General features: G+C 41.8%; 4 protein-coding genes and 2 long non-coding RNA genes across 13 annotated transcripts; 5 read left to right on the top strand and 1 right to left on the bottom strand.

Annotated features, from left to right (window-relative positions):
- Positions 1–10,724: 10,724 nt before the first annotated feature.
- LOC121887464 lies at positions 10,725–16,721 on the top strand. 2 transcript variants are annotated; one of them, XR_006092976.1, is made up of 4 exons: positions 10,725–10,772; positions 14,104–14,195; positions 16,041–16,098; positions 16,201–16,721. It is a non-coding gene; the product is annotated as an uncharacterized LOC121887464 (long non-coding RNA). The 2 variants fall into 2 exon arrangements; XR_006092975.1 differs by lacking the exon at positions 10,725–10,772 and having other exon boundaries at positions 14,038–14,195.
- Positions 16,722–21,153: 4,432 nt separating this feature from the next.
- Positions 21,154–25,904, bottom strand: si:ch211-141o9.10 (probable endonuclease 4). 4 transcript variants are annotated; one of them, XM_042396712.1, is made up of 9 exons: positions 25,641–25,904; positions 25,313–25,374; positions 24,793–24,939; positions 24,503–24,712; positions 24,150–24,332; positions 22,817–22,948; positions 22,532–22,636; positions 22,254–22,383; positions 21,154–21,434 (listed from the first exon to the last, which is right to left on the bottom strand). In XM_042396712.1, exons 3-9 carry the CDS (start codon positions 24,935–24,937, stop codon positions 21,374–21,376), a joined length of 966 nt encoding a protein of 321 aa, XP_042252646.1. In that variant the 5' UTR covers positions 24,938–24,939; positions 25,313–25,374; positions 25,641–25,904; the 3' UTR covers positions 21,154–21,373. The 4 variants fall into 4 exon arrangements, with proteins under 4 accessions (XP_042252646.1, XP_042252645.1, XP_042252644.1 ...); XM_042396711.1 differs by having other exon boundaries at positions 25,324–25,374; XM_042396710.1 differs by lacking the exons at positions 25,313–25,374; positions 25,641–25,904 and adding an exon at positions 25,038–25,297.
- tnrc6ba (trinucleotide repeat containing adaptor 6Ba) lies at positions 25,324–43,881 on the top strand. The gene is made up of 22 exons (XM_042398125.1): positions 25,324–25,463; positions 27,042–27,131; positions 28,001–28,022; positions 28,140–28,577; positions 28,704–31,733; positions 33,450–33,614; positions 33,731–33,927; positions 34,219–34,293; positions 34,529–34,732; positions 34,943–35,062; positions 35,263–35,388; positions 36,079–36,249; positions 36,685–36,798; positions 36,897–37,101; positions 37,490–37,657; positions 37,845–37,991; positions 38,220–38,363; positions 38,644–38,736; positions 40,616–40,819; positions 41,163–41,230; positions 41,396–41,535; positions 42,303–43,881. Exons 2-22 carry the CDS (start codon positions 27,075–27,077, stop codon positions 42,868–42,870), a joined length of 6,456 nt encoding a protein of 2,151 aa, XP_042254059.1. The 5' UTR covers positions 25,324–25,463; positions 27,042–27,074; the 3' UTR covers positions 42,871–43,881.
- Positions 43,882–46,006: 2,125 nt separating this feature from the next.
- csnk1e (casein kinase 1, epsilon) lies at positions 46,007–55,062 on the top strand. The gene is made up of 11 exons (XM_042398468.1): positions 46,007–46,266; positions 47,685–47,782; positions 47,900–48,010; positions 48,481–48,629; positions 50,445–50,673; positions 50,807–50,977; positions 51,116–51,264; positions 51,365–51,563; positions 51,658–51,803; positions 53,171–53,236; positions 54,058–55,062. The coding sequence occupies exons 2-10, from the start codon at positions 47,707–47,709 to the stop codon at positions 53,201–53,203; spliced, it is 1,263 nt and encodes a 420-aa protein (XP_042254402.1). The 5' UTR covers positions 46,007–46,266; positions 47,685–47,706; the 3' UTR covers positions 53,204–53,236; positions 54,058–55,062.
- A 1,875-nt stretch (positions 55,063–56,937) lies between these two features.
- LOC121887186 lies at positions 56,938–60,147 on the top strand. Of its 3 annotated transcripts, none has more exons than XR_006092933.1 (3): positions 56,938–57,041; positions 57,394–57,483; positions 59,452–60,147. It is a non-coding gene; the product is annotated as an uncharacterized LOC121887186 (long non-coding RNA). The 3 variants fall into 3 exon arrangements; XR_006092935.1 differs by having other exon boundaries at positions 56,967–57,041; positions 57,353–57,483; XR_006092934.1 differs by lacking the exon at positions 56,938–57,041 and adding an exon at positions 57,055–57,258.
- A 1,895-nt stretch (positions 60,148–62,042) lies between these two features.
- On the top strand, positions 62,043–66,207 carry maff (v-maf avian musculoaponeurotic fibrosarcoma oncogene homolog F). 2 transcript variants are annotated; one of them, XM_042398460.1, is made up of 3 exons: positions 62,043–62,155; positions 65,082–65,172; positions 65,421–66,207. In XM_042398460.1, the coding sequence occupies exons 1-3, from the start codon at positions 62,067–62,069 to the stop codon at positions 65,862–65,864; spliced, it is 624 nt and encodes a 207-aa protein (XP_042254394.1). In that variant the 5' UTR covers positions 62,043–62,066; the 3' UTR covers positions 65,865–66,207. The 2 variants fall into 2 exon arrangements, with proteins under 2 accessions (XP_042254394.1, XP_042254395.1); XM_042398461.1 differs by lacking the exon at positions 62,043–62,155 and adding an exon at positions 62,173–62,282.
- Positions 66,208–69,035: the final 2,828 nt, after the last annotated feature.

Below are 69,035 nucleotides of genomic sequence, written 5' to 3'. Positions count from 1 at the left end.
GCCCAGTCATCAGACTTTATCAGCTGAGAAGCTATCTGCTGACTTTTAGGGAGGGAAACACATAATTATGTAATTGTATCATGATGATTCAGTTCCCTTAACATGGTTTGATGTGACTCAATTCATATTTTGGGTTTTTTTTATGTTTTCCGTACTTAACCTAAATGAAACTGTAACTTCTAAGTCTACCAACCACCTGTTCATGGTAATTTGAGCCGTTATTATTACAGGAATAGTATGGTATTTTTGGGGAAATACCCAAGTATATGTCTGTATCCTTCATTTAATATGAAGCTACAGCCAGGAGAGGGTTAGCTTAGCTTAGCATAAAGACTGGAAGCAGGGGAAACAGATATGAATAGATAAAATGTTTGTCAGGGAGCACCTCTAAAGCTCACTTCCTGACACATTATATTTTGTTTGTTTAATCTGTGAAAAAAAACTGCTCTGTAAAAATGATAAGTTCTGGTTTAAGGGGAGAATATGCATTGGAATATTTCTTTAAAATGTCAGTAGGCGATTTTTCCATCTTTGGACAGACCCAGATTAGCTGTTTCCAGTCTTCATGCTAAGCTAAGCTAACTGTCTCCTGGCTGTAATTTCAACAAGGAATTTGCATTGGCGTTGTGGTGCATATTAGTCAAAATTATACACAACATTAAGTTGTACTAATTAATACATATAAAAAAGAAATTTACAATAAAAATATGTAAAATATATTATGCGTGAGTAGAGCTGCTACAGGTTTAAATTCAAAATTGAAAAGAATGAAATTAAATGTACATAATATTGACATGGAGTAAACAGTATATGCAGTGTGCAATTAATAATAATAATTTTTTGTATGTTCCTCATTGGTTTACTGTTTTATTATGTGGTATAATTCTAAATTCTTCTTGTAATCTCATTATTTTAGTATTCTTACTGTTTACTTTGTTTGTTTTACCATTAAGCACTTAGTAAGCACTTTATTATTCAATGGACAGATATGAAAGTGGTATCAATGTTCTCGTCTAACTCTTGTTCTTGTCTAAGAAAGTAGTAGATGCAGAGTGAGGGTCTCTGGCACAACTTCACTTACTTCCAAGGTGCACGGAGAAGGGAAAGAAGTCTAGAAAGATGGGATGACCCTGATGAAGGCCACAAGCCAAAACACATCGGTCAACTAATAAAGTTTTTCTTCATACTACTAGTGTTGCTGGAGTTCTCATCCTTCTTGTCTAAGAAAGTGACAGTTATTTCCAAAAATATCAAACAGTGTCTTCAGTCTTACTGCTATTAAATATAAATTACAATTTAACATTGTTTTTTAGCTTTATGTGCCCTAAATGTTGATACAGTACTTACCAGTACATGAAAGATGTGATTTCTGATGTGTTATTGTGATTCAAACTCAGTTTAAAAGCATCTTTTCCTCACAATTGAGATTACAACTACGTTGTATAGTAGTTTAGTAGTAATAGTTTTGCCTGCTGTGAGCTCAGACTGGCAATGTGGCAATTAGTAACTGTTTGAAAAACTGAACTGGAATCCCTGGAAATCCTAGAGGTTGACGTCATGTACGCTGCACACAGTCTTCTTATGTTTGTTATGATTCAACTAAAGGATACCAATGAAGAGTCTAGTGAGTCAGTGGAAAAATCCATCTCTAACTGCTGATTATGAAATGGTTTGTATTTTACTCTTAAATTCTAAGAAGTGCCCATACATTACATAAAAATTCTACTTGCTAGAATGAATAAACAGTGTTTCCAAAAGAGGTAATGGGGTGCTTCTGTCTATGTAGTTTCTCTTGAAGACCCATTTTTATAGGGTTTTATGCTTATAAGGCAGGTGGAGTTTTACGTAAAATCTCAGCAGGTTCAGCTTTAAATTTAAGTTAAACAAACCGTTCAACGACTGACTGCTGCACAACTTCATCCAGCACTCAGAAAACAACAGGCGTCAGAGGTGTAGCCCCCCATAAAGTGCACATGTCAGTGGTCCCACACTGACCTGTCCAACAGGAAACAGAGCCTTATCAACAGGAACAGAAGCATCCTCACCCCGTCCTCAAAGGCTCATAACAGGCCCGTCGGTCGTTAAAGCTCCGAGGTGGCCTGTAAGTCTGCCAGCATGCAGCAGGACCGATGACACCACAGCCACATGTCACTTCTTAGTGAGCAACAGCACTTCCCTGCACAACCCTGGTACCACACACACACATACACACACACACACAAGCTCACACGTAGGCAGACGGAAGTAAACACAATCACACACAATCTGGAAAGCCACCATCATTCACTGCTTCAGACAACACCCTTCCTCATTTCGGAAAGTTGTACTCTGTTTACACATGTTGCTCAAGTTTTTAACCAGAAAGGCTTTTTTTAGCTTCAGACTGGTGGACTTCTTCCTGATTGGCTCCTGTCACTAACAAATTACTGAAGTTTACCCAATCAGGACACTTTGCTGCAGTCAGCTTTGTCTCCAAATTGTCCATTTGTCTTTCCCTCCTAAACAATATCTCACACTTATTGGATGAAACCTTCGGGGAATTATACATGTTGTTGAAGGTCCATTTCACCTTTTTTCAAAATGACAATAATTGGACCAAAACAAGTGACACATTTTGTTACTTGTTGCTGATTGGTCCAGTGTGCTGGCATGCATTTGTTGGGATATCACGTCGATTTGTCAGCCAATCAGGATCCACTTTTTCGAGGAATGTGCCTTCAGATGTGTTCAGTTTGACTTATTCAGCTTTTAATCATGTTATCAGTGGAGTGTCGGTGATTCACAGTTTGTTTAGTGACAAAGGAGCTGAATGTCCTTTAAGCACAGACACTGTTAAATACACACCTCTAATCAGTATATACACTACAAGAGGGCATGTGAGGATTATTGTGTGTGTGCATACCATGCCTGTGTGTGTCAAACAGCATGTCTGTATTTGGTCTGTCCTGTCTCCTGCTGCCACCCTTGCCCACACCTCTCGGCTATGAAGTGCTGGCACTGCTGCTTCACCTTCACTCCAGCTCCAACAGACACTCACTGAACAGAGCCAACATCCAGGATTCACAGATTCACTAGGTAACCTTCATTTTGGATGTTTGTTGGTCAGATTTGCGGCCTTTTTTGGCTCAGATTTTTTTCTTTAAAGTTGAAATTGATTCAAGGTTTCCAGTGAGATTTTTGGACTTGTTCACATTTTTCACTAAGACATTGCACATGATAACTGCTAGCAAACACCAAAGCATGCAAACAGCTAACAAAAAAACAAGTATCAGTGTGTTTGTCTAGTTAAAAATAAGTCTGACAATATTCTGTATTTTTAGCCAACAAATTCTATAAATAGATCAAAAACAACAATTAACTGATCCTAAAAGCCAAAACCTCATCTGATTCCTCCAACCAAGGACCTACATTGTTGTCCTTAAACTATTTAAAACTCATCCACAAGCCACAACTTTGCACTGAGTCACATATTCCTTCTTTACCATGAACAGTGACACTGTAGTTTATTATCCTGCTGCAGTAAATGTTCACTAGAGAAATATTTATATGTAGAGAATGTGTATTAATCCGCAGCTGAAAGTAGTCCCCACCAAATGCACTATTGGCTTCCTGTTTGAGTGATGTTTGCTAAAAAAAAATAACCACGGTTCCCACCTGTTTTAGGGAATTATTTTGCCTTTTTTCATACATTAAACCATGTATCAACCCATTTTTTAACAGCACCAAACAGCAGACAAAGTTAGCAACTAGCTGGTAAACATGGTGTTGCATTTAGCAGCTAAAGAAACATAAGTTTTTCTCAGTCAACAGGAGTTGACTGAGAAAAACAACAGCTAAAAGCACAGTGAATATTGGGCTTACATTTGTCAGGTGGCCAGAAATACAGTATGACTCCAAATGACTACTCATATTGTTCCGTGTTTGTGGGGTGTGTAAATGAGCTGACTGTTTGCTAACACTTTAGCCATAACAATTTTATACAACAACAGTATGTCAGTGTTGTGTTTACAGCTTGCTGGACTGCATCCAAGTGGCCAAAAAAAAATCAGCTAATGCAGCTTTAAGCTTTCTAGGAGAAGAACTTTTGCAAACCTGTAGATTCGTCGGAGAAGACCATGGGCCGACTATAGTAGAACAAAAACTCCTGCACAATGTCTTCTTCACTTGCAATTAGAGAAGATTTATTGGGAATTTTTCAGTACCCAGAAGGTCTGGTTATAGTAACCTGATGAAGGCCTGTGTACCAAAACAGTGTTCCCAAAAAATCTTCCCTAATTGCAAGTGAAGAAGACAGTGCGTGGGAGTTCTTTGTTCTACTACAGCTTTAAGCTATCTAAAACTAAAACCTTTTCTGTTTACTTCTTTTTTTTGTAGATTTAAAGTTCCAACTTCTGGTTTGTCAAAGAGATAAAATACACCCTGTTTTCCTATCTTGTGTTTGTTAGCCTTGGTTCAATGATAAACTCAGTCTAACCTTGTACTCTGAAAATGACTGGATGCCTGATTCATCACAGCAATCTTTAATGGCTGCTTTTAAAGTTCTTTTTGTAATAGGTAGTTATTTGAAGTTTTTATGTAGTGCACAGTCCTGTTGTTAGAGTGATGTATATTTTTTCAGCTTGTCATGACTCATTTGTTGAAAATTGTTACATGTAATTGATTTTTGTTAGTCAGTACCTTCCCCACACACGTGGAGATGATTGACTAATCACTTTAAGAGGCCCATACCACCCCTGTGCTGCTTTGATGAAAGCTCGTCTGATGGACAAAGTATTCAATGTTTCCTTTTTGTGGTTTTGGACTGCTGCTATCTTGGTCGATATGTTATCTGCATTAAGTTGATATGTCGTCTGCATTTGGTCAGCTTTTTTGTCTGCAACTTATTACACGTTAACACTTTAACTTGTGTAAATAAAGTTTTTATGTCTTTAATGTTCCCAGCCTCTCCTGTCACGTATTTCTCCTGCAGACCCCACAGTTGTCCATTCCTCTCATATCTTTCTAAACCACTTTGTGACTCATGTTTGACTTGCTTTGTCTTCACAGTCCAGTGAATTTATTCTTACATTAAATCTGTGTTTGGACTCCCTGGTTGTCTTGAGTTTTGAGGCTGCTCATGTCTTTCTTGCTGTGAGTTTGAGAAGTAAAATATTATTTCTGTACATCTGCCGAAACTGTCATTTGTTTTTTTATAGACCGGTTTCCCAAGCATCTCATCTCTCTTCTGCCTCCCTTTTTATTTCTTTTGCACAATCTCAAATCCGTCTGTCTATCTCTCTGTTCCTGTTTTTCCCTCCTCTCTCTCCCAGGCTTTCCTTGCATCCCTCTCTTCGCTCCCCTTCACTCCATCCCAAGATAAACAACCTCTGTTCTGAGGCATGTCAGCTATTTGTTCAAAAAAGCTCACAAGTTTTTGGATGCTGTTCAGAGCTAAGTCCCAGAAGGGAGGCAAGATTACAAATTTAGTGCTTTTTCACAATCTCTCCCTCTGTTTTTCATTTTTCTTGGTCTAAGCTGCTCTTTTTTTTTCTTCTTTCAACTCTCTCACGACTTGAACATCTCTCACTGGTCCGTTAAGAAACTTCCCAGATTTGTGAGTTTCGACGCCCCTCCACCTTTATGTTTGACCTTGTTTCCAACCAGTCTGACCATATAGAGTCTTCAAATTCCCTTCATGTTTGTTAGACGCTGATTTATTTTCTGTCCGGAACTTTCATCACTCTTCTCTGATTAACACACGAGGGGAGAACTTAACACCAGTTCTCATGCCTCTGGGCAGCCTGTGTTGAGTCCCTTTGAGAGAAAAACACACACTTCAGTGATTCTGTGGCAAAACACTCGCAATTTGGCATTTGCTTATCGGTGACCTGTTTAGAAAAGCTTTTTCAGAGTAGTGACCTGAAGAGGATATTTCTCTGATGACAAGGATGCGTGTAAAGTGTTTGTGTGTGTGTGTGAAGGGAGCCAGAATGTGGTGTTCTGTGGTGAGATAAAACATAAGACATCCAGTACTCTGATGCCTTTAGGTTGACACACTTTTTCCCTTGTGTGGTCTGCAGACTTCATTGCATTGTTGCGTTGCATGTTTGTCTGGCTTCATAATCATTGTAAATTCAACATTTGTTACCACAAATTACATTATTCCTTTGTCTTTTTGAGCCCAGCGTTTATCTTATTTTCTCCAATTTCTCTGTCACTATGTGTGCATGTGTGTCTGTGTGTGTGTGTGTGTGTGTGTGTACATATATATATATATATCTATCCACATTTTTGTATCAGTGGAAACACAAACACATACACTCACAGACACATAGTCAATGTACACTGACGCACAAATATACAAAGATACATTCCTTTTCCCCCCGTGAAAATACACACTCACTGTTGTGTGAAACCTGCTGGTGACACATGCTGAGATTTGCCTCTTTTTATATCCCAGCGCACACACGCAAACACACACACTCACATACAGTCAAACACATACACACGCATGCATATGCACAAGGACAAAGAGCCTGTGTTTAGACTGGGCCACCATTCCTATATGCAGATACAGATCGCTGTTTTGCTTTGCCGAGCATGATGAAGGGGTAATAATTTTATCTAACTAGAGGGAAAACACAAAGACTGATGGGGAAGAGGAAGAAGAGGAGGAGGGGGTTACTGGACCAGATGACGGGGCAGTAAAGAGGGAGGACGGAGGAGGGACTGCAGCCTTTGAGGCCTTTTCCTTCATGTGCCAAACCCTCTGATTGTTTTTAATGTCAACTATTTTCTCAGTGGCCACCGGCGGCAGCAGTGATGGTGCGGTACATTTGTATGTTTATGTCTGACTCAAAAAAATCAACCCCCCCCTACCACCACCAAACCTGCGTCTTGCCTCATAAGTAAGTGTGTGATGACAAACGGTGGCATCTGCCATGCTTGTTAACCGCTCACTGTGATTTACTTTGTGTCTGAGAGTGTCGGAGCTACTTCTCTGGCCTCAACCAATTTGTCTGTGGCTTGTTGCCTCGGTGGGTTCCTTCCAAGTGGCGTCTGGAAGAGAGAAGATTCAACCATGAATTTTGTCAGCTGGAGTGTGTATGTAAATGTTGCTGTGTGATGCATCTGTTGGCGTGAATCACAGTCTTTGAATCAAGAACTAGGAGGGTTTTTCCTTCTAAACCTTGAGCAATGATAGCAAAACTGTTTGTCATGGGAAGCTACTTATGAAATACGCAGACAGCAGAGGAAAAGGGAATTGACCATTCACAAAACTCCCTCCTCTAAACAATGACTGGCCGATTAAAGCATAGCAACTGTAACTGTTCTGCTTTTTATTGGATTTGGGGATCTTTACACTCCAGAAAACTCAAACAAACGTATTACCAACATTGGTTAGTCCTCAACCTAAAATACTTTTCTCTTTATTTAAAGATAATAAACTATTTGACTGAAAATACAAACAATAAAGCATAAATCTAACATTTAATTTTCCACATGTATAAACTAAACAGTTGAAAAGGGTTATGCTAGCATGAAAATTATCTTAACAGCTACATCTTGCCTTATCATACTAGGGCTAACTAAAGTAGCTTTACACTGGAATACAATAATGATAATAATAATAATAATAATAATAATAATAATAATAATAATAATAATAATACATTTCCCTGTAAAGTTGCAGTTGTAGTTGCCAGTATCTGTTTTTTTACAGTGTCGCTACTGTAATTTTACTATTGTAACAGTTAATTACTGTAAAAATTATTACAGTATTCTGCTGTGTGAATGTGTCGGTTACAGTTTGATAATGTAAACCTGCAGTAATATACTGTATTTTTATTGTAATCTACAAGAACAGTTTCTTACTGTAAATGTTACAATAAACAACAAGTTTTCTTCTCATTCATATTAATAAAAACAACAATAAATTGCAGACATGTACTTTAAATAACAACGTGTCTTCAATCTTGATGGTTCAGTAATGAGATCTGCTCAGTTTTACCTTTAAAAAGGCATAATCCTTAAAACAAAAGAGGATGAGACAAGTGACAGCTTTATGGAACTGAACATTTATTCAGAAGTTTTCAAATAAACCAAGTATATTCAAGTATGTTTGAAAAAATAATTCTCAAGGTTCATGCCCTTTTTTCAAGGGGTCAATGTAAAACTGTTAATTGTAATATCCTGAGCTGCCAGCAAAACTTAGTAATGAGTCTAAACAGCAACTACTTTGCAAACTGTTAAAAAAATATATAAAAGCACAAATAAACAGATTGCAGGATACACAATTTGTAATGCCTTCAAATGTCCTCTGTTATAATTGGCAGGAGGTCGGTATCAAGGCTTCCAGGCTCACAACTCAATAAGTGAAAAAGAAAGAAGAATGAAAATCAAACATAGATTGAGAGAAAGACAAATGAAACCATTGAATGGCAGACAGAAACATTTTAAACGAGAAGGAAACCTAACATACTTTTGTGTGATGTCAAGTTCTTGAGAAGAGTGGTGAGAAGGATTCACTGTGAGTGTGTTTGTCTTCTTAGGAATTGCTTTCTGTTCCTCTCAGGGTAAATCAGAATGAAATCCCTGAAAACAACACATAACACTTGTATGAGTAAACCATATTGGCTGGAAATCACCTATTATGTCCCAGGTTTTAGTACAGCTTGGCAACAAACTACAATATCTTTGCAGCAACCTAGCTACACCCTAAAAACACACTTGGGTTGAGCTAAGATAACAAATATGACCACTCTGTGTTTTGGGGCTCAGCAGCCAACATATCTTCAACCAACTTGGTTACATATTTGAATCAACTTCAGTTGTTATGTGCTTTATATATTAGGCTATTATTAATTATGAAATGCATGTGGAATAAACAAGGTGTAGGTATAGATCAGGCCGGTCTAATGTTAGCATTCACTGATATGTAGTTCAAGACAAAACAGTCATCCAAAAATAATCTAAAGATTTGCAAGCAGCAGTGAAAACGCTGTTTAAATACCAGTAATTCAAACTTCCAACTGCACCAACAACACCTACCTGAAAATGCTCTCTTGTGCCTGCTAGGTGCTTGCTAGGATTATACTAACTTGTGATGTTAGCAAAAATTAAACATAGTCACTAAATGGGCAACCAGATACCCAAATGTTTCTCTATTTTCTGAGTAAGATGTTACTGACCTCAAACAAGTCCGCTGGAGACATTAAAGCACCAGTGTGTAAGATTTAATGACAGTGAGGTTGCAGATTGCAACCAACTGAATAGCCCTCCCCTCCCCCTCCCTTTCCAAATGACCGTGAAACTCGTGAAAGGCCCTGTCTAGAGCCAGGGCTTAGTTTGTCCGTTCTGGGCTACTGTAGAAACATGGCCATGCAACATGGCGGGCTCCATGGAAGAGGACCTGCTCCCTATGAAGATATAAAGGGCTCACTCTAAGGTAACAAAAACACAACGATTCTTATTTTCAGGTGATTATACACTAATGAAAACATATCTATGAATGTTATATTCCATTTCTGCCAAGTCCGTGCTACACACTGCACCTTTAAGACGTCAGCCAAAGACGGCATTTTTAGTCAACTAATGGAGATACAGCTGATAAAATCTGCCAGCAACAGGTGTAGAAATGAAAAGCTGCTTTGTGCTGAGGCAAAAGCACAAAATTACAAATTATATCAAGTGGTAAATCTGTCAGCATTATCAGTGTAAACTGCATATGTGCCGTGCAGAACCAGAAAGCTTGCAAGCGTATCAGCAGTAACTAAAAGCCCATTTAAGATCTAAAAAGTTGACATAGGATGGAGGAGGAAGGAGAGCAGGGGAAGCCGGCGTGTAGAAAAGCATGCAGACTGGAGGAGGAAGGTGTGAAGGGAGTAAGGTGAAACAGGATGAATATTTCACAGACAGAACGTAGGGATGACTTTCCAGGAAATTACTTTCACACAGTGCAAATGCCTGCCAGATACGCTGAAACCATTTCCAGCAGGACAAGCCCAAGACATTCAACCAATTACCAAAGTAATTTTCAAAGAAATCACTGCTGAGCCAGCTGTGAAACTGTAACGTATTTCCACTTGAGACCAGGGATATTTTCAGGTAATGAACAACAGCCATCTGAAATTATAAGCAATGGTTTGGAAAAAGTCTCTCTCCCAAATTGTGCAGCAACATTATGAAGTTATGTACTGTTATAATGAGCGTACTTACAGGAATCGTTCTGTTTTGTGGGAATTTCTATGTTTGCTGCCACTTGATCCCATAAACGTGCATGGATTAAGCTAAAATGGGCTAATCTCACCAGTCAACATACCTTCAAAATGCATGTTGAGACATTAAAAAGGCAGCCATGACTTCTTCTCACTGGTAAAAAAAAAGGAAAAAAGTAAAATCCCCCAAAAATCCAACACTGCTTTTAAGTGGCCCAGTGTCCTTTGTGTGAGTTTTGGACACTAAAGCAGACAATCTGCCTGCCAACAGACTGTTTTATAAAGTATAAATTCTCACTTTCAAAGAAAACCAAACTTAATTAAATTCAAATTCTCAGTCTAAGTAATATCTTCTTTTTATCGCAGTGGTGCAAGTTAAAACAGAGATTGAGTACCAGTTAGTAAATCCTGTTTCAGCGGCCTGATCTGCTCCCCAGTGACCAGACTGGTTTAAATTAGGCCTCTCCAACCTTCAGTGGCCCGTTCGCTAATTTGACTCCTACAATAACAGCAGCTACTGTGTTTTTCAGGAGTCTGGAACCAAACGTCCGTCTGGGGAGTCTGCAGTGGACTCAGGTGCTCACTCTCTCCCTCTCTCTCTCCCTCCCTCCAGGATTTTGCTTGAATTATGTGTTCAGGGGGGACTGTTTTACTATTTTAGTGGAAAAAAAATCCCAAATGTCTTGTTTTCATCAAGACCGTTTCCTGATCGGATCTTTACTCTCCAGTCTGTCTGTGGATTTGGCAGCACGTGTGCGTATCCATGTCTGCTCATGTTTTGTATATGTGTACTATGAACGTATGCATGAGCGTGAGTCTGCCAGTTAATCCCGTTTAGATACCATCAATCAGCTGTAACCTGCAGTTTCAGTTATTTTTGCCAGTAAAATTGATTTTAAAAATTATTTTTTTAATCTACAAAGAACAAAGAGAGGAACATTTTTAACTATCCAAACCCAGAAACCCTTGACATGCACACACACACACAGTCCATAAATCCACAAAAATACAGTGGATAGACAAAACTGATCAAAGGAAAGTGCAGAGACACTAATAGTCTCCAAAAAGCACTATGCTCGGCTCTAACCATGCAGGAACTATTGATCGAATGTCTGGTGTCTGGCTTCACACATCCACAAACACACACAGATACACACACTCACGGATCTATAATAATATAATCCCCACCCCCTTGATGAACTATTCGTTTAATATTATTTAGCCTTTATTATTTGCAACAGTCATTTAGCAAATGCACAGGCAGGGTTTCAGGAGCTGATGCCAGTTCAGTGACTTACCCATGTTTGCACCTTCATGGTCCATAAGTATTACATTTGTAATCACAACGAGCATTTTGGAGCAGGTTATTAAAACTATGACATATTACCTCCTCTGGTTCATGTAGTTATTAGAAGTGAGAGTGATGGTTCACATCGAGAAACCTGACAACAAAATTCAAAATATCTTCCCAGAAAAATGTGTGTCAGTTGTTATAAGTTCAGGTTTGTGTCATCACTGGTTGGTTTGATTCCCAGTTTAAAAGAGAGTTTAAATCTCATTGTGTAGTGATTTTGATGAAATACATGTGAAGAAAATGAAAAGGGCATTTATATCTAAAACCCAGGCTGCTGAAACAGAGTGTGGTCATGTTTGACTGAAGCTAAAAATGTAAAAAAAAAAAAAAAAAAAAGTCCACTTTCCCACCAAAGAAAACTGACACACTGTAGGTGTAATCACCCTCTCTTTGATATACTGTAAACCAAAAGGCCTCTGTTGGAAATCCCCTCCATTCCTGGTTTCATTTTTCAAACCTCAACCCTCCACCCCTCACCACCTCCTGCTCCAGTCCCCGTCACTCCACGTTCACACGTATCACATACATGAGGCTCTCTTGCATTTGTCAAACTGGGATGCGACGCTGATTAGTTTCCTGACAGGAGCGATACCACTCACCCCCCGAGCTGAAGCCGGGTTCCTCCTTGAGGGCCCGACAGTGGGTGGAGAGCTGTAGCCGCCGCTGTTTGTTTGCACTATGTCCTTATTTCCGTGAATTCTGACCTGACAGGAAGAGTGGAGGGGAGACGAGACAATGGGCTATTGTAAGGCCGCGCTTTATGTCCACGCGAGGCTAAAACAGGAAAACGCACAAAGACGGACGCATGCATACACACACTCCCCTAGCAAAGACCATCATGTTCCCTGTCGTATCTCTTTATCATGCACTCACACTCTTATTTATATTTCACTGACTCACTCCTCAACTTTGACTTATCTTCATTTTAACTTTTAAGGACCCCTTAAATTAAATCGTCATCCTACTCTAAACCCAAATCTAATCCTCACCTTAAACCCAAGACCCTAAATTAACCTCTTTAAAAAGTGAGTAGTAGTAAAATGGATTTTCCTTATCTGTCCATCATTTTCAGGACATCTGTTCCTCATACTAAGTATAAAAACTGGAATACAGACACACACATACACACACACACACACAGGTATACGTTCACTAACATACATTATGTGCACTATCACTACATCTAGAGCAAAGCAAAACACTTATGTGTACATAATTTTAACTGATAAGGGCTTTGAGACTGAGGTCCTTTATAGTTTTAAAGCCTTTCAAGCAGTATTTAGATCACGACCAGACCAACATACCAAAAGGGACCAAAAGCAAACAATCCTGAAAAAAATCAAAGTAATTAACATGTGGAGAGAAAATACATTTTAGTTGCAATTTACAACCTTTTTTTGTGTCTCTTTGATGGTTTGATGTTTCATGTATGAATTATTGCCCACATCTCCAATCCAAATAGGTTCAATGTTGTGCTCATTAACAGTCCGTTCCCTCGATTGGAGAAGCAATCAACCAATCAGAGCTCAGTTGGCAGGATCTTCCTACCAGCCATGTAAGCTAAGAACAAGAAAATGACCTCAAAAATGGCAACAAGCATGGATGAAATTGATGTGCCTGTACATGTTTCTATAAGTCAACTTACAACTCTTAAGTACACACATATTTTTTAATTGTTCTGAGGAATCATCGTGTTAGCTGCTCTTTGTTTCCACAGCTGACATGTTGACTAAACATTACATCGGCAGGACGGAAAGTACTGTTAGGGCTAAACAAAATAAAGTAAACCCTCCTCTCAAACAGAAATCAACATGAACACGAGGTCAGACTAAATGAATGAGGTGAGACAGTTCAGTTTCAGTCTGCATATCAGGCTACCTCCATCATGTCAGTTATACATCAAACATTTAAAGAAACAGTTCACCTCAAAACAGACATTCTTAAAAGTTACACATGTACACACACACACACACACACAAAGTCTGCAGACCTCATCAAAGTATGAACAAATTGACTTTTTATTTTACTTCATTGTTACATTTGGAAAGAGCTTCTGTTGAGTTTTTAGCCATAACGGCATGGCTCTAGGCATGGCAATGTCAGTCTGTTAACATGCTAACACACAAACTAAGGTGAACATGGTAAACATTACACCACTATTCATACCATTATACCTCATTATGAGTACGTTAGCATGCTGTTAGCATTTAGCTCAAAGCACTGTTGTGCCTAAGTACAATCTGACAGAGCCACTATGGCTGTAGAGTCTTTTTTAAAAGACATTTTTGGCACAAATTAAATGTGATTCAGACACTATAATAGGATGAGCTACATCTGACATCTAGTATATGAAAAATAAGGCTTTATTATGTTTTAGATAAGTTGTTCTTTCAGTAAAAGGCACATCAATGTGGTGATACATTGGTCTAGACCTTCCACACACTACTGTCTTTATCTAAATGTCCAACCCCACTGCACACACACACACACACACATACACACACACACTGTGTCCATGTCTCAGTCTATGACCTCAGCCGTGTCACCTTTCAGAAGCTGGATGATCTATGGATTCACATAGGCTGTCAAAAGAGGCAAAGGAAGGGAAAGGTGTAGAGGAAGGGAGGCTATTTACAGACCTGGAGGTATGTGGCAGAGCAATGCTGTTTTCTGTGCTGTATGTCTGTGTGAATGTGAGTTTGGATTCTCTCGTCAAAGCCTGTGAATCTGAAGGTGTGATGACAGAGATGCTTATATAAACTGTACTATGTGTTTACTTAAGTAATCCATTGGTTGGTGATGTCCAAGGCCTAGAAAGGAGAGGGGTCAGGACAGGAGTGTGTGTGTGTGCGTGTTTTTGTGTTGTGAGGAATGTCAATGTCTGACCTTTGTGGTCTTTGTGTAGGGACGACTGACCTGGAAGACTGACCTCATGGGTGCTGGCTTCACTCACAGACAGACAGACACCTCAGACATGCCTCTCGAATGAAGCTCGAACAAAACCACCAATCATACTAACCTAGAGCATGCAGTACATGCTCTATGAGTATTTAGACAAACAGTATGTGTCAACAAGTGGACGCCGATCGAAGCCGGTCTGTCGGGTGGCAGCTTCAGTGTGATTTCACTCACCTCACTGTAATTAGTTGTCTGTATGTTTGGCTTGGTGGCATCTAAATAACAGTGTTTGTGTAACTGTGGTAGCAGGTTTTAAGTGTGAAAATAGCAGTGTGTGTGGAGAGTCTGTTGATTGACATTTCTATTTCAGTATGACGAGGAAGAAACAGGTTTGAGAGGTTTGAGGGTTTTTGTGCGACAGCTAAACTTTGTCACATTCTGTGTGTTTGTTGTTGCTTGGAGTTAATTGGGGGGTTACGAATTGACAAGGTACAACAGACTGCTGCTCGAAAATTGTGAGGTACAAATACCGCAGCTGAGTTGGCCTGATGTTTCCAGCTAATTGCTCAAAAGGATAACCTAAGTGAAGAAGTATGGCACAACATTGCTGCCTTAGTTTTCTGAGATGAGATACCAAATGATTCAGATTTTACAAGAAAGTTTTCTTGTAATAACAACACTTTATCTTGTTATATCACAAAACTTTCTTGTTATTTTACAAATTAACATTTCTCATTAAAACAAACTCGTTGTAGGTTGGTAAGTTGTTCAAACAAGAAACTTCCATATGTTGTTGAAACAAGAAAAGGATCTAGTCAGCGCCCTAAAGAGATGATTTTGTAACCTACAACCTACCTGAAAAATGACTGAAAACCAAAACAAGGCTGAAAGCTTCTAAAACTCTTTGTTGAGTTGAAATGTACAGTTGGATGATAATTATCTGTGGGTTTGTCACTGTGAATGCCTTTAATTTACATATAGTCATTTGATCCATTATTAATATAAAATATAGATTATAGCAACTTTAAAGTAGAAGATTTGAGTCCAAACAGGTAAAGAAAACAAAAAACAAATTTATCCTACTGCAATTTATCATCAATCTGTGGTGTTTTTATGTACTTCATGAGTCATTTGCTGATGAAGTGTAATTTAACTTCATCATTTTCATACTACCATGACCATTTTTACTTTTGTTAGTGATTAACTACATTTCCCATGTTGCCTTTTGGCAACAGCCAGGGTTCTCTCTCTGAGCTGCCTCTCCTCCACTGATGATGCAAGCTGTGGTTGAACTGCATTTGACTCTGTGCCTATTTAACAATTAATATCACTGTTGTCCAGAAAGACCCTTTCTCTTTGATTTTGAGAAAATCTCAGGATATAGAGTTAGGGTTAGGAGGATTAGGGTTAGGGTTAGGGTTATAATTACTGATTATGTCTTTAGTGTACAGACGTATTTCATATTCCACTGTACCTGCTGTCAGTATGTCTCTATTGTTAAATACAGTTTAAGGTGGATTTGTCCTTCATTTTGTCATTTTCTGAGGTTTTTCATGAACATCCAGGTTTTCTATTCTTCCTTGCTTGGACAGTAAAAAGACAACAACATGCAGACACAAAAGTAGATAAGAAGAACTGCTACACTGAGAGGTACTGTACATGTAGGCACAAGCAGTAATGGTTTATGGTATTCTGTCATTCAATGCTCATCCATCATAACTCTCTTTCCTCTGCTCTTTCATTCTTCCCCAGGCTTTCTGTCTCTCTGTCCTTTCTCCTTTTCTCCTCATCTTTTTCCTGCTCTGCTGCTGTGATTGCCTGTCTCCTCGTGGCCTGGTGCCCAGCCACCACTGGGTAGCATTCCTCACCCCGAGCCAATGGGAAAAGAGAGGGATTGGAGGGGGGAGAAGAGAAGAAGGACAAATGGAAGGAATGAGAGAAAGAACCATAGCGGGTCTCCTTATATAGAGTTTGATGTTATATGTCAGCTCCGCTCCGTTGTGACCGCGCTTAGCAGGCAATGAGCAACTTCTTTTCCAAATTGTTTGTTGTTTTCCAGCTTTTCGACTGTGCCCGCTGGTCGTAAACCTTCCTTTTCAGCCCTTCTGTTTATAGTCACATCCACTCACTCTGCTCATTGCACCGCTCGTAACAACACTCAAACTCAGGCCACAAGATACCCACACAGTTTGACCACGCAAGGGATTACTAAAATACACACAGCCTCTCTTTTTTCTTTTTTTTTTCACAGTGGGAAATAGAAATGCCATATCTTGAAGGTAACTTATGATGCCTGCGCTGCTGCTGAGGTGCAAAAATAAAGGATTTGCTGAGAAAGCAAAATGGACTCCACCCTACCCTTCAGCTCTTATTTCTTCAGTTCATGTGTGTGCGTGTGTGTGTGTGTGTGTGTCTGTGTGTGTGTGTGTATGTCAGTTTTGGGGCTTGTAGGAACATGTGTGTGCAGGCAATACAGAGGAGTGTGTGTGTGTGTGTGTGTGTATGTGTGTGGCATCTCCTCTGGGAACTGCTGGCAGATGAAGCAGTCAGACTGTGGGTATAGAGGGACGGATAAAGTTTGGCTTAGCCTGCAACTCAAGCTACACTACAGCAGAGGAGCCACGCATACAGCCCTTTCCCTCTCTCTTCTGTCTTTATTTGAATCATGTCTCTGTCTCTTTCCTTCTTGTCTTTGATGGTTTAACCCGACATTGATCTTCTTGATCATCTTTGCTCTCTCAGCCTCCCTTGGGTCAACACACTCCAATCTGATGTTTTAATTACCTGAACACTGACCTGGTTAATTAAAACTGTTTGAAAGGTCCTTTACAGTCAAACAAACTATGAGCCTGCATGCTAGCAGCCCACACAGTGGAGCTTTGAGCTGAATGCTAACGTCACCGTGCTAACATACTGATGTTTAGCATGTTCGCCATCTCAGTTTAGCTAGTTAGCTTGTAAACACAAAGTACAGCTGAGGCTGATGGGAATGTCATTAGTTTCGCAGATATGTGGTCATAAACAGAAGTATTGGACAAACTCATATTTTTGACTTGATGATGATGCCAGAGCAAAAGTTAAAAGTTATCACCAGAGTTATTACAATGTATCCCGAGGGGAACATTAACATCTGAACCGTATAGCAATCTGTCCAGTTTTTGTCAAGACATTTCACTCAAACCAACAAATCCAAAGTCATTAGGATACATCATGTGGGAACCATTAGAGTCTGTGCCAATCCATCCAACAGACTTTGAGATGTTTCATTATATATGTTAAGACTTTGACCTGCTGGTGGCTCTAAATGAAAAGTCATGGGATCACCAAAGTCATTGGGACTCCTCTGGGGACCATGAATGTCTGTAGAAAGTTTCATGGCAATCTACAGTATATATTATGATATACTCATATACTGGGATGTTTCCAAAGTGATGGACTGACCAACAGACAGACAGACAGACATCCATAGAGCCATGCTGTTAGCGGGCAAAAAATATTGTAACAATTTGATATACTTAATACTGTTAAATAACACTCAATTTAAAATAATTTCTAAGGAATACATGTGGAATAAGATAAGCTTGAGTATCCCTTCATTGACAGTGTTGATGAAGGAATACTCAAGCTTATCTGATAGGACTGTGGGGTTACATCAGACAAAACAATGTTAACCACTGTGTTAGCATGCTCAAAGTATCTTTTGTTGTAACGTCATGTGTTTTTTTCAAATATTCTAATCATTATTCATCATAGTCTTTTGTATTCTGTTCACATTCATATTCCATTGTTTAATCAAAAGCATCACATGTAGACAATGTTCCCCTTTAATACAGTTTAAGTGACAGCATGTGTTTTAAGGGAATAAGAGGACTGTGAGTCATTTGGTGGGTTACGAAAGCATGGTTATTTGTTAAAGTCCTCTAAAAGATGGTTATATGTTCATTAGCAGCAGCCTAAAAGGTCACTGAGGCGGGTTTATGACCTGAAGGATGCAAGTTAAAATCCCTGTATGGACTGTGAGAGTCTGGGAGCTCGGTCTCAAGTGCTCGTGACCAAAAACCCAGCAACTGTCCCAATGGAGCTGTTAAGTGGAAGAGTGCGGTTTCACTGAGCGGCTCCAATGCACGTCCCTCAGCTAAAATAAATGAGGTTAGAATAGGAAATTAAACTGCAAACCAACAGCAAAGGATTATTTCGTACATGCACACGTTGAAAAAGTTAATTAAGTGCATGTAAGAAATTGCATTTGATTGATGGTTCCTTCTCAGTTTTGGTGGAGATGTTGTGGGATTCACTTTAAAAGAAATTAAGCCTGTGGCAATGTGTCACTTTTTTATACACTGCAGAATGTAGTGAAGACATGTGTATCATCTGGCAGGAGGTGTTTTTAAGTTTTTAAGTATATAGTTTAATGAATGAATGCAAACTGAATTCCATCTATGTCTATTACTCGGCACAAACAGTGACAATGTCTTCATTTGAACTGTTTAATCATTCTTTCCAGCTTCACTTTGACAGCCATCTTTCTCTTGGAGACCCATAAGTCTAATGAAAACCGAGTCCAGTGAGAGATCATCACTTGGCTCTTCACAAGCCTTTTTACATCTGAGTTTGGAACGATGCTGAAATAGTCTAACCAAAGATATCTGGAAGTATTTACAAAGTAGTATAATTAGATCAGTGGCTTAAGGGTGCAGTGGAAAATATTCGCAGCACAATAATGACAGAGAAAGAGGAGAAGAAACGGCTGGACGAGCGCTCACAAAACATGGGCGTACAATACACCGAAGCCAGCTAATACCACACATCTTAAGATAATTAGAGAATGGAAAGGCATTTTATATTCCCATCGGTGTTGTCTCTGCGCATGCCGGCTCCAGAAAATGATTAATTTAAGAGTTCAGGAATGTGTGTTCACTGTTTAGTCTTCAGCTTCCCTGGGTTGTAACCCCCTGACCCAACCAGATCACCAGAACACCTCTGAAAATCATCAGACATCTGCTTATCTAAACTAAGCAGAAAGCCGGCCTCCTCATTATTCAAACTCCATCCGTGCATCCATCCTTTCCTCGCGTCATAAGCCAAATTCAGTCTGCACTAACAGGAGACTTCTTTTTCCTCGGTGCAGACTCAAACAGGCTGGACAGGCATTTCCTGTGGGTGGGACCTGGGAGCAGAGACATTCTTGGGCCAGGCACCTCCACTTCCTGTCTCTGTTAACACCCCACTGAAAGCCATACAGTCTGGACCCGCTCTTACTTTAAACTTTACTTTATACATTCTTATCCACAAAGCATGCAACAGTAGATTAAGCTTAAATTCCAAGATTACAAATGTTGCATGTAAACAAAAGCTAAGAAGTGCAAGGTCAATGTTTCAGTGCCCTGATAATGGAGGGAACAAAACATTCCTTGATAAAGAATCTAGATGTATGTTCTGAAAATAAAAAACAATGAAAGGAGTGGAAACCTCAGAGAAATGCATTTTAGAGCAGGTAAAGGTGGGGGATGTGGTAGATATACTGTATTTTCTAAGCTCAGAAAACATATTTTACATAACTACTGTACTTAATTACTTAACCACCTGGATGCAAACGGTCATATCAATGTTGTATCTGAAATAAACTGATATAACTGTGGGAAAAGTTTAAGATTGACATTAAGGCATTCAACTCCGGGAAACATGATCAAACACATATCAATAGCTCATTTCCACCAACTCCTTTTGTCTCCGCATATTTTCCATCTTATATCTTTTTTCAGCTTCATTCACAAGTAGAAAGCTGTATGTTTCCAAGCCTCTAATGTCAGGAAATGTTGTCATGTGTGTGTGTGTGTGTGTGTGTGTGTGTGTACATGCATATTTATGCACACTGTGGGGTGTTAGAGTAGGTGTTACAATCAATTGCTGCCCCCTTAGGGGTCAACAGCTGCACCAAAGTGTTGGTATTCGACAGCTGTACCATTTCAGAGAAGGAATGTGGGGGTTCACTATGGATGTTAGCATGTAGGGGGTCCTTGTGCATCTGTATATGCATATGACAGTTTTCAATTACAGTATGTCATGTTGGTGAAAGTAATGATGACACAATTTCCTTGCTGATACTTATTGAGAGAAGATTTCATATCTTTCACCTTCTTAACAAGCTAACATTACAGGTGATGAAATGTATTATTTCATCTGACATAGGTGATGTTTTGTTAAATAAAGAATTAATTTTCTACTGCTGGTGCAGTCACTTCTGATTAACAACTACTGTATACCATGTCAAAAAGAGGCTTGCTCCTATAAATTCTGATTGATTAAACTTATGATTTAGATAAGATAAGTCTAATTTCTGCATGGTTCTCTTCTTCATCTTCATGGTTAAAGGCCTTAACGTCATATAAAGCTCATTACTTTGATACTTATAAATTTACATTAAAGGTACACATCCACCTCAAAGGGAAGGCAGAGTCTTCTGCAAATAAAGGGATTTGATAGACTCAGGTAAGGAAGTAAAGGCACCAATAACTACATTATGTCCTAAAAAGTTCAAGCTGCCCCATTAAAAATAGGACTGCCAAACTTAAATGAGAATGCAAGTTAGATTTTTCATACATTTTCATCTCTGCCTGCATCCTTCAAAGCACTGAAAAGTTGGATTTGTGTTATATTTGTGTGATCTTGCTGCCCCCTAATGGCTCAGCATGAACAAGACAACTCTTCATGAGGAAAATGCAACATTTATTCAACATATGTTCATTCAGAAAAATAACATTTGTATTAAAACTATTCAGATGGTGATTAACAACCAAATCAATTCTGATTTGTGTGAGAATAAGCTGCACCACCCTTTGGTCCTTGACAAATACAGCATATATGTGAGCTATGTGGCTTTGCAGGCTTCACTTCAGCAGTGGCTATTAATCAGCAAGTATGCTCTTTATTTTTTCTCACAGAGGGAATAGAGAAGTTCAATCTGCTCAGCATACTCGAATCCCGGCCTGTGGGAAAAGGACATTGACAGTCATGTTAAAACTGCACCAAAAACTTTTGAGTTTCAATGGCTCATAATAGAATACATACATGTTTTTAAACTCTACTATTTTTTTTAACTTTAGGAATAGTTTGACACAAATAGTTCAGAATATACTTATTTCCTTTCTTACTGAGAGATAGATGAGAAGATCGACTCCACTTTCGTGTCTGTATGGTAAATATGAAGCTACCACAAGCAGATGTTAACTTAGCTTAGCATAAAGACTGGCAACAGGGGGAAACGTCTAGCCTGGCTCTACTCAAAGATAACAAAATCCGCCCTAAAACTCTACTAAAACTATTTCTTGGCTGGGACTTGACTGTAACTTCTTGGGAGTTTCCGCTGATTGCCTAACAGCTGTTGCCCCCCCTCCTTCTAAGACACAGAATTGTTGTTTTTACACTTAGTAGTAAGAGTAAACAAATGAGATATATTGTGTTAATTGTTGAACTTTAGAGATGCTGGTAGGTGGATTTTGTTACCTTTGGACCGAGCCAGGCTAGCTGTTTCCCCCCGTTTCCAGTCTTTGTGCTAAGCTAAGCTAACCCGCTGCCAGCTCAAGCTAAATATTTACCGTACAGACAAGAGAGTGACATCAATCTTCTCATCTAACTCTCAATATAATATAACAATAAGAGTATTTCCCAAAACGTCAAACTATTCCTTTAAATACCCAGAAAAGAAGACTGCACACTCTTCTCTATATTCCCATTTTGTGATTTAGAATCTGTAGAAAAATATCTGTTGTTCACAGACAGACCCTTCGTCTCTGCAGTTATCTCACCGTCCAGGTGTCTCCAAGATCAGAGGGATGTTGTCCAGTCTGGGCTCGTTGACAATGTCTCGGAAAGCAGAGATTCCGATGTGACCTTTACCAATGTCTTCATGGCGATCGAGGTTGCAGCCCAGTTTACCTGCAAATCACAATCAAAGATAGACACAACAAAGACAAGAATTCAGAAAAACTTGCTAAGAAATTTAAGTGGTAACCCAAACACTTCTTAAAGCAGAATAAACCATTTGGCTAATCTGTATCTGAATTATTTGGGTTCCTGGCTGTACCTTTGGAGTCATTGAGATGGATGGCTTTAAGATAGTGGAGCCCCACTTCGACATCAAACTTATCGAGCATGGCCTTCACCCCTCCCTCTGCAGCCAGGTCGTATCCTAAATACGACAAGAAACAGGAACCTTCAAAACAGTAACCTTGTTTCTATTTTGGATATCCAGCAGATTGTAGGTTTACACCATAATCTTTGGGGCAGAAATGGCACTGAACACCAATTGCTGACAGGGACTTTTGAACTGATTTAATGATTTTGAAGGACAACAGCAGGTGTCACTCACCTGCTGCGAAGGCGTGGCAGGTATCCAGACACACTCCAACTCTGGTCTTGTCTCCCACTTTGTCTATGATGCTCTTCAGCTCTGAGAACTTACCGCCCACCGTACTGCCCTGGCCACTCATGTTCTCCAACACTGACCACATGGAGCGGAGAGGACAAGAAGTCACTGTTAGTCTGACATTCAACTAAATAATATTTTATCCACCCTGCCAAAATATCTGATACACATTAATTGGTTTGGCAGCGGTTGTTCATTCCCGAAGCTTGGGGGCAGTTTTTGCTATTGCTTCAGTGTTTTTTCTGGCGTTCCACTGCAGTGTATTCTTGTCACACCAGCGGCATTTGGGGTATGTGGGTCAAAAGGACTGTGGTCGGTGCCATGAATCACAACAGTGTGAAGCCTGCAGTCAGTTCTACGCATTGAAAGTCATGTATTATCGAAAAAGTCAATCTAAGGTCAAATCGTTTTGTACGAGATGGTGATGTGACAGAAAAAGCTTTTTCCGCTTCATTTTTGAGATTATTGACTTGTGGTAGTGAAACATTAATCCTCCTGAAGAGGCTCAAAACATATTGAAGCTTAATTTTATTAATTATATGCGAAGGGATCGACTCATTAACTGGGTTTGGCTGCGACTGCCAAGTTCTCTCGCTACACTGAGATTCAAGTCCTTAATAAAGCATTGCCCTGCAGTAACTTCCTATTACAGTGAAGCTCATAATGTTCCCTGTTTGACAAGACCATCAAGAGGTGTATATTGAAATTATTGTAATTGTTGAAGCTGTAGTTTGCAGTGTTATAGGGCAAATATCTCATTAAGTGTCTGTGAGTCAGGTCGATGTTAGTGAGGTGTGTGTAGAGTATGTTATTTATTTATTTTTTACGCATTTTTTCTCTTCAACCTACATAATTTTGCAGTATTTGCAACTATCTGGCCTTGTTTTACCTCTAAGTTTCTTGATGTTTGCTTCGAGACTCATTTTTTAAAAATAGTGATTATAAAACCTGTCTTAAAGCTGACACAAAATTAATTGGTATGCAACTCAAATAACATCTTTAGAAACTTTAGACATGTATAAATTATGATTTGCAGTAGTTCCTCCCTAAGCAAAAGGAACAGTTTCAAAAATATGACCCTCATCAACACAGGATAAAGGATATCAAAACAGATTTCTTAACACCATAATGAAGCAATAAAAACAGGTTTTGAGTTGTATCAGCTCCCCTGACAGTCTCAATAAATTGCAGATGTTTGAGCTTTATCAAAAGGGTATTAACCACAGGGCTACTGCACTGTACTGGGTGTTTCTGTTATTGTGTCCACCTCCCATACCTGTGACCACAGCAGGTGTTTGCTGGTGAGCGTGGTTAATGGCTCCTGCTATCTTGTCCATACACTGCTCAGTGGTGATGGAGCCCAGGGAGGAGCCAGGGTGGAAGTTGTAGAGGTTTAGGCCCAGTAGGCTGCAGCGGCTGAGCTCATCCACCAGCAGGGCCTGGCTCTTCTCAAACACATCTGGGTGCAGCACGGTACACAAACCAGAGGAGGATGTCAGACATGAACAGGGGATGATGTTGGACAGATGAAATAACCAATGCAAGACAGGAGGGGGGCAGATAATTGAGGTTGAGAGAGGAAGAGAGACAGGTCAACATGTCATCCAAGTCAGTCAAGCCCTGACAAACCCTCTTTAGGAGATCCACAGTTCATCAGGTAGGACCCGTGGGGCAAGATGTGAGCTGGGTCAAACTCTTGTAGGGAACATTGCTCCCGAAACTTGGCTGCAGCTGTGTGGTCCAGAGCGGGCCTCTTCCAGGACCGCTGGGAGCCCAGAAACAGGGCAAAGCAGCTGCCACCCATCTCTGTGCAGGACTCCACTGCCTTCCATATCCCACCTAAAAGGGAGAGGCCACACAAGAGCAGTGACAATATGTCTTTAAAGAAGTACAGGACAATCTAAACAAGATAACATTACCTTGAATGCCAACATGAGCTCCAATGTATTTCTTATTTCCACGGTGCTTCCTCCTCCTGCTGTCTCCTCTATCCTCAGTGTCCTCCTCTTCCCTCAAGGCATCCTCAGTTTTCCTTTTCCTTGCACCTCTCTTTTTCGGACCCATGCCTGCAAGAGAAAGTTATTATGAATATACTGACTGTTTTCTGACCATGAATTCAGCGGCTACTTCAATATTTTGGGCGTTTATTCTACGAAGCACGCACAGTGGCGTTAAGGGTTGACTGTCAGAAAGTTTATGAAGGTCAAAAAGCGTGTTTTTATACGCATCTCTCTCTGCAGGAGGCAGTCAGAGGGCTTCACGCAGCTGCTACAGGCTGACTGTTGGAGACGCTTCATGCTGAGCAGCAAAATGGCCGCCCGTCAACCGACCGACTCCACAGCGCTTTGAAATCTAACATTTTCTGCACATTAGGGTTCACACTATCACAACGTTAGTACTTATTTTAAAAACCAGAAGCTTGCGTGTGTTTTTCATCACCTGCCACTTACTTGACTCCCCGCTCAGGCGTCGCTGTTGTCTCGACGAATGCCTCAAAGAAGCTAAAAAAAAAAGAAAAAGAAAAATCGCACTGAAGCACTTTAGCTAAGCTAGCTAGCGCGCTAGCTTCTCTTCATATGTGATTCTTGAGGTGAGTAGATGTTTAATCTTTTTTTAAAGCGTTTTACAGTTTTATCATGTGTGTATGCATGCATGCAAATTCACCAACACCAGTAAATACGTATGTTAATGTAATGCCACTGCGCTTGCTAGCCAGGCTAACGCCGTTAGCTACTTGTAGCTGCTGGCAGTATATAACTTAGCTTACCTCGCTAACGTCGGTAGCATCAGCAGGATTTGTCGTTGTGCAGAGGCGGGTATGTGACTCAAGGCTTGGTGTATTTGCTGTTAAGGACTGTATGTTCATTAGGGGCTAAATGTACGTTGGTACGTTGGCAACTGTTTAATGTCGTTAACTGGCTTATTATATGCGCGTTGTTCTCTCTCTGTGTGTGCGTATTTTACAAAGTATGGGCAGAAACCACTCCTTCCTTCATGTTAGCCATCGACGAAATATGTTTTCAGCAGCTTGCCAGTTAAACTTGTAGCTTGTGTAAACTTGTAAGGACATGAATGGATGTGCTTTAGCTATTTCCCTTTATACAAGGCTCGGCTGGAGCAACTTTAATCATCTTTCTGCCTTTTAATTTCGCGAAGACTTTTCCATTTTTAGCAACCAGTGGCTCCGATCCTCTAATGCTGTTAGCCAGCTAAACGCTGCTGAGCCTCGAGATAACGTTGACGGGACAACAGGTAAGGTAACATCAGCTGGTATAGCTCACAGCAGTGATTTGAAGGGCAGCTGGACAGAGCTTTAATGCAGATCTGCAATAACAGTAATAATCAGGTGTGGTTTCTGATGCGCCAGGCCTCAGGTCAGAAATGCTTCAGGAAGGATGTCAGGTTAGTTTTCCGTGAATCTAGGAATCGTACCTGCTGGAAGTGTTTATGGCATTGAGCATAAAACGAAACCAACTGAACACAGGCACCGTTAGGGTTAGGTGGATGTTCAGAAAGTATATGCATTGAAACATCAGAGCTATTTAATCGGCATTTTATATTTCAACATGGTGATATGCAGTTAGATATTCTCTGGCATTAGTTTACTGTTGTATTCTAATATACTGGTATCATTGTTTGGGTGCTCTTGGATTGTATGCCTTGTGTCAGCTGGGCCTAATCCTGAAGATTTGCTCACACTCCATCTTAGAAACAATCAAAGCACTAGCATGAGTCTTCACTTGGTCTCTTGTTATGATTATCTGTAACCATATATAGATTGAGTCAGTCTGTTGACAAGATGAGTTGGCTTACTAAATTGAGCTCCTTGTAAACTGTCTAAATTGGTTGAACTTACAAGTGTGATCAGCTTACAGTATTGTGCGTGCTTATGGTAGGGATAATTACTGTGTTTGTTGCCCACATGTCCAGCAGTATTCTTAGCTCTAGCACCTGATGGCTGATTCATCCTATCAAGCATGCAGTCAAATTGTCGCTTACACACATGGATGGAGGCTCACATGGCTATGTAGCGATTGCGATGGTGTCTTTTTCTCTTGAATCTTTTGCTGCAGTCACCATTAACCATTTGTGTATGTTTTTTGAGCAGCAACTCTGTGAAATGGTGAATGAATGACCACATTTTGGAATAACATTCTTGTCCTTCTAGAAGAAAGGAGTATCAGGACAGGAGCGGTAGTTCATGGAAGACAAGAAAAGGAAAAAAGACGATAAAAGGAAAAGGGAAGCCTCTCAGAAGGTGAGCATGTTCATCTTGTCAATTGTTTAGGTTTCCTCAGTAATAGTCTTGGACCATCAATACACTCAAAATTAAATAGAATCTGGTGATTGATAGTGTTGGATCACTAAAATACATGGACACTGCCCAGCCAACTTGCTTAAAAGCTAACAAATAGTGAACATGTATATGTGATATGACTGTTAGTTCAACAACCATTAAATAGCATATGTACAGTTAACTTAAGGTATCTAAATGATCATTTTTAACATTTTGTCACTTAGCTTGACATAAAAAGATACCTGATTAAGGGTCCCAAGTAAATTCGCTCCTATTGGAGGTACATCTACCAGCAACACTTAATAAGTAATTGTTTGGAAGTGGCTGATAATTAGGTGGCATAGAATAGATGATGGTTTGTCAAAATATGGTACTTGTTGCAATTGGTTGTGTTTTACTTAGTTTGTATCGCTGTCTTGTACATGTTGGATAAATTTAATTCACCAACATAGTTTTTCTTAGAAAACAAAAGTGTGCATTGAGCACAGTTCTGAAAGATTTCAGTGACCTGGGGGAAGTTTTTAAATTGCTTTGAAAATATGAGGTGGAACTAATGGGAAGAAAACCAAATGGTCATATTGGTTTATGTCTGTTTGTGTAAGCAGAATACTGTTTAAGACATAACAAGTGTCAACAACTACAGGATCTTGAATTGATGATATATTTACTATTCTGCCAGATCTAGAGCTAGGAAAATGTTTTCTTTCTTTTTCACCTTTGCTCAGCTCATATTTAACTGAGGTTTGACATTTAAATTAAATGTATTTTTGTGTTTGATGATTTTATAGAGGAATGACTTAGCAACTATTGTTTTTTTCTGTTCATTTTAGGTTACAGAACAAAAGAACAAAGGTAAGCAGCACAGTAATGTATGTATATATGTTGAGGTCTAGATGTGAGGTGGATGCTATAATCACAAAACTTCATCGCCATCCCTTCCTTTCTGTCTCTGCCTTGCCCCTCTCACAGTGCTAGACTTGACCAAGCCGGCATCTGCCCAATCTCCTGCCACTCAGAGCAGCTCTGCCTCCCCCAGCCCTGGACCCACCCCCTCTGCTTCTCCATCCCCAGCCACCTCGGGCCCTGGCAGTGCTGCCACCCAGTCACAGGGTGGCAACAATGCCAAGCGCCTGGCGGTGGCCAACGGACAGCCCACCTCCACCACCAGTTCTTCCTCCATCGCTGGCGGCCCCAGTGCTACTGGAAACGGGAGTACAAGTAGCGGAGGCGGAGCCCAGGCGCCTCAGCAGCAACCCCGCTACATGCCGAGAGAAGTGCCGCCGCGATTCCGCTGCCAGCAGGACCATAAAGTGCTACTGAAGAGGGGTCAACCGCCACTGTCCTCCATGCTGCTGGGAGGGGGAGGAGGAGGGGACGGCCCCAATGCAAACATGGCTGCTGTCTCAGGTAGGTGTTAGCAGTGTTGTAGATCACCTTTTAGAATAGATCTCATTTGAAGATTATTTAGATGATTTTTTAACATTTCCTTCTTTGACCCCTAAAGTCTCTCTATTGTGGGATTCACCTTTTCAGATTCCAGTGCAGCTGCCTCCTCATTGGCCCTCACCTCATCATCAGTTGCTGCTTCTACTACTACTTCTAATTATGCAAATTCCATGTGGGGGGCGAGCTCAGGCAGCCAAACCTCCTCTCAGGGCAGGGAGAAGGTGATTGTCGATGGCAACGACCTGGAGGAGTGGCCTAGCATCGCTGGCAATGATGGGGGAGGAAGTTCTTTCACCGTGGCTGGAGGGGGCAGCAGCAACAACGGAATGCCTGTGAACAGCATCAGTGCCTCTGGCAACCAATCTTCACCCACTTCCTTGTTCTCTTTGCCCAATGAATGTATGCAGTCGTCCAACGGTGTGGCATGGGGGACGGCTGCCTCCCAGGGTCATCTTGGAGGAGGGAATACAGTAGCTGCAGCTGGGCCTCTGCTACAACAGCCCTCCTCACTTTCCAAAGCCTCCGCTGTGCCAGGGAGCCATGATGCCAGTGGCCCCGTCGACGGCAGCAGTGGGATTCCAGGTGCCAACTTCAATCCAAATGCCAACCCTTCGGCCTGGCCTGCCCTGGTGCAGCAGGATGGGCCTGCTGCTGCAGCGGAAGGAGGTCCGTCTTCCTTCCATCACCAGGGCCCTGGAGGGTCTTTGTCTGCCAACAACTCTGCTTCCCTGGGGCTGGGAGCTGGGACGGTTGGGGTGTTGGGGGGTCACCCACCTTTATCTGTGAATCAATCAAGCACCCATCAGCACCAACTTCACCAAATGCAATCCAGAGACAGAGAGATGGGAGGGGGGAAGTGGGACAGCGAATCAGCGGGACCAAAAATCGCAGGGGGGGAAGGGATTGGGGCAGGAATGGACCGTGGTGTGGGAGGAGGCGGGATGAGTGTGGGAGACCACAGCCTTGCCTCCTCATGGAGAGGCCAGCCTTCTTACCCTGCAGCTAACTCCAAAACGGGTGCCTCTAGGACTGATGGATGGGAGGGCGGAGGAGGTGGCACGGGGGGATTCGGAGCTGCTGAAGGGGATAATGGGACCTCGGGTTGGGGGTACCCGGGTTCCTCTAGTGGGGTTAATGCTTGGGGTAGTGCTGGAACCGGGGGAAACGGTAGTCAAACCTCCGGGGTATCTCAGGGAGGGTGGGGGTCATCAGGAGTAGGAGGGGAGAGAGCTGTGTCAGGTGGTGACTGGGGTGGGAGCTCCACTGGAATTGGTGGAGCTAATCCAGGAGGAGAGGGAATGAGTGGTGCCTGCAGCAGTAACAGCAGCAGTAGTGGCGTCAGCACAGCTGGCAATCCCCCTGTCACCTCCTGCTCCTCCTCAACAGCCACCGCTATGACCAGAGCTTGGGACAATCAGAAGGGAGAGAGTGAAACAGGGGAATGGGGTGGGGGTGGAGGAGGACAGGGAGCACGAGGAGGATCTTCATCCAGCGGTGGAAATTCCAGAAGCGGAAGTGAGCCGAACAACAGTAACAGTCGTCCTCGCCGCACGGCACCCAGTGCTGAAGGTGCCTTACAGAACCTGCTCAGCCGGTCTGATCTGGACCCTCGGGTCCTATCCAACACAGGCTGGGGCCAAACACAGATCCGACAGAACACGGCCTGGGACTTGGAAGATCACGGAGGACAGAGTAAAGGTGGATCGTCATCAGCTACATCGAAACACCCATCTTCTCTTGGTGGTTCTTCTCAGTATTCCGGTGGATCCAGGACCATAATCACTGATTCTATGGGTCCAGGGGTCAATCCTTCCATGGTTCCATCTGCTGGGTCCTCTGGAGAGGGCTGGGAGAGCAGCAGCAACAGTAGCAGTAGTGGGGCCTCTCTATCTGGGAGAGCCCCACCACCTTCAGGCCCCAACATGAGGAATCTTGGCGTCTCACAATCTGGGCCAGTGACCACAACAGGACCCGCTATGGGGTCAGGGGTAATGCAAGGGCATAACCAGCAGGGGAAGACTACAGGCTGGGGTGGAGGAGGGATGGGGTCTGGAGATGGCAAGGAGGCCAAAGGTTGGGGGAATGAGGAATGGAGAAACAGCAGAGGAGGAAATGGAGGATGGGGTGAGGTTGGCCAACAGGGTGACCCAGTGAGTGGAGGCTGGGGTGGAGGTCAGGAGGAGAAAGGGACAGGGGGGTGGAAAGAGATGGGAGGGGATGGAGGAGGAGGTGGGTGGGGATCAGGACAGAAAGTTGGGGCAGGTAGGGACTGGGGAGAGCAACAGTCCAAATCAAATAATGGAGGTGGGGGTTGGGAAGATGAGAGGAAGAATGGAGGAGGAAACTCAGGTGGGGATTCAGGTGCGGGTGGCTGGGGAAGCTGGGATGAGGGTGCTCCCCGGAGAACCTGGGGAGCAGGGGGCACAGGGGGAGGAGGGAGTGGAGGAGGGGGAATGGGTGTTGTCGGGGGCATGGGGTCCAAATCCCATCAAAGTTGGAGTGGAGGAAACAAAATGCACCAGATGCCAAACAGCCAGTCGGGCTCCATCACAGGTCCGCAGGCACAACTGCAACAGCAACAATCACAGCCCCGCAATCAGCATCCACAGCTTCAGCAAGCATTGGACCAAGGGGCTATGCAAGGGGGCGGGGGGAGAAAACCCATCTCCCAAGCCCAGAACCAGAACCAAAGCTCAGGCTGGACCTCGGGGCCAATCCCAGGTGGCCCCGGAGGAGGAAGTGGATCTGAACCAAGCGGTTGGGAGGAACCCTCACCGCAGTCCATAAGCAGGAAGAACGAGATAGATGATGGAACATCAGCATGGGGAGACCCAACCTGTTACAACTACAAGCCGGTCAACCTGTGGGATAAGAACAGCACCCCTGCTGGCCAGCAGCCACATGGCCAGGCTCAGGCTCAGGCACAGGCTCAGGCTCAGGCGCAGGCACAGGCGCAGGCTCAGGCTCAGCAGCAGCAGCAGCAGCAGCAGCAACAGCAACAGCAGCAGCAACAGCAGGGACCTCCAATACAGCAGCAACCGAGCAGGCAGGCTGCAGGGCTTGGAGGTAACAGAGACTTCAACACTGGCCATGGACCTGGGAAAGCTTCAGCAATGGGTGAGACACTAGAAACTGTGAATTTGACAATATTGTGATTTTGAAGTTGTCATAAAGAAGAAGAAGGCTTACTTAATTAATTGTTTGACTTTAGCGGGGCCTAATAAAATCCTCAGTAATGGAAAGACAATCTAATTAGCAAACCTTCTTTTCAACATTTATTTTTTATTTTTTGCTTGTTTGCTGTCTTTCTCTGTCTGACCATGACTTAAAAAATCACAATCATTTTCAAAATCTTGTGCAGTAAACCAGTCTGGTCCCAACTAGCAGATGATACTTAGATATGTGGACAGTTCCCTTAAAGGTGACTCTCTAGCAACTATCATTATACTGTAAATTGGTTTTACAACTTTCACCGTAATGTAGGCACAACATTAATAGAAACCAAGACAATATTATTAAGTTGACCACTCATGGGGGAGGAGGGGGTCCCAAGAACTGTAAAACTGATTAAAAGTTTGTTTAAATTTGACAGATGATGACCATCAGGCAAATATCACAAGGATAAAGTAAACAGTGCATTAGATATTAAGAAAATATGAGCAAATATCAGCTGTCCAAGTGCGTATCTCTCAAAGTTACTATTTACTTTGGCTATAAAATTTCCTCTTTTTGTTACAATCCTTCAACTGCAACTCAACAGAGTAACCATGTTAAGAGAAACCCAAAGAGGGAATTTTGCACTAAAAAGACAGTAACTTTGGGAGACCCTACTTGATTTGACCAACTCAGATTGCTGAATTCTCATATTGGTTTCTGATAAACTTAACATTTTTATATGGAGCGAGGACTATGGATTTTTTCCCCCATCACTTACGCTATTACTCTCGTAATAGCCAGTATGAACAGGAAGAATGATTACAGGGAGCAAAACCTGTTTCAACGTGCATATGGACACCTGACTATTGTTTTAAGACAGACTTGAAAGTTTTTTAACATGTCCTTTAACAAACTATGTGCATTCCCACATGCAGCTTTTTCTGTAAGGCTGAATGTTTAAAAACAGTTCCCCAATTATGTCGTGCAGTGGGTTTTTTTCTGAATCAGCTCAAGATAATAAGACATTTTGATAAATGTTTCTTATCGACTTATCGAAAATTACAGTGAAATGAAGGAGTCAAAATTTGCTGCTATGACTGCTGCCTTGCTGGGAAATGTTGATCCAGCTTATTTAAAGGTTAGCATTGAGGTTCAGAGTAAGCTACAACTCAGTCATGAGCAATATAGCAGTTTTCCAGCAAGTCACCTGCTTGCTATCTCTGCAGTTTCATCTCTTAAACCACAGTGACAATAGTCAGCAGCAATACTGTAGCGTCATGGGTGCTCCAGCTGAGCACAGCTGAAGTGAAAACATTTTCTCTGAGTGTATATTCTCTGGATAATACAGTGACTGCAGAGAAGATGCTTTGATTTTGGATCAATGTGCCACACCACATCAAGCCCAAAACTCAAAACACAAAGTTCATGTGAGGAGTGTTTCCATAGTCCTTTTGTTAAGCATTTTAAACCCCTGCACCAGTGCTAACCCCTGTAAACATGCAGAATAGTTCAGCTGACATCAGACTACATAAACCAAAGTTAGCGACGGCTCAGTCTGCATGTACTTTGGAAGTCCAGCCATTAGACTTGCATTAAGGTAAATATTCATGTCCTTATTCAAAGGGTCTGTGTCATGTTTCTCCACTTAAACCTGTGTGGTCTTTTTTGTGTCTGCAGGTCCGTCAGGTTGGGGTGGTACTTCTCCAACTAGTCCTACAGTAGACAATGGCACAGCAGCTTGGGGAAAACCTAGCGATACACCTACTGAATGGGGAGACCCTGATGACGCTGGAGGGAAGACAACGGGCTGGGGAAACCCTACTCCCAACCCCATCAAATCTGGTCAGAAAATAAAATAAAAACTAAAACATTTGTGGATATGGACATCAATTTCAGATCTGCTAATTACGTTTCCACATTGTGATAATGGCTTTAACTGTGACTCTTTTCTGCCGCAGGTTCAAAGTCTATGCAAGATGGCTGGGGGGACAAAGAGGCCTCTGTGGCAGCCTCGCGTCACTCGAGCTGGGAGGAGGAGGAGGAGGGAGGCGGCATGTGGAACAGCACCGGCTCCCAGGGAAGCGGCTCGTCCTGGGGACAGGGTAGCAACGGGGGCTGGGGACAGAGCCACACTGGAAAGAAGCCCAGCAACAAGGTGGGTTACTGGAGGGGGAAATAAATCTCATGGCCAAAAATTTAACCTTTACTCAGAAGACAAAGGCCCTTGGGAGAAAGTTCAGATTTTGAGGAGTTGTACTGCCCAAAGTCATGAGTGCATTTTGTCCTGTTATGAAAGGAAAGATAAACTAAACTAAAAGTTTTAGTTCCTCACTTAGCTTTTTGAATTTCCCACTCTTTTTTTTCAATCAACAGTCAAAATACAAATTGCAAAGTTGTCACATTAATCTGAAATTTTTGTCTCTGCTCACTTTGTATGAAATCTTAGGGTCCACTGAAGGCTGGCGGAGGAGACTCATGGATGAGCCCCATCAATAGACAGTTCTCTAACATGGGGCTGCTGGTAAGTCTTGTCAATGGAGTGTTATTGTGGCAAGGAAAGGAGGAAATTTCCACCTGCACAATGCCTGTTCATCAGCTTTATTATATCTTCTATTATTATACTATATCTAGTATTATTTAGCACTTATTACTTAAATTAACCAAAACGAACAGGCATTTAGCAGGTTGTAATTCCCTACATGATGGTGATGATGGTGATGGTCATAATGGTGATGGTGGCCCTTTCTGCTGGACAGAATGATGATCCCAGTGGCCCAAACATTGACCTGGCTCCGGGTTCTCTCCAGGAGAAGAAGATGGACGCAGAAAAAAGAAGCATGGGAATGACGGATTACAATGGAGACATAAGGAAAGGAGGAAGAGGAGGAGGGGGGATGTCTTATCGCTCACCTGTTTCCAAAGAGGCAGCACCTGGGGATGCTGGGTCCTACTACGACAAGGTAGCGCCTCACTGCCAACCTCAGCAGTCTTTGTGTCTTGTGTCTTTCTTGTGTCTAGATAACATTTTGTCCTTTATCACTCTTCTTTATTTCCTCTTGTGATTCTACCTTTTCTTCCCGGTCTGCCCCATTTCTCCTTGTCTGAACTTTTCCCTACCCTCTCCTTCACCACCACTTAAATTTGTCTTCCATTGGCTGTCACTGTGACAGACCTTGCCTATGACCAATCAAGATGGGTGCCTTGGGGAGGAGGGTCCTCGCTCTCTGTACTCACCACCCACTGTCTACAAGCCCCATTCCCTCTTCAACCACACTATCCCCTTTAGACAAGTAAGATAACCGCTCCTCTCGTTTCCGTCCTACCATCTTTACATTAGGTTCTTGTAGTTTTCCCTTTTCACAGGATAATCATGTAAATATCCCCCCAAATTTTCCTCTTCCACTTTGATGTTGCATTCTTCTCTATCAGTATATTTTTGTGTCTGCTGTTACGGGTTCTCTGTAATTTAATTTCCCATCTTCGATCACAGGGCGGCCACGGTATCTTTGGCAGTAGCGGAGGGATGGCTCAGTCAAGACACCAGCCCAGCGTCCCACCCATAAACCAGTCCCCAGGGATACGAGCGCAAGTGCCTCATCAGTTCCTGTCACCTCAGGTACTGCAACTTGTGTTTTCATTCTGCTGATCAGTATCCTTTTCAGCCGTCTGTTTCACATTTACCATAGACACAGGAAGTGTGTGGGTTGACTGACGGCACAAAACAGGTTTGGTTGTGGGGAGAGTCATCTTTACTGTTAATGTTTACTGCTAAGACACCAATAGCATGGGATGGGATTTGCTTACACTGTATGTTTATAGACTTTGTTGGCATGTTTCAGCTATTTAAAAAAATCATACACCTTCCTATTAATTTTAAGGTGCAAACTTGCAGTAAAATGATGGTTCACAGATTTGTTTTTATGCTGTGTACCTTTAAATATAACATATAATTGTCCAATTCTTCTTTTCTATGAGCATACACAGAGTGGTTTGCTGGCTGTAGGCATGGTGTCTATTAGCCAGTGAAGTCCCTGTAGTGCATAATCACTCTTTAGGACAACATTGATCATGTTTCCCGCTTGCTTCTAAAGAATACAAAGTGAAACGCATGTCTTTGATAGGAGTTGAATCAATTTCACTCACTCACTTGGGTCGAGTCACTTGTTAACACCAGCTAATGAGAACATGAAAGAGAATCAATGTTAATCGGGGAGAAGCAGTAAGCTAATATGGTTGCTACTGGTTACAGCACCAAAGCGTTTCTGTGGTAACAGGTGTGCTTGCCTGCCGTTGCGTTTGTCTCCAGGTGCCAGGCTCCGTGCTGAAGCAGATGCCCCCTCCCAGCGGGAGCGTGGGGGGTGTTGGCGGCGTGGGAGGAGTGGCAGGAGTCGGGGGAGGTGTGTTCCCTCCACAGCTGTCCCCCCAGCATATTGCCATGCTCAGCAGCATCTACCCACCTCACATCCAATTTCAGCTGGTGAGAAGCAGCACAATATATCTCTAACAACCACTGCAGGGTTACATCACAGGTCTGCTAAGTCTGGAAGTCAATGGAAAAGGTTCACAGTCAAAATCTAAAATACAGATTTTGTAAAATGAAACTGTGTTGACACCCTATTACAATCAAATGTCTTCAAAATAGCATTGTACTGCAGTGATTACACTGTCACACTTATGGTCTGTATTTTCATAAAATATGCTTTTCATTTAAGCTCTGACTCACTGATCAAATATTTAGATGATGACGACAACCTCCCAGAGGTGCCATAAAATGACACTAAATGTACATAGGATTTTATTGACACATGTGTTTGATGGTGCAGCAGTTTAACAACATTGTGTATGGTGCGTTTCTGTCTCTGTTGCTGTCTCACTCCTTGGTTTCTTTTTCTTTCTGTCTGTGTTCTCTCAGGCTTGTCAGCTCCTCCTCCAGCAGCAGCAGCAGCCACAACAGCAGCAACAGCAGCTGCTGCAAAACCAGAGGAAGTTCACGCCGAATGTGCGGCAGCAGGCTGATCCTCAACAGGTACACACATACACACACATTTACGCAAAATATCACCCACTCATTTCTCCTCCTCTATTTCCTAGCAGTTGACTCTCGCTTTTGTCATGTCTTATAAGCTGGCCAGGATCATGGCAGTGCTCCAGCAGCAGAGGCAGCAGCAGCAGGTCGGGGGTTTAGGCGGCAGCTCCAGACTCTCCCCCTCCCACCATGGTGGAGGTGGCGGAGGGGGTGCCAAACTGCCCGGGGCTGATCCCCTGCCCCACCCAGGCCTGGCGAGATCTGTGGCTGACCTCCACCAGAAAACACTTGGGCCGTACTCCGGTGAGCGATTGTTCCAACGCTGGTTCCATTCACTGTGAAGAAAGACTTGTGAAACATAGCTGCCATGCTTTTTATCACAGTTATTTAAGGGTGAAGAAACCTAACTGTTTATAGTGCATTGTGTTTTTTTTTACCACTGTGGTTGATCTCTTGCACTAAGCCCTCATACCACTGCAGTGTGCCTGCATTACATTTCCTAAAGATCACCAGTTAAGCCAGCACTGTGACTAATTCTATTTTTACTTTTTCTGTTGATTCATTTTGATTTTTTTGTAGATTTGAGGGTTCTTTTTTCCAAGCACTGAATGTTTTCTTGCAATAATTAAATAATTATTAAACAAACCTCTTCCTCTTTCTCTCTGTTCTCTCTGTCTCTGCCTGTGAATAGGGTTTGGTTCTGGTGTGAACCTCCCAGGTCTTGACCTGGGCGGCTCTGTGGTGGGCGGCCCTGGGGGCATGAAGGACCTTGGGGGTCAGCAGTCCCGTTTCAAATGGATGATGGAGGGACACTCCTCCCCAGACACCTCCCCATCTGAGGACGCATTCCACAAAAATGGTGAGACGTCGGATTTTTAAATTTTATTCGTACAACTCTTGTGTTTGATAAGATATGGAACGTGAGGGTGCTGAGGCAGATAGTGTTAATGGGATTAGATGTGAAGTCACATATTAAGGGGACTTGTGAACCCATCTGGTGTTCAGTGATGTAACATATATGTTGTCACCCTCTGGCAACCTCCCAGGTCCTGTCACCCCCATGAAGATGCCTGGGGGCTCGCCCTACTCTCAGTACGACATGATGGTTGGAGACGGGCTGGGTAACAACTGGCATCGCACCCCCGGCAACAAGATGAGTACCAAGCCTACCACCACACCCAGCTGGCCCCCTGGTGAGTGACAAATTATCACTATGACTACACATCTATGACTTAAGATGGAGGATCCCAGAAGAAATCACAGAGACACTGAGCCTATTAAAAGAAGCTCAGTGTTTTCGTTGCCTGTAGCTGAATAATTTAGGGACAGCTTCTCTTAAAAGTGCATTGTGTTCAGTGCGTCTCATATTTACTCCACCTGCTCTCTGGCTTCAACAGACCACATGTGTGTATCTTCCTCAGAGTTCCAGCCTGGTGTTCCCTGGAAGGGAATCGACCGCGTTGACCCTGAATCCGACCCCTACATGACTCCGGGGAGCATGATGGGAAACGCGGTGTCCCCCAACCTCAACGATACTGAGCACCAGTTGTTACAAGACAATACTGGTAAGTATTTTATAGCTGCTCTGCGTCATCCCACTGCACGACACTGTTTAGTACAACAGTATCTAGCAGTTCGTTTTACCATTTATGGCCATATTGTACGTGGGAAGATGTTTTTCTTTTTCTGTTGATATGTTTTTTTTGTTTAAGCAAGTCTCCATAAATAAAACATGATTCCGGTGAACTGTGGTACAGTGAGTTTCAGTCTGATTGTTGGAGAGGTTTTTAGTCATTCAGTAATGAAATAACGGTTAACGCTGTTGCTTGGTGCCTCTTATTGCAGATTCCACCCCTCCCCTCAACACCTTACTGCCTTCACCTGGTGCCTGGCCCTACAGTGCCTCAGACAGTCCCCTCAACAACGCACACAACTCAGGTAAAAGCACACACGCGCACACAGACATACACATACACATACACATACACACACCCCTAGACCCTTATTTCTGGCCTGTTGTGTTGCTTAGTCTTGCTTTTCAGTTTCTCTCTCACACATTATCCCCATCTTTAATCTGTATTTGGAATTTTAACTGAATGATGGAAGTCACAACCTACATGTGTCTTAATAATAATTTAATCTGAAATAATTCATCTGTAATAATTTTTGATGTCACAGCAGCTTGACAAGTTAGTAGTCAAATGTGGACAGCATCCAACATTTTTAAAACAAGTTTCAATAATCAGAGAATTGTTTTGCTAGAAAAGGGCATGTCTCTTGCTGAGTGATAAGTTATTTGAATATGTTAAGAAAAAAGATTGGAAAGACATCATTCCTGCCATGTGAGACTGACGTAATGACTTTAAATCTTAATACTGATGCAGGGTTTCTGCCAGAGAAGTTATTAGGCCTGGGGGGAGGCGGCTGAGCAAAATGTGTTAATGTGTGTAAATGTGTTGCCAGTGATTCACGATGTTCAGGCACCAATTACCATACTTGCCCACTGGCCCCACCGTCGTTTTGCCTTTTTTTTTTAATAGAGATAAAACCCATTTAGTTGATTTTCACATATCAATACCCACATTCATCAAATAAAAAAACTATAATTTGTAAAATACTAAAAGTGTTAAATAATAATAAATAATTAGTCGTACGACGGACGCTACAATTATAAACTGTGTCTGCTCCGTGATCGTCCGTAGGAGCAGAGTCGTAGCACAGAGTAGCAGAGGGAGACGTCTCTGCTCCCTCCTGCTCTCTGCTATAAACACACAGAGCTGTTAGCGAGCAGCTGCTCATGTCTCCCCGGGTCTCTGTGCTTGTTTTCGGCAGAAACTCTCCCACTCTCTGCCTGCTCAGCTTGCTCTCTCCAGATGGCAGGCGGATTGCACCCGTTCTGGTTCTAAGGCTGTATTCAGACCAAATCAGGCGGTGCGGCGAAAACACCAGTCCTCCCATTCATTTGAATGGGGGTAGTGTGTTTTGGCTGCGGGCATTTTTGCCGCAGCGGCGCTGCACAGGACTGTGGCTGGAAAGTTGAGACAGAGTCAACTAGTCAACTTTTGGAGAAACGCAACCCGACGTCACTGCGGCTGAAGACTGCGGTGGCCAATCACAGCCAGAGATCAGACTGATTAGAGCAGTAAACTCTGCCATGACGGAGTACAAAGACGTTACTAGGAGGAGTGGAGGACATTTCTCTTCGTATGATAACGTTAAAAGTAAAGTTAGACTTTGCTGTCGGCTTTCCGACTCATTTTAAAAGAAAGAGAGAGAAGCTGTGGTCCAGCAAGCTAGAGAGTGAATGGAGAGAGAGCGCTGGTAGGGAGAAAGCTGGTGAATCAGATCAATAAAACGTTATTTTCTGATTGATTCACAGTGGTTAAGTTCCAGAGCACAAATAAACACGCCTACAAACGGTACACACCTCCGCTCGACCCTGCGGTGGTGGGCCGCACCGTCTGATTTGGTCTGAATATGGCCTAAGCGGCGGCTGTCCTCTGGCTCGTCCCAACATCTGTGTGCACTGCAGCCTCACCGTCACATACGCTCTCTCTCGACCGCACACTCACAATGCACTGAGCTATTCCTTAGAGGAGCTACGCTACTTGTATAACACATTTTAGTTTAGAAAACATCTTAAAATAAATTTTAAAAAAAAATTTAATTCCCAAATGCTTAGGCCCAGTGGGGGTTCAAGTCAGGCCAGGCTTGCAACACACTAGCAGAAACCCTGCTGATATTGTTACTTATTGGTTTGGTATTTACCAGTATACGACCCCTCCAGACCCTCATCCACTTCTCTGTCTCTCTACAGCAAAGTACACAGACTACAAGACCAGCTGGCCCCCAGAGCCCATCGGACACAAGTCTTGGAAAGCCAGTCGCGGCAGCAGCCAGACCCAGCTGTCCCGCCCACCTCCAGGACTAGCCAGTCAAAAGCAGCCATCGCCATCCCCGTGGTCAGGAGGAGCCCCTCGATTGGCTGGCAGGGGCTGGGGCGGTGGCTCGAGCACCACTGGTAATACCCTAACACATCTTTCATGTTGTTATGGTTACAAGGTTGTGCCTTTTTCTCATTCAGCCACCTTGTTGAAATATTCAGCTGAATGAAATGTACACAGGGGATAAAACAACTGGCTCTGATTGCTCAGATACAACACAGTGCTCTTTTGAACTTAATGGTCTATTTATATTTGATCTGGAAGAGCAGCCAAGCCTCGGCGAAAGCAGCAGAGAAAGTTATTCATCATTCATTATATTTGAGCAGCCGAGGGGGGAAAACAGAGTGGGATTGTGTTTACAGGGAATGTGGAAAAGTCTCACTCAGATTTTTTTTTTTTCTGTTTGCTCTTTCCCTGCAGGCTCAACCTGGAGTGACGGCAGTTCTCGGGAAAGCTGCTGGTTGGTGCTCAGCAATCTCACACCACAGGTACACACGCAGGCATTATACAAAAACAACTACTGAAAATACTGTGGAGGGAAAACCAGAGCAGACCAGTTAAACTCCACTGGGAAACATGCTTTGAATTTCATACCTCAACACATCACTCATCCCTTGAATTTCACTTTTTGTACCCCATGTCTTTTCCTGCAGATTGATGGCTCCACCCTGAGGACCATCTGCATGCAACATGGCCCCCTGCTGACCTTTCACCTCGGCCTGACCCAGGGCACCGCTCTGATTCGCTATGGCTCCAAACAGGAAGCAGCCAAAGCCCAGAGTGCACTCCACATGTAAGTCTGACTCCGCTGTTTTGATAACATCCTAATCATCCTAAAATGATTTGTCAAGATTAGACATCTTTGCACTTTTCTAATGATAAAAATGCACCGATTGGCTTGAAAGTGTAACTCAAACATTATACCTCAGACACCACTATCTTTGTGGAATGAGTAATTTTAGCACTCTGCAGCACTTGACTTGATTTAAGCGTTCTTGTTAAAATTTTAGATTTCAACCTTTAAAAGTGGCAATAATTGCTACACCTCAGGTATGAATTTGATCACTTTGGTGACCCCTTTAATATTCACCAATACTTTAGTTTATGACCAAAACTAATGACATTCCCATCAGTCTCAGCCATATGTTGTATTTTGTGTCAAATTGCCAAATGTAGCACGATTATAGACTTGTAATCTCTAGTTATAACACTTGCAGGTGAGAAGCATCTTGTTATTGATTAGCTCAAGGGACACCTCAGTCAATTCAAACTGTGCCACTATGAAGAGTTTATCACACATTAGAATCATTAAGACCATTGTCATGCAGTACTGTATCTTGATAATACATTTTAATTGGAATGAAAAAACTCATAAATAATTGGTATCACGTCTTTTTATAGCTTAATTTATGGTAAAACTATCCATGTAAAAGGTGGTTTAGATATTTTAATTCACTCAAAGAAAAACACTTAAAATTGACTAAAATTTGTAACAGAGAGGTTCTAATAATTATCGCCCACACATGCAACATTCTGAGTAACTGTTTTTGTTTTTGACAGGTGTGTTCTGGGTAACACCACCATCTTGGCGGAGTTTGTGAGCGAGGAGGATGTGGCTCGCTACATTGCACATTCCCAGGCTGGAGGAGCAGGGAGCGGAGGAACCACCTCCGGCTCTGCGGGCTCTGGACCCACAGCAACCTCGGCAGTGGGGACTAACGGTAACGGAGGGAGCTGCGAGAGAGGTGGAGCAGGAGGCAGCAGCGGGGGAGGAGGAGTAGAAGGAGGTTCCACAGCTGGAGGAGCAGGAAACGGAGGAGCCGGGCCTGCCAGCTCCGGATGGCAGAGCCTGGACAGCACAGGCAGCTCATCGGACCAGTCTGCCACCCAGGGGCCCGGGCTGGGCATCTTCGCCCAGTGGAGCAGCAACGGGGCCGGGGTGGGCGGAGCTGGAGGTGTGGAAGCCGGAAGGCAGGGTCTGTGGGGAGGGATGGGTGGGATGAGCGGGGCAGGGTATCCCAGCAGTAGCCTCTGGGGTTCCCCGGCACTTGAGGATCGTCACCAGATGGGCAGCCCCGCCTCGCTGCTGCCAGGGGACCTGCTGGGCGGGGGGGCCGACTCCATCTGAGGGGCCGACTGACACACACAAACATTTTACACCCATGTTATAAAACATATGTCACACTCTGTGTTTATTTACATGCAGAGGTGACGTGAATTCAAGCTACACTGGTCACCTAACATTCATACTACACACAGGCTACATGCAGTACATGCACACATTACGTTCACACATGAAACCGCTTAACTTTAAATGAAGACAACAGTAAAACTTGAACCGGGGAAAAAGGGGAAATCCATTAAACTCTTTAGGACTCAACTGGATAGCTCTTTGTCTTTTTACTCCAAATCCCACCATCTGCATTCAGAGACCCGATCACTCAGGCATGCACTGTAGACAGGCTCAGCCAGAGTCGTACATGTCAACAAGTTTAGCTATTGCTGTTTTTAGTGTGCCACAGTTGTTGTTTTTTTTTTTTTTCTTTTGTATTACTATTTAATGGTGGAATCTCAAAATTCAGACTTGCAGACTGAGCCCTCTTAGACCTGGCTGGCGTACTTCCGAATTCTCACGTTCGGAAGCTTGAGAGTGGGGAAGGATCTGGAGTTTGTAGAAAGTTTTGGGACAGCGCCACACTACTGAGTCAAACGGACGATCAACAACCTTTTGAGATACGGAGAAGAAGAGTGTTTTTAGTAGGTACCGACACCTCTACCTTGGTGGAAATATGCCATCAACATGGGACCCAGGGTTAAAAAAAAAAAAAAAACAAACAAACAAAAAAAATAAAACAAAAACAACATTAGCCAAACTTGCACTATATGCCTCTGGGTTTGTTGTTGACACATCCTCCACAATCCCTCCATTTTTTGAAAGAGAGCTACAACATAACAACTACACAGACCTTACAGGACGACTAAATGTTACAACAGCAGTGGCCTTGGCTAACACCCAGCGGCCGCCCGCCCGCCATGTCAGCAGCATCATACCTTCTCATCAGTTACACACTGCTCTTATATTTGACAAGCAAAATTGTATCTCCTTGCTGATGTACATCGGTTGTTTATCTTTTTTTTTTCTGTTTTAAAAGAAAAGACAAATGTGTGAAACTTTGTGGAAATCCAGAGATGTCCTTGTTGTTTTTTTTGTTTTGTTTTTTTTTTTCCTTCAAACACTGACCTCGCTATTGTATTTTTTTCTTACTCGAGAAATCAAGTTGGTTATTCTATATTGTCATGATAATGATGATCACTTATTTACTCGCTGTACAAGGTGCCCTCCTGCCTGCCTGTGTGTGCATGAAAGGAGTGTTGACAGTATGACCGAATGGAGGAGGAAGTGATGAAGATAATGATGATGATGATGATTATATCGGGAGTGTCTGTGTTATTGCTACAATGTTGAATGTTTTTTTTTGTTTTGTTTTGTTTTTTTTCTTTCTTGTCCATGAGAGATTCATGAGATGTGTGTGTGTGTGTGTGTGTTTGCGTGTTTGCTTTTGAACACTTTTCTGCTTCAGTCAGGGAAGTGAATAGATGTTTATCTGACAGCTTGCATTGAGAGAAAGAGAGTGTGTGTGTGTGTGGATGTGTGTGTACACGTTTGCGTGCTTGACCACCGGATATTGTGATAGCTAAAAAGTTCAAAAACATTGGCACTATTGCATACGTCTCTTAAGTTGTGTTTTTTAGCAGCATTTTGTTCCTGTTTGTATTTTTTTTCTTCTGTCAAATGCAATAAGAGAATGATATTTTGTTTTTAAGACGAAGCAACCAACTGAAGGCATTTCTATTAAGATGCCAAATCCTACCATACCAAGCTGAGCTGGAACAGTGTTTTACAGACACGTTAAAGACATTACCTGTTATGTTTTACTGTTTGTTTCTTTTTTGTTATTATGTATCAATTTAAATTAAGTCAGTCTTTATTATCACTCCTGTTCAGGATGTTTTCATTTATTTCAGATGTTACAAAAAGGAGAGGAAATTAATTTAAAGCGGAAAAGAACAAGATAATAAAGGTTGAATTGAAGTCTGTGGTGGTTTGTTGTTTTATCTGTGTGATCGACCTGATGTTTGTTTTTTTAATATTATTTTGAGTTACTTTGACCTCATTTACTGGGAACTTTTGTGAGGTACAAATTCTGGATGAATTGGAACAAACATTGCGGGTAAAAAAAATCTTTTATTTTTCCTTTGTTAATCAATATTTTTGAGTGAAACAAAAAAAAACAATAACAATTATAGTTTCTCCCTTGGCTTGTATTAGATGTTAGCTGTGCTGCTGTGGTGGCTAACACTAATTCATAGTAACCACCAACATAATTTAGGTTATTGGCTTTATAAAGTCTAATCCACGTTGACAGTCGCTGATTGGACAGTTGCCCTGTGGTGGATCAGGATTAACCACTGGAGGGTGCAGTTTGATCTTTATTGTTATGATTATAATAAACATGTTCCATGTTGACTTGTGTACAGGTAAAAATCCGTCTTTTGCATCCTACATGAGGACAAATAATATAACGCACATAACATTTTCATGCTGTAATGCTTTGCTGTAATTATGTTTTGATGTAAACATGCAGTGTTGTTGATGGTTTGGTTTCATTCATGCCTGCAAGAAGCAGCAGCGCGGCGGTTTTACTGTGACATTCATGTAGAGTCGGAATAATTGGAAAAATGAGTTCCCGACTAGGAAAATTCACGTGAACGCCCCTTTAACTCGGGAAGTCGGCGAAAGATTTGGTACATGATTTGCTGTAATTGACGTCATATACGCAGAAACATGCTTGGTTGATGGCAGGAAACTTTTTATTAATTCACATATTGTAAACATTTTTTGCTCACATGTAATTTGTAATATGGTATTAGGTTGTAACCGTTAGTTGCTGTCCACGTAGAGTGACCTACATCAGATAGAAAGGTTATTTATTAGCATTAGCCCTGATAACAAGTCAATATTTTTCTTTGTAGCGTCCATGTTGTTTTAAAAGCTCGTGAACACACCGACGCCGGAAGAACGACTTCCCAACTCGGGAAATGGGACCATCCGAGGAGCACGTGAATGCAGCAGAAGACAATCCGGGCATCTCTGCAAGTCTGTGGATGACATCATTGATATTGTCAATGATGTAAACTGAGAGAGGGCTGGGTGGGTGGGCGTGTGTGACGGGAGAGAGAGAGAGAGAGAGAGAGAGAGAAGAGCAGCCAGAGAGGAGAGAGGAGGACCTCAGTGTCTGGTTTCGGCGTTTTTCCTCCAAAAAAAAAAAAAGAAAATCGTGACAGTGAGAATCTTCCAGAGTCGCATGGCTCGGTTCGGATGGGGGCTTTTTTTCGGGAGTGGGGGGGTTCGGGTCACACATCTCCGAGGTTATGAGCCGTCCGAAGCCGCGTCGGTGCGTCGCTGTCCAGGGTCCTGAGTGAGACAGAGCCGGCGGGCGACCACGGAGCCTGACACAACCCGGTGAGGAGGCGGTGGAGGGGTGGGGCGGTGGGGGGGTACATGTTGGCTAGTCAAGATGTCTGGAGGCTTGCGTGTGTGTGTGTGTGTGTGTGTGTGTGTGTGTGTGTGTGTGTGTGTGTGTGTGTGTGTGTGTGTGTGTTGGGGGAGGGGGGAGGGGGGAGGGGGGTGATGATAGCTGGTTCGGGTTAGACAAATAGAGTCCAAATAGAGTCATGTCGGGGCGAGGGTGCGCTTGTTTTTATATGGAGGGTGCGGTTATTTGAATTATTACCACATTTAATTGTCAGTGAGAGATGAACGGTGCGCACCTTCCTCATCCCTTCCCCATTTCCTCTCTTGGGGCATCTGGGCCAACTGCATCAAGTATGAAGTCTTTCTGACAAATATCACGTCTCACCTGTTTCTGCAGTCCTTTTGCAGCAACACTGGCTCTCAGTTTTGTAACACTGACAGCTCTTAGGAGAGAGGAAATGAGCCGGAGGAGACACCTGAGGTAAATGTGCAGCAGTCGCTTGCTCATTTTCCCTGCACAGTGTATGTGGATGGGGTGTATGTGGGTGTAGGCCTACTGTACATACAATGCAGTCAAGATTGACTAAGACTGACTAAAAAATGAACTATGTCAGCGTTCAGTACAATGTCAAACTGGCTTGTAACCTCTGTCTAACAGCCCTTCAGTTATTTCCTACTTATTGGATGGTTTGGGTGTTGAGACTGATAGGGGAAAACATGACTCATTCGGATTTCGTCAGGGGACTCCAGTCAGAAATTGGGAATTTATGCAAATGGTACACAGGACCAGACTCCTTTGAAGTGCTTTGAAAAGAGTGTGTGAGATGCTGATCCAGCCAAACAACCCCCCCACCCCCACCCCCCAAACCCCCTCCTGCACCTCTGAATAAATCATGTTATACAACTACACGCTCTGTTCTTCTTTGCTCTCACCTCCTGTGTGCTTTATAAACACTTTCATTGGCCTACATTGTCGTCCTCTGAGATACTAAGATTTATTATCACGTCCCCTGCAGGTGTAATGACTGCTACTCAACAAAATGTGGCTGATTGGAGCAGGATGGTTACCTTCTGGGTGTTACAATGTTTGAGTTTAGTCACATTAAGGCACTTGGTAGCTGGAATTGAGCAACATTTTCCTCCCCTGCTCTTGTGATTCAACTCAGGATGCGCTACGTCACCATTTTGGCTCAGGAATTTTCACTTCCCGTTCTTTCTCATCTCTTCTGTCGATGTATCTCAAGCTTCCAGTATCGTTTTATTTCATGATACGGCAGCCTCAGGGTTCACAGCTTTGAGTTTAAAGTCTGCAGCTTTGCACCACACTGTCCTTCTGCTCTATTGATCACCAGTGATTGATGACAGCTTGTGTGTGTGTGTGTGCATGTGTGTGTTTACCCCTTCAGTGAGTTGAAAAGCTCAGGAGCCATGGAGTTAAGGGTGGGAAACAAGTACCGCCTTGGGAGGAAGATAGGGAGCGGATCCTTCGGAGACATTTACCTCGGTGAGAATTTGAGCTGTTTTCCCCTTTGTGCTGGGTTAACATTGTTTCTTATATTCATAAATTGTGTGTGAACCTGCTGACATGTTGCAGCTGCATCTCTACTGTTTCCTTCATCAGGTTCTAACATCGCCACAGGAGAGGAAGTGGCCATCAAGCTGGAATGCGTGAAGACCAAACATCCACAGCTCCACATCGAGAGCAAATTCTACAAGATGATGCAGGGCGGAGGTGAGACGCACTGAGGAGTGTTTTTAGGGGGTTATTTGGAAGCTTTATTAGGGGGCACTGAGTAGCAGTGAAGAGTTTTAGGAGCGCAAAGGGGTATTTCAGACTGCTGAGGAGTAGTTACAGTTGTTGAGGGTTATTTATAATAATTGCAGTTGATTAGGAGGCATTTAGGGAGACGTTTGTGAGACATTTAAGGGCATTTGAGGTGCATTGAGGAAGGAAGGAAGGGATATTTAAGCCTGTTTAAGGGTGTTGAGAGATATTAATGGTCCTGATGTTGAGGGGTGCTGAAGTGCTGCATGTTAATGATGGAATTAACAAATGTAAGATAATATAAGACAAGATGTGCATGAGTGAAAATTGGTGGATTATCACCTGTATATACTGTCCCTCTCTCAAGCCTGTATTATTAAGCACTATCCTGTTTCCTTACGCTCTGATTCACCCTCCTCCTCCTCCCCTCCCAACAGTGGGAATCCCGTCTATTAAGTGGTGCGGAGCAGAAGGTGACTACAACGTTATGGTGATGGAACTGCTGGGTCCCAGTCTGGAGGACCTGTTCAACTTCTGCTCCCGCAAGTTCAGTCTGAAAACAGTCCTGCTGCTGGCCGACCAGATGGTGAGACAGACTGACTGACTGCATTTCACATCTATAAAATATATAACAGTTCATCAGGAGTTCCTCTGAAATGAAGTGAAAAACTATAGTTAAGAGAAAGATAACAATAAAAGATACCATTCTGATCGTATTTAAAAAGACTGCATCTATCTGAACTTGCACTTTTACTCATCAACACTCATCAACCTCAGGCTGGGACGTTACACATATTTCAATAAAAGGAAGCAGCTATTTTTACACTGGACCTAAATGGATCACTTGGAATCAGAGAATAACACTCATCCAAACCTCTGAAGCTGACTTGAGACAAAGCTTATCCCCTCAGTATCTTCAACCATTCAGCTCCTTCATAAAAGTCAATTCCAATCTAGGACATGGAAGCTCCGCAAGACGGCCTGATCCTCATCGCAGAGGTCGGCCTGTGGTGTCTTTTATGAGCCTTTTTAATCCCTCATATGTCATTTTTTAGTCTACAGCTGTTCTTTTCGTCCCATTTTCTCTCAGCCATTGTGTCCTCTTTTCCCAGTCACGCTTTCTGCTGTCACTGTAACATCTTTCCTCTTCTCTAAAGGGGCAATAACTAAGAATTTAACTGTCCCATAACATTAAATGACCTCTATATACTGTATCTGCAGACAGGCTGACAGGATTATTGATCAATACCAATGACTCAACTATTATTTCACCAGCCAATGACACTTGTGGCATTTAAAACCCCCTTTCAGTTTTAGAAGAACTTTATATTCCCAAGACTTTATATTCCTGCTCCATGGGAATATAAAGTCACTCTCCACCAGAGATGCAACTCCACTGAACTCCAATTGATTATCTCAAATGGAGCAACTCTTTGCCCGTCACTTAAAGAACTCACTAATCTGGAAATCTGGAGAAAGATTGAGCCCAATATTTGCTTTTATTTTTTGATTTTATCCTACACTGGGTGTGCTTTGGATGCGGATGCATTTGACCAGAACCTGGATGTTTTGGAGCCATGCAAAGAGGATCAAACCCTCAATAAATAGATTTTACACATTAAAGGACGGGTTCACAATTTTTCAAGTCTGCCTTAAAACAACAGTCAGATGCCCATATGAACATAGAAAACAGGTTTTGTTCACTCCTCTTCATACTGACAATTAGAAAATCTCCCCAATGTAAGTGATGGGGTACAAAACGGTCTTGACGGACAGTGTTTTCCTGTTTAGCTGCAGTGGTGGGATCATAATAAAAAAAATTGGCACTAAAAATACTGAAACTTTGAAAGATATTCATGTAATTTGACTCATTTGGATGGCTGAAGCCATTAGCTTCAAATAAACTTTTAAATACATTTTTGCACAGAAGGAAGACTGTGGATTTTGTCCCCCAACACTTACTACTCAGCCTGTGTAAACAGTTACATCATTTGTTGTGGCACTGGACCAGCTTTCTAAAATCTGGAAAAATAACCTTGATGATGTCATCAGACATATTACAAACTTGAAAGATGTGGACCTCTAGCAGGTAGACAGGATCTAACAAAAGACACTGCATTATGGGAAGTGTAGGATCCAGTGTTTTTGGCGCTTGACCCATACTCTAAAAATCTGGATATCTTCATTTTTTCAAAATCTGTTGTGAGTACCTCAACTTTTTGAACGTTTAGTACTAAAGAGTACCCCTTTAAGGCAAAGAAATATTGAACATGAGTTCTTTCTTGGCTCAAGTAAGTCTCTGCAAGTTGACCGTCACAGCAAACTGACACGACATGGCACGGGCGCTGCTTAACTGCCTTTAAAACCAAGTTAAACTCCATTCCTCGTCTCTCTTCTCCAGATCAGTCGGGTTGAATACATCCACCTGAAGAACTTCATCCACCGAGACGTGAAGCCTGACAACTTCTTGATGGGGCTAGGCAAGAAGGGCAACCTGGTCTACATCATCGACTTTGGCTTGGCCAAGAAATACCGCGACGCCCGAACGCACCAGCACATCCCCTACCGTGAGAATAAGAACCTCACTGGCACCGCCCGCTACGCCTCCATCAACACCCACCTGGGCATTGGTAAGACAACACACACATAAAGGCTGGCCTAGATATCTGTGTAGGTGTCTCTTCAACTCTCTTATCTACTCCCTCAAACTTTTTTGCCATTTCATTCTCTCCTCTCTCTCCATTCTGTCTTTTTCCTCCACAGAGCAGTCGAGGCGAGACGACCTGGAGTCCCTGGGCTACGTTCTCATGTACTTCAACCTGGGCTCTCTGCCCTGGCAGGGGCTCAAGGCCGCCACCAAGAGGCAGAAGTATGAACGCATCAGCGAAAAGAAAATGTCCACTCCCATTGAGGTGCTCTGCAAGGGATACCCCTGTGAGTAAAGATGAGATTATAGCACAGTTATAGGATATATTACAGAAGAAAAACACCAGAGGATTTAAAGAGTCAAGTATTTCTGTCACTTTTTCCCATGAACACTAGTCCTTACTGTCTCCCTCCTGTGCCCCCCAGCTGTATTCTCCACCTACCTGAACCTCTGTCGCTCCTTGCGGTTCGATGACAAGCCAGACTACTCATATCTGAGGCAGCTCTTCAGGAACCTTTTCCACAGACAGGGCTTCTCCTATGACTACGTCTTTGACTGGAGCATGCTGAAATTTGTGAGTGTTTGCTCCAGGATTCATTTCTTGTCACACTCTTTTAGCGGCTATAGTTAGCAGAACACGCTTTTGCAAACTAGCTGTTTCCACTGTGTTTCAGGGAGCCAGCAGGACATCAGAAGACGGAGAGAGGGAGCGGAGGGAGGGAAAAGAGGGGGAGGAGCGAGCAGGAGGAGGCCAAAGAGGAGCCGGAGGTCGTGCTTTGCCATCTGGGCCAAACCCTTCAGCGGCCAACAGAGTCAGGAACGAGGCAGACTCCGCTCCCTCTAACCCGGTCACACGTGTGGTCCAGCAGTCAGGTCAGGACATCGTTGGGGGCGTTTGGAAGCAACTGTGAGCATTTGAAACATCACCATAGTTTCAATTTCATGTCAAGTGTGTGTGTGTCTGCAGGTAACCGCTCTCCTCAGGTGGGCAGAGCAGAACGAGCCGAGCGAGAGAGAAAAGTGGCCATGAGGCTTCACCGTGGGGCCCCCGCCAACGTCTCCTCCTCTGACCTCACAGGACGCCACGACCAGTCACGCATCACTGCATCACAGGTTGGAAGGCTGTGGCTTTACAGGTTCAGTGAGAGTGTAGGTGCTTTCAATGTGGCCAACTAACGTGGCTCTTGGTTAGAGAGAGACGTGAGGTCGGATGTAGCTTCATTTTAAGAAGATGGAAATCACATCACACATCAGCTGACCAATCAATAAACAGATCCTGACAAAAGATTTTTTATTTAAGGGATCGGAACAGCTAGCTGAACGAGACACTATGTTGTGAAGGGAGTTGGTGCATGTTTTATGAGCATCAGCTGCTTCAGCTGAGAGTGTTCTCGTCTTATTCATTAGGAAATTCAGATCAAGCTGTAGCACTGACACACCCTCACAGAACACAGTGCTTACAAACTGTCCCTGTCATCACCAGATTCAGGTGCAAATTATATGCTTTAGCTTTAAAGGGGCACTCCAGCAATTTAGTATTGCACTTCTATAATGTGGGGGACTCACAAGAGACATATTAAATAAAAGAATGGTCAAAATTCAAGCAGCAGAAGCTCAGATACCCTGACTTTTAGTCCCTTTTAGCCACTTCCTCAGTTTATAAAGCAGACTTTTTGTCACAAGTCTCTAAACCTAACCTAAGATAACCCTGAAGACATCACGCAGGTTATTTTTCAAACCTCCAGAGCCACAGAGGACATTATACAATTGTTTCCACAGCTAGTTTTCCTTGTGATGAGTAAACCTATTTTGATGTGTAAAATTGGTGGAGTGCCCCTTTAATCATGCGTGCACCTCACACTGTATTTAATAAGCTGCAGCAGATATTGCTCTCTTTCTTCTAATGTCTAATGTTCTTACAGTTTCATAATTCATGATGCCAAATTGAAAATATCAGAGTAAGAAAATATTGAAACATAATCTGCTCATAATTGCCACCAGGATGTTGAATGGTTTTTTGTTACTCTGCGGTTTGTATTTACAATAGATCTGTTATGATATGAACACAGACTAATCCACCAAGCCAGGCCCCTCATGTCCCAAAGCTCATCTATAATTTGTAATTGGACTCTTTTCATTGCTTCTTCATTTATTAGTGATGCAACCTGCAGCAAGGACTGCGTCTGCTCTGTTGTTCAAATTCATTGTGCTGTGCCTTTAACAGATACAATCTTAGTTTACACTGTACACTTTGAATTTGCATAAATGAACTATGATATAGACAAAATAACAACTACCTAATCACAACTAGCCATGTTGCAACTAAATAGCCCAAAGAAATAAACTGAGGACATAAATCAAGAACTGAAAAAGCTCAGAGCGGTTTTGTCCAGACAAGAACTGAAATTCAGTGTATCCTTCAGTTTCCAGCTTTTGCCTTTGTTCTGCTTCAAGCTTCTCGTCTTTCCCACCACATGCAGGTCAGTGTGCCATTTGAACATCTGGCAAAGTGAGTTCCTCTTGGCTGGCCTGCAGGTCAGTGGCAGGTATGGACACGTCAGACACACACACAAACACACACACACACACACACACACACACACACACACACACACACAAAGCATTTTTGGACAGTCATCCATGTCAGTCTGTCATGTCAACCCTTTGTTTTTGCTGACTCCACCACATCATATAGAGACAGAAATAAATATCAAATTCAATACATTTGAAACAAACAGCAGTAAATTACACTTGCAAAACAACATGCTCCAATTAGCTGAACATGATCGACCAAATTGACTGAACTTATCATTGTCACAGCAACAGTGTAAAAGTATTTGAGGATGAATGTAAACTGTTTTCCCTTTTGTAACAAACTTTGAAGGATAAATTTGGTGATAATCTATTTTTTTTTCTTATTGTCTGCTAATCCCATGAAAAGACCAAATCCAACAATGAACTGATCCTTCTAACAAGTATTGTTTGTGTGGCCAAAGCCTAATATTTGTTATTTCTCTGTGCCACAAAGCTCTATTGTTGCTGAAAAGCTATTAAAACACATCAGTGAGCCACACTGTTACTAGGTAACATGTTCCTTCAATACCTCAAACAGTGTAGTTTGTTTCGAGGTGATCTCACATTAGCTCACCAAATCTGCAGCTGTTGAACTAATACATTATTAACTATTTGCACTGGTCGGGTAACCTTTGCTAAAAAACTTTAAAGCTTTTTCTCAAAAATAAGACAGAAAAACATTGTTGGATTTGGTCTTTTCATGAGATTTGTTGACAATAACAAAGATATAGAATATTTCCAGTCTTATCCTTCATCTCTCTTCCTTGTTGTTTTTTTTTTCGTTGTGATGCAGCAGCTGCAGGGTATCAAATACCCCCTACTTTTCAAAAAGGGTGAATGAAAGCATGAATGAGTTGGAGGAGGAGAAGAAGAGGAAGCAAGAGGAGGAAGAGGAGGAGGTGTTGTAGGCCCTTAAAAGGGGGGTTGAGGGCGTCCGTGTGTCTGTCAGTACGCTGTGGGAACACTGGTGACCAGGAGGAGCCCTGAGATGATGGAAACCAGTAGAACAAACAAACAAACTCTTGGCTAGGACTGGCCGGTTCTGCTTTGGCGGTGCGGCTGGAGAGAGGAACGGGGGGTGAAACAACACGGAGGTCTCGCCCCTTCTTCACTCATATTCACCATCGACTCAGAAGCTCAACTTGCAAAAAAAAAAAAAAAAAAAAAAAAGACAACAATCAAATTGCACAAAATGGACACAATTTCACTTATTCTGTGGTTTACACCTGTAATAAAATCAAATCCAAACTATCAACCTGCTATCGTTAAAGAGCTACATCTGCTGCTTATGGTGTTAAAAAAAACAACATGTAAACAACTTTGGAGTGTTGCAGTGAGACAAACACGAACGTGTATTCAGGCCTACAGTAGATGAGACAGGAAAATGCTTCAGAATGGACCAAGGAGGAGATCAGACGGGGAGACTGAATGTAAGAGAGTCTGCGGTGACTTTGCGGATGGGAGCAAGGCTGTTTTTTGTCAATAAATGTCAGTGTGTGTGTCTGTGTGTTATTGTCTTGCGTGTTCCTTTTCGCCTTCAGCTTTGCTTTAGAGTCTGAGGAAGAGGAGAGACAGAGGAGGGAAAAGCGACTGTCGATGAATTATAACTGAAGATTTGTCCCCGATGTGACCTTTTTCATTCAGATTTCCTCCTCTTCAGCACACTTTAATGTCTTGCCTATGAGATATTGACAAAGAAAAACATGCTCATTGAATGTAAAAAAAAGAAGAAGGAAGAGGAGAAAGACAGAATAAAGGGAGAGCCACAAGGATTGTATGATATGATAAAGCCTTATTCCAGCTTATTCCAGCTTGTAACTCCAGGAATGAAAAGACTTGAGAAAGTTATAAGATCTTGGTGATGAACAAGTCTGGTGTTTGTATTTTATGTTCTTTACTTTAGATTTTTTTTTATTGTAAATGTAAAATGTATAGATACTGTTTTGCCAGAATGTGACAGATTGTTTGAAGATGAGGTTGGAGAGAAGTTTTACCTTCTGGGACAAAAAGTGACATTTTTACCAGTAACCTTTAGAGTCTGCTAGAAGTGTTTTGACCCGGGCCTGTCAGGATGGATGGATGTCACTGATGGGGGAGCAGCTGTCTGTGGATCCACTGATGTCCTGTACATTTCTTTACCATGCTTCAACTTTATTACTATGATATTTGTGTATATTTTCTGAATCAATAAAAATATACACAGCTTAAACAGACTTCTAATAGTATTTTTCACATGCTGAAATTGTTGCTTTCATAAACAGTAATTTGAGGGAATGATAACTTTCCGATTTTCTTGACATTGGAAACAGTAAAATCTGAATTCAAGATGTACTTACTACCTTTTCCAGGGCTTTCTACTGCATCTCATGGTCTTCATTAATGGATGGAGCTATCTCCATGACATCTGAGCAAACTTCATCCACTGATAAAGACCAAGAGATGTGGCTGAAAGTCCTGGAATAGTAGTAAGGGGCCCTTGACTTAAGATTTTTTGCCAATGTTTTTTAATTAATTATTATTATTTATTTATTTGCTGCTGTGCCAAATTCACCACAATTCACCAAAGATGACTTTATGCTGTTATGTTTGAATTATTTTATTGTTTTTTAATCTTTTTTAATCTTCTGCAGCAGAATCATCCATTAATAGACCTTTTACACAACCTTTTTTGCAATACTTTGACATATCATAGCAACAAAGCCACAGGTATAATTAATAATTAATAACATTAATTAACACTGGTTGTATTGCATTTAGTTTTGCCAGTTCAGTCCTCTGATATTGTGTATGCTGGCTCACTGGCATGACTTACTTTACTTTTCATGATCATTAATGTTTTTAGTTACACTGGCGCTTTTCTTGCAATGAGAAGTCAAACATTTTTCCATGAAAAACAAGGTTGTAGCCAGGATTTTAGAAAAAACTGAGCTTCCCTCAGCAGAATGCAACCCACCTTAAGAAATTAATAATAAATGTAACTTTATTATGTATATTTTTATCTCCTAACATAATGGTCTAAACATTATTTCAGTGCCTTCTCATTGGCAGGTGTAATATGCAATTTTGGTGGAAAATACCAAATACCTTTTTTCTGCTTAGAAACTGTAAACTTTAAACATGTTTGGTCTAAAAACTCAGTTAGCCTTAAAACATATAATAGGTGTGTAGTTGTTAAATGAAAACCCCTCTTAAAGGGGCACTCCAACTATTTCACACTTGACTGTCAGTTTGTTTGTCATACTACTCAGTTTATGAAAACAGTCGTATAATATATTCTGTGACTCTGGAGGAGCTTTCTAAAGTCTGCAAACTATTATGATGAATATTATATCAGTTTGGGCTTGGAGACTTACGTTTTATAACAGAAACTGGGTGTGCAGTTTGAAAGATAAGGGAAGTTAACAGACAGTGAGGGTCTAATGAAATGCTAATGTTGAACCAAGCCTTTTTGAGCTTGACTCTGATACTTGGCCTGCTGCGTCACACGTCCACGACACGACACGTCCCCCCAATGTACGAAAGACGGAAATTTGACCCCCAAAAGTTGTCATCCATCGATACAAGTTCAAGTTCATGAAACTGCAGTCAGTTACTTTTATTGTGTTTATTTACACTCGGCCAGGTGGAGGCAGCATTGATTGTACTACTACCTAGTGACGTACCACAAAAGAAGATACTCCGCGCGCGCGCGTGTGTGTATATGTGCGCGTTCACCCTCCAGTGAAAACAGACTGAGGGAGACAGACAGGAAGCGGACTAATGAGATGCGGGTTCCAGGTGAGCCCCAAGACACTGTATCACTCAAACAACACTCGCACATCAGTATTGTTGGTAGCACGTCGCGTGTTGTGTTTAAGTTCATTATTTCAGAGTTTGTCGGGATGAAACAAAAAAGTTTGTAGAAGTTGTCAAGCAGCCAACCTCCATATCACTGAGGTCTCTGTCTCTTAACCCACTAATGTTGCTTCTTCTATCAGTGCTGCAGTGTTCACGTGTATGTATGCTATGTATTAGTTCTTAAGTTAACTGTTTACCTAACATGCAGGCGTGATAATGTTAGTTTTATACATATGGTTCTTGTTTGTCAGCACAGCATCGAATTGATCCTCTATCACTGCTTGACTTGCAGTCAGAACAACTCAGCAACTATGAGTGAGTCACTAGAGAAGAGGACAGGGCACATATAAGGCATTTCTTCATGGAAAAGCCCAAAAGACAAGTGAGTTCCACAAACTCTCCGCATCGTTTAGGATGTTTTCATTACACAGCGTTGGCGAAGAAGGAAAGAATGTCTCTGCAGTTAATATGAACTTCATGCTAGTGGTTAATTACACTGATACTTTTCATTCTCTGGATTTGTCTTACTCATCCTAATTACAGAACTGAAACTGATGATGAGTAACTCTCTAATATAATTTGTGCATACCTGCAATGTATTGAGCAATCAGTGGATGCACAAATGAGTGAAAATAGATGTAAAATCTCAACATGAACTTTCATGTAGTGTGCCTGTACCACACACACACACACACACACACACACACACACACACACACACACACACACACACACACACACACACACAGACAGTATTTCAAAATAAAAGTGCTTATACCTCAACTCTTGTCAGGGCTTAGACCTCAGCTCCCCTTGTCATCTTTCCAGCATGGGATGGGTATGTTGCTTCATGTTATCAATGACTCAAAATAAAGATCTTAGTCTAAACTTGAATTGTAACAATTACAAAAATTCCACAGTAAACCACTTAATTAATTCACAGTCAAGTACAACAATTCACTGACACTAGTACATTTTTAGAAAAAACATATAAAACAAAATGCATAAGTAATTTAACAAACTTCAAATTTCAGCAGATGTTCCTCTAAACAGTAGATTTTCACTCATCAGTATGCAGTGGCGGAAAGTAACTAAGCACATTTACTCAAGTACTGTGATTAACTACAATTTGGGGTATTTACATAACTGTTTGAGGTGAAATTATACAGTATTTTACAAAAAGGGAAGATACAAGAAAAGTCCAAAAGAAGAATATTTTTGTGTCAGAATTTTATTCTTTCCTACTCCATAAATAATGTCAAGACCCCTTGTGACCCTTAAGAAGGAGCCCAACACCTAGGTTGGCATCCACTGCACGAAGCTACCTAATAGTATATAAAGTAGTTGAAACGAGCTCCACCTTAAGCAGAGACAACAGTAAAATGCTGCATTAGTGTTTTGAAGAGCAGAGCAGGTAGACCCAAACACAGGAGACTGCAGGCAACAGGAACTTGAAGAATAGGCCTAAATCTTTATTAAAGACGGAGTGCATGCTGAGCAAAACTGAACTGAACAGAACCAAAGATCTAACAAGGACTGAACTGAAAACCAGGACTTAAATACAAACTAAACTGACAAGGGGATGAGGTGCAGGTGGAGAGATGGATGGAGAAGCTCAAGTGAGGGGAATGAGGTAATGAAACGAACAGGAAACGAGCTGATAAGCTGAGGAAACCACAGGGAAAAACACAGAGCAGAAAGCTCCACAACCCAGAAAATACAACCCTCTTAATAATAAACTGACATACATCAAACCCTCTAAGAATATAGATGAATTTAGGTTATAGTGTTGTGTACAGGTTATAGTGTTTTGTACTTATCTCTAGCAAACAGAAAAGCAAAAACCCAGAAAACACAATCTTCTTTATCACTGAGACTGAGAACATGCTGTGTGAGTTCACACCAGAGTGAAAACAAAGATAGATTAACTAATAAAGACAATGTAAATAATAATAATATAGTCTTTTAAATATACAACTCAAATCAGCCTTCAGTCCAGTATAAACAAACTGGGAGAAAATTCCGATGGCCTCTAGTGGACTGGTGGAGAATGGCAACTAGAGACACACATCCAGACAATTACAACCTAATAAAATATATAATAATATATCAGTCACAAGAGACATTTTTCTGCAGAACAATTAATTAAGTACAGTACTTTCGGATTGTTGTATTTGTAGTTTTACTTAAATAAGAGATCTTAATACTTCTTCTGCCGCTGTCAGTATGTCACGTTTTTGTCTATTTTCTCCCCAAAAAAATTATGAATGCATGTACCAAAATAGAATTCATAAACCTTGGCCTTGATTTCTATCTTTCCTCACCCTCCCCACTGTGACCCCTCTCCTAGTATCTTTAACCAGATCACACCAAGCTAAACCAATGACCAGCAGCTTACTCTGGACCAGCCAGTGGCAGGATGTCAATGTCAGGAAAAGGTTCTAAAACATGTTCATGTCTCAGTATGTTTGTTGTGAAGATGTATTTTTAGTATTTGGTGATTAAAATGACTTCCATATGTTTTGTACAGTGCACACAGCTCTTACCAAGCTCATCCACTGCTTCTGCCCTGACAAAACATACACATTTTGCACTAGATTGTAATCTATTTGCAACTGTCATGCACTTTTAAATGAATTTTGTTGGTAACTGTTATCAATTAAACAGTAGAAAGAATGAGTTGTTCTTTTTTTTTTTTTTTTACCTGGGTGTGGGGCGCGTGCCAGGCCTGCTGTTTACTTGTGCAAGCAAGGCCCGCAGGGTACATTTTTTGGTACTCAGTGTACTAAAATGAGCTGTTTGGTAAAATAATGTAACCAAATGGTTGCACAAACATCTCCCAGCAGCACAAGAGCATGTTTATGCTGTCTTCTCAGGTGGTATATTTGTAGTTTCAAAGATGATCTGAAGAAAGTGATGTGAAGACTTTAATATTACTTAAATAAAGTTGTGAAATATATGAATCCTTTTACATAAAAAATGTTATTACAAAAGCTGTTATGTGTCAGTCACGTGATAGACACAATAAAGATGCATTTGGAAGTTATGTAGTGAGTGTGTAGTAAGCATCACATTAAAATGGCGTCTGTAAATGTATGAAGCCTTGAATTTATGAATGTAATGAATTATTATTTTTACCATACATTAATAATATGTATGCTGTGGTTATTATTCAACTGCATAGCTACTGTTGCTATGGACCCTGAGACAATACTTGAGCACAGGTAGGAAATGAGAACCATGTGTTTAACAGGAACATGGTACCATTTAACATTAGCTATACATGTATTTACCGCAAGCTGATATGGTTCCTCATGCTTTCTGACTGATCTATAGCATCTGGCCCTAATTATCACTTACATACTTACGTACAAACACAAACGCATAGTTGACAAAAGTTTTTTTTATTTTTTATTAAAGCTTACTTTTTAGATCATCTAATTCTTAAGTGCTGAACTAGAAATTAGGTTACATGTTAGCTAGTTAGTATCGTGCTTACCTTGATAATCAAAATGAATTGATCAAAAAAAAGAGTTTGTGTCCTTTGTCCAACTTTTTCACATCTCCTTGAAATTTGTCAGCAAGATGGAAAACATCTGCAATTGGCCTTCACCTCTGGAATAGTCTCCTAGAGGAGGTCAGACACAGTGGACAGCTTCAAACGAAACCTTGAAACTTATTTTTGCTTTTATGTAATTTAGTGGTCTCATACTACTTATAGCTGTTCATGGGCTCCTTGTGTTTTACTATGTTTTCCTTTCTGTATTGATTTGGTTTTACTTGATCTTATTTCTTTCATGGGTTTGCTTTCGTTTCTGTTTTATTCCATTTTATTGTATTTAATATAAATTATATTTTATTGATGTAAAGCACTTGGAGTTACACTTGTATGAACTGTGCTAAACAAATAAGATGTATTATTATTATTATTATTATTATTATTATTATTATTGTGAATATCAACATCTTCAGAGGATTTGTATGGATAACAACTCATTGTTATCACACTAATAAAGTATTGGTTAAAAAAAAGAAGGTATTGTTAGTAAATAAACAGTTTAGAGCACTAATACATAGCTATAAATCCATTCTCAACATCATTACACTATTAACAATGTGATAATCTAGCAAGAGCATTGTTTGAACACCAGTACAGTGTAGAGCATTAAAGACGCACAGGTGTTGGGCCAAGAGGGTTAGGGTAAGTCTCCAGGAAATAAATGTAAGTCTATGCATTGTCCCCAAAAGTGACGTGTGTGTGTGTGTGTGTGTGTGTGTGTGTGTGAGAGAGAGAGAGAGAGAGAGAGAGAGAGAGAGCATGTCTTTCTATCTTAAAGAGAACCAATTTCAGTTGAAAACGAAGGACATTTCTGTGTTATGAAATGTCTGGTCCTCACAACTTCACAGGGCAATTTGAGGGCTAACACTTGGTTTTAAGGTTAAGGTTAGAATTGGGTTTAGGTTCAGTTTAGGGTAAACTTTGGATTTAGGCATTTAGTTGTGATGGTAAAGGTTAGAGTAAGGGGCTGGGGAATGCATTATGTCAATGAGTGTCCTCACAAGGATTTAAAAACAAACGTGTGTGTGAGATTAGATGGGTGTGTATTGTGTGTATTACGTGTATGTTTGTGTGAAATGGTTTTAGATTCATGTGATTTTAGGGGGTTTAGCAATTGTTACGTGTATTTATTGTTGGATTCAGCTGGATTTTTCCACCAGACCTTTCGTGTTGGTCTTATTTTAAACACTAGTTTCAGTACCTTTTTTTTTTTTTAGATTATGTTTTCCAGGGAAATTGTTGCTGCTGGGAACAGAGAAGGGGGGCGGTGGGGTGGGCTGGTCATGGAAAACTTCTGGGATGCAGGGATTCCTTGTTTACATCCTCCCGGAGTACGCGGCGGGGGCGGGGTTGGCTCCGCCCTCATTCTTTAGACCTGACGTCATTGTCGCTTGTGTTTTTTATGAATGAAAGAATCCAACCTCAGAGAGCAGCGGAGTAATTCCGGGAAAAGGCGGACTGACATTTTGTCGCCGGAGTCGCTTCGACCCAGCAGGTAAATTATCATTTTCTTTTACAAAATATTAAACATAGGGATGTTTTTGTTTGCTGGAATTCGTTGGTAACAACCGAACACGAGAGGACTGGTATCCGTCAGAGACTCGCCAACCAACCAAGGACAAGTGAGCAGGCAGCTGTTTGCTTTAATCTGCTTTAGCTCGTCAGAAACCGTTGATGCTAAAGGCGCTAGCCGTTAACATTACTAGCATGTTTAACGGCGCGGATAATTTGGCCCCAAATCTTAACACTTATACATATATGCCTTTTATATACGCAGCATTTGACAGCTAGAAGACCCCTCTCGTGTCTCCCCTTTTAACTGGATGTTTTAAAACAATTTAAAAGGATTATTTAAAGGCTTACTAAAATGGATGTCGAGGGCACTCGTGATGGCTGTTTACTATAGCAGCAGCGCATTTACCTCCTCTCCCTATAAGGCTAAAGGCTGGATTGTGGTTTTAGCTAGGGGAATAAATACTGTTTCCAGTGGTTAGGTAGTCATTTAATTTAATACCGAATATATATTTGGGTGTTTTACATGATAAACCGTGTTAGTTAAAGCGTTTGGCGGTGCTGCGTTCACTTGTTGCTTTCCACTCCGGTAACTTAGCGTGTTTTATAAGCGTACTATGTCCTCTAACGTGACGTTTTTAGGAAAGTATAAACGTGGATATCCTGTGCTGTGTGGGTAAATAGAGTAAGACGTGGTCACTTATGGTTTTCCTGCATTTGGACTGACTGGCAGTCTTGGCTGGGCAGAGCAAAACGGTTTATTGCTGAATCACCCTGACTTTACGAAACGGCCGGCGGTCTCGTCGGTTTACAGCCTGGAGTCCGCCGGCTGTTGCAGCAACCTCTACTCCCCACGCATTTCGGGAAATGCAGTTTAATGTTGAAAAACTACAGACCATTTTAGCAGGTGTTTTTGTTTGTTTTTTTCAAGTATGTCCGCCACAGCTCATATACATGTGTTGTTGTTGTTGTAGGCCTACATGTGCAGTTGAAACCCTGTGTTAAGATCTCAAGTGTTTACACAATAAATAGTTACTCTTGGCAAAGTCTGCCAGAAGAAATGTGACTTTGTAACTTAATGGACCCCCTGTGCTTCCCATTAGTCCTTCCTGCTCGGTTAACGTGTCGGGAGACAGAGTGAGTGTGTTGTCTGCAAATGTTGCTGTAGTCAGCAATACAAATCAAACCTTCTCTTTACATCCACTTGTAGGCTGCGGTGTCTACACATGCTGTCATATCTTTTTAAAGTTGACAGTTGTTAGTCCAAAAAGACCATCAGGGAGACTATTTTCATTATAGAAGTCACATTCTAGTTAAAAACGAAAGTGTGCTGAGCTCTGTAGTATTAACTGATAAATGAAAGTAACTATCAACAGTCTTTCATAACTGGGGGGTAATAAATGTGTTGTAATTCTGTATCACACTTTAAAACAAGCAGAAATCTAATAAATTGAAATTATCCTAAATAATCTGCATTAAAAATTAGTTAAAGTCAAAGATATGTTCAAGTTCAAACTGACCACCGTGGATTTCCCCAAAGATTTCTCTCACATGGTGCTTTGAAAACAAAGGGCAGGCCCCCGTTTTCAGGACTTTGTTGTTGAATGATTTACAGGAGGAAAGAGGCGAGAAAAAAAAGGATGTCAAAGATCATAAATATACCCTGGAACCCAGCAAAGACTGTAATCAAGAAGTGGTGAAATTCAGCTGCTGTGTGACCTTGTGTAGATGAGTCTGTCTCTCAAAGACAACTGACAGTGTGAGAAGTTAGCTCATCAGAGAAGCTGCCAAAAGGTCAACAGCAACCACGGGACTGTATTTTGACACTCCATGCAAATGCTGTATCAGGCTTTTTCTGCAATTCTTGGCTATGGAGTGACAAATTGAAACCCCATACACTCTTAAAAGAAAACCCAATATTGCGATATTTCTGAAAGTAGACACATTAACTCTCCAAAAGCTATGTGGGAAAACACCCTGTGGTTTAATGTTGTCTAGATTTTTTTTTAAATAAAATGTTAGTGTCAAAAGATATTTTTGCTCTGCAGCCAACACAGTGGAGCTACTAAATCAGCGTATTGCGATGGAGGTGACGTGAATGCAGCAAAAACAGCCTCAAGTTTAAGTGCAGAGTCATTTTTATCAGCATGACAATGACTTGAAAGCCCACAACCAAGAAATGACTACAAGGAAAAATGAAGTTTAAGTTGGCCCACATAGAGGTTGGACTTTAATCCCACATAACTACTGACCTTTAGAGTTGTGTAGGAAGTCCCCACACAGTCTTTGTGAACATCAAGTGTTTAGTAAGAGGAACAATTGAACAAATCAACCAAATTTTAGCCTCCTACTTTTAATATGTCAGAAAAGGTCAAAATATAGTTTTTACCTTAAATAAACTTGTTACTACTGTATTGGAAGAATGATTGAATACATTTTAAAACAAACTTTATGTAGTTGTGTTCTTTTTCACTTAAAATATCATTACAAACACTTGCCTCTCCTTACAGTTTTTCACAATGAAAGCTTTGAACCGTTAGTGTTGTGTTGACAAGAGGAAGTGTTGGGGGAATTGGTTAGGACACCTGCTTTGAGCAACCAAAGGGCAGACACATGATAGCTTCCTCCTCACTATTCCAGCTAACAGACAGAAAGAGAGAGAGAGAGAGAGAGGCATGTCGCTTTCAAAACCTCCTCTTCCTTTCATATCAAACCACAGAGTTTAATGAGAGAGTGCGTTTTAGAGAAGCACGAAATTTCTGTGGGTTCTCATTTTCTTTATCGTGCATGACTGGCTGTCTTGTGAGCGGATGGTAAATGTCAGGCCAAATATGGCCCAAAACAGCGTGATGTCTCGGGTCACATGTGATAACATACCTTTTTGTTGTGTCCTGTTTGTCTTCTTCCAGAGTGTATATATCTGTGTTGACTGGTGCTTGGGGGGGAGAAACGGAAGACAGTCGGATCATGACGACAGAGAGAAGCAGCAAAGCCCTGAAGGTAAAACACAGCCAGAAATAAAACCCAGTTTTATTATCTCAAAAATGAGTCATGTTTATGGCCTTGGGATATTTTTACTAGCGGAAACGACAATGTTGAAAAGAAGTTTTACTGTCCTCCCTCTCAGTTATTCTTAAACACTCAACATTCTTCTCTCCTCTTCCTTTCACATGCTTACTCATCTTTTTTTTATCCCCCATCACCTCATCCAACTTCCTGCTTCCTTCTTCATTCTTTCTCCCCATCAGGTGAAGCAGGAATGCGGCGAGAATGTGCCCGTCCTGTCAGACAGCGAGCTCATGTCCCTCTCGGTGCGGGAGTTGAACCTTCACCTGCGCGGCATGTCCCGCGAGGAGATCCAGAAGCTGAAGCAGCGCCGTCGCACCTTGAAGAACCGGGGCTACGCCGCCAGCTGCAGGGTCAAGAGGGTGTCTCAGCGCGAGGCCCTGGAGCAGCAGAAGCAGGAGCTCCAGAGAGAGGTGGATAGGCTCGGCGCCGAGAACGCCGGCATGAGGAAAGAGCTGGAGGGGCTCGGCGCACGCTTGGCCGCGCTCCAGAGGTTCGCCAGGGGCCTGGAGGCCGGAGGGGGCAACCTTCTGGCAACGGCCCCGCGCCTCAACACCGCCTCAGTCATAACCATCGTGAAGAGTCCACCACAACCTCATCCACAGAGAGAACAGGAGCCGTCCTAGAAGCAGCTGCTGCAGCCAGACTGGTGGGAGGGACACACAACCTGCAATGCAAACACACACACACACATATACCATACATATACATGACAGAGAACAGGTAAACTTAAAATATTAGTAGGAAAATACTAAACACTTGCATTACGCCTCGTTCACATTATGACATCCAGGTGTCATTTACTCCTGTGTGAGGTCATGTTAGTAGAGCGGTGTGTAACATCACCTAGTAGACAACAACTATGCTCAGTTTTCCCAAGTAAGAGCCAGGAACGGTTGAAAAATTGAGCATTAGTGTTCTGTTTTTATAACACTTCAGCTTAGTCAACAGATTTTTTTTTTTTTTTTTTTTAAATCTCTCAAGGTTTAGATCGTGTTCAGCAGCAGGTTTAATGTGAGCGAGGCGTTGAGCACTGATACACCCACAAAACCCAGTTTTTTCAGACCCAGTCAGATCATACATACATACACACACACACACACATACACACACATACATGTGCAACGAAACCCTCACACTCTTTCCCCCTGACCCACAAGGGGTGTAGACATTGACTTAAGTGGACTAAGTGACTGAAGCCAGACCAACCCAACCACAGTTACTGTACATCTTCACCGCTCAGCAAATCCAGCGGTGATCCTGGCGCTGTTTCGATTGTGTTCACCCAAAGGCCGAAGCTTCTCTCCGCTTCTGTTTTACGGCACCTGACAAACAGCAAAAAAAAAAAAAAAAACACAAGGGCGGAGCGGACGTATGTGCAGCTTCCTCCAGCCCTTCAACGTCTGCACTCCTGGTACATTTGTAGTCTGACATTACAAGTTGTTAAGAAGAGTTTCTCAACCTGATGGGAGATTTCTAAGACTAATATATTGATCTTTCTTTAACAATTGGAAAAGGATCATGTCTTTCTAATCAATTCAGAGCTTCCTACATGCTCAGATTCATGTGACAGCTCACGAACTGCTTGAGTCATGAGTCATCACAGACACAGTCCAGAAAAAGGTTGAGAAACTCTGGATTAGCACGTCACAAATTCCTTTAAGATGTTCAGTGAAATTCTTTGTTTTTTGGGATTCACTACTCCTCTTACTTATTCTACCTGAGAATCATCCCTGTTCAGGATAGTAGTTTTGTACTGCTAGTGAACACACTTCTCACATTAATGCAGTGCCTTCAGTGTATGCAGGAGATCCAAGAATACAAACCTAAGAGGTAAAAGTGGACTGTAATTGCTCCTTTTTTTTGACTGTTCATGACCACACATTTCTTTTTTTGTGATTTTTCTATGGATTCTCCTGTTTTCTCAACTACAATCCCACATTACTCATTTCACAATCCCCATTGTGCAGTAACTCTGCTACAGTCTACTGTGGCTTCCTTTTTTCATATCTGGTAGACTCCCAACAACAGATGTTGGTCATTTTGCTTAAAACGTGTCAAAGCGGAGTCACATCTGGTAGGAATTACGCTCAAAAAGTCGATGCAAACTCTCTGCATACATTCCTGTTTTGTTGTTCTTATTTGTAATGTTTTTATGTGCCGTTGAGAGACGAAAATGTTGAGTGACATTTATCAGAGATATATTCTATATTTTATTTGTATTTAAAGGTAGATATTATGAAAAGACAAGCTAACGAGTGCTGTGATGTTATCTATGTTTTCAAAAGTACTTACATATGACTAGTCTGGGGATATTCTCATGTCTAATTATTGTGTGGCAACGATGATTACTTTACAAAATGTTAATTATTAGCTATGTAGAAATATGCTCAAAGCCAATGGCCATATTGCTGTATGATGATTTTTTGTGTGTGTGTGTGTTTTTTGCCATGTTTGTACTGGCTTGTCATAGTGGATTCTTGGAGGGATATTATTTTTCTATGATGATTTGTATGTTATGTTGTGTGTGAAAAAAAAAAATTAAGGTCACTTCCGAATTGGCAGGGTCGGCCGAAACACGGGACGTTAAAGGATGAACCGAGTGGAATAAATTGGGAGAGATGGATGGAGATGAGGAGGAGACAAGAAGGTTGAGGAGTTGTGGGATTGATGGAGAAAGAAAGTAGGCAAGGCGGACTGGGAATGAAGGTGGAAAGAGGTTATTCACTTGAAAACCTCCATCGGTCATGAGCCTGTTTCAGTCCAGATGTGCTAACTGGGCTCAAACAGGCTTAGATTTCATGGAGTCTCGGCCACTGAATAGCGCTAGCAATATCATTTCTAAGCAGGCATTGTAACACAATTAGACTGTGTTGACAAATAACTCCTAAAGATACGAGGCATATATTTAGCTATATGAATATCCTTGTGGCAAAGCATTTATTCTCAATATTTTAACGTCTCACATCTGTCAAATTGTGCTGGATGTTTTGTAATACTTGCAAAACAAAAAATGGTCTTTGTATTTATTACTTGTATTTTTTCTATTGTGAAAATTTAAGTACATTGTCTATTTTATATATTAATTATAATAAATGTTGTACATATTGTACATAAAATGGTGTGTTTGTGGTTGTCGGATGGATTGAGACAGTAGATGCACACGTGGTACATGAAGGAAGTACATCTACAGGATGTGATGGACAAGTTATCATCACTCTGGTTAAAGTGTAATCAGTGAGCTTACCAAAGATAACAGAGTGACTGATAAGTGAGTTTGTGTTAAAAATAAATGATGAGAGAAGCATTATTTCTCAAATTATTCGACTAATTCAGAGCAGCTTGCTGATTCAGGCCTGGGTTTTACTTTTCATTGTTTTTGCCTTGTACAGTTCATGGAGGACATAAATGTGTAAAAAATGTGTTAGATCCAATTCAAAACTTCATATCTGCTACATTGAGTTTGACAGCAGTTCACCATCAATACACCAGGAAAAAGATGAATGGTCTCTATATAAATATATAATGTTTACCAGCTCATCTCATTTAGCAGAACTATTGGATGGATAGCTTTATAGAATTAACATATTTGTGGCTCAAAATACAGCACTGTGTCTCCAGTGTTTACAGTCTTTCACAGTGACAAATGAAGAAAATAATGAAAAGTACTTTGATTTGTGAGGTTTTGCTATGAATGCATGAACACAAAGACGCACATGTTTACGCGCAAGCACACGGGCAACGAGATACACGTACCTGCCAAAGGTTTAATAATATATACACAGTACATTTTGGTG

This window comes from Thunnus maccoyii, chromosome 20 (genome assembly GCF_910596095.1).
Source record: "Thunnus maccoyii chromosome 20, fThuMac1.1, whole genome shotgun sequence".
NCBI lineage: Eukaryota > Metazoa > Chordata > Actinopteri > Scombriformes > Scombridae > Thunnus > Thunnus maccoyii.
Note: the sequence above shows the minus strand (reverse complement) of the source record. Positions and strands in the feature narration are given on the sequence as shown.

Coding starts and splice junctions, on each gene's coding strand:
- csnk1e (XM_042398468.1), top strand. CDS start 47,707: ATGGAGTTAAGGGTGGGAAACAAGTACCGCCTTGGGAGGAAGATAGGG. Junction 47,783..47,899: donor CTTCGGAGACATTTACCTCG/GTGAGAATTTGA, acceptor TTCCTTCATCAG/GTTCTAACATCGCCACAGGA. Junction 51,564..51,657: donor ACGTGTGGTCCAGCAGTCAG/GTCAGGACATCG, acceptor GTGTGTCTGCAG/GTAACCGCTCTCCTCAGGTG.
- tnrc6ba (XM_042398125.1), top strand. CDS start 27,075: ATGGAAGACAAGAAAAGGAAAAAAGACGATAAAAGGAAAAGGGAAGCC. Junction 28,578..28,703: donor AAACATGGCTGCTGTCTCAG/GTAGGTGTTAGC, acceptor TCACCTTTTCAG/ATTCCAGTGCAGCTGCCTCC. Junction 35,063..35,262: donor ACACTATCCCCTTTAGACAA/GTAAGATAACCG, acceptor CTTCGATCACAG/GGCGGCCACGGTATCTTTGG.
- si:ch211-141o9.10 (XM_042396712.1), bottom strand. CDS start 24,937: ATGGGTCCGAAAAAGAGAGGTGCAAGGAAAAGGAAAACTGAGGATGCC. Junction 24,713..24,792: donor AGCTCATGTTGGCATTCAAG/GTAATGTTATCT, acceptor TCTCCCTTTTAG/GTGGGATATGGAAGGCAGTG. Junction 24,333..24,502: donor CTGTGGATCTCCTAAAGAGG/GTTTGTCAGGGC, acceptor TGCTGCACCCAG/ATGTGTTTGAGAAGAGCCAG.
- maff (XM_042398460.1), top strand. CDS start 62,067: ATGAAAGAATCCAACCTCAGAGAGCAGCGGAGTAATTCCGGGAAAAGG. Junction 62,156..65,081: donor GAGTCGCTTCGACCCAGCAG/GTAAATTATCAT, acceptor GTCTTCTTCCAG/AGTGTATATATCTGTGTTGA. Junction 65,173..65,420: donor GAAGCAGCAAAGCCCTGAAG/GTAAAACACAGC, acceptor TCTCCCCATCAG/GTGAAGCAGGAATGCGGCGA.